The 72,089-nt window shown below is 36.5% G+C and overlaps 1 long non-coding RNA gene across 2 annotated transcripts; it reads right to left on the bottom strand.

Moving 5' to 3' along the window:
- Positions 1-18,036: 18,036 nt before the first annotated feature.
- Positions 18,037-41,995, bottom strand: LOC308193074. 2 transcript variants are annotated; one of them, XR_013949360.1, is made up of 6 exons: positions 41,205-41,995; positions 32,320-32,633; positions 30,924-31,089; positions 22,724-22,807; positions 21,231-21,322; positions 18,037-19,378 (listed from the first exon to the last, which is right to left on the bottom strand). It is a non-coding gene; the product is annotated as an uncharacterized lncRNA (long non-coding RNA). The 2 variants fall into 2 exon arrangements; XR_013949361.1 differs by lacking the exon at positions 41,205-41,995 and having other exon boundaries at positions 32,320-32,793.
- Between the last annotated feature and the right edge of the window lie 30,094 nt (positions 41,996-72,089).

Raw genomic sequence — 72,089 nt, 5'->3', positions numbered from 1 at the left:
ATGACTGTGGAAGTGTGATAACTATGATAACCCTGTGAGCTGTGGAGCTGATGAAGCCTAGCTTTCTACAGATGGGCTTTTTGCTGTTTATGGAGCTAGTAACTCCAGATAAGTTTTTCTTGCTGCTGCAGTGCTCATACTAGTACTCTCTTACATGGCTCTTCAGTGTCTGTAATAAAATTCATATCACACTTTTTTGTTTTTGTTTGTCGGGGTATTAATAGGGCCATTCATCCAGATTATTTTCATGACACATGTAGGTTGTTAATGCCTCTGAAGGCACTGTTCATCTGTCATATTCGCTGAAATTGTTCAAAAAGTGTTAAATGGAAAATGTGTTTGTATAAAAAACATAAAAAATGTGATTGCATTCACCTCATTCCTTTTGATAGCTGGACTAAAAATGCAATTTAAGATACAGAGTACATTTTTCAAAGGAATCAGTTTTACGGAAACATTGAAAAATGCACCTTGCATCTGGGTAGGGGTGGAGAGGCAGGGGGGGTAGCGGAGAGTCTGCTGCCTGAACATAAGAATCAGATCTTATGTTTACAAGCACATCCTACCTGTCATCCAGCTACCTCTTCAGGAGTTTCTTATCAATCTTCTGTTTATAACTGTCCACGCAGCTGTCTTGGATAGATAGGTCATCTAAATAATAATAAATGCCTGTATTTAGGCAACTGAGTCACTTCCTTAGAATTTTGGTTCTTCAGGACAGAGACTGTCTTCATAGAGATAACTGCAAAATGTCTGACTAACTGCTGCTGTTATGGAAATGGCAGTAATACTAATCAACCTAATGTTGCCTCCTGTCATCCTGTTACGGATATTGCATGTGAAGCTTCTGAAAATAAGGATTTATAAATTTTATAAACTGCTTCTATTGATAGCAATTTTCTGCCTCCCACTTCCCCCCAGTCTGAAGATCTGAATTTCATGCTCTTCTGTGAAGGCTTTCTTCCAAAACTAAGAGCCAGTACAGGAAAAATTGCAAACCTTGTCTCTGGGCTGAAAGTGGATCATGTCACCCATATAGAGTATTTCCTTATTTACCATCTCTTCAGGTTTCAAGTAACATGACTGAAGAGAAAGGACATTAATCAAGATGTCATCCTCCAGTTTTCCCTCAGGTCTATAAATCACAGCAGCATTGACATGACTTTCTTTTTATAGGCTAAAAATTATCTTAGGATTTCTCTAGGGATGATGGGTCCTGGAGAGCTTCTTTGCTAACTCTGCTTCTATTTAAACTTACCTTCTTTTTTTTTTTTTTTCAAAATTTGAATACTATGAGTTTTCAGATAAAAATGGAAGTTGTTTTTTTTTTTTTTTCCCCAGTCCTAGTTACTGTAAATATGTTTGATTAGAATGTTCTGGATAAAATTTGTAATCCGTAAAGTCAGTGAAAGAAGTGAAGAAGTGTTGGAACCCAGGAGTATCTTAGCACTTACCTCCCATCTGAGTATCTTAGCACTGGTAACTTGACCCAATCGATTCTTTGTTTAGACTTGTGGATTTCATAATAAGAAACAGGCAATTGCAATTACATGTTATTGTGCTTATATTTCTTTAGACACATGAACCTATGCAGTATCCGAGACCTAAATCTTCTTTAAAATATTCTCAGTCACAATACAGTCTCACAATTCACATCTGGGGAGCCATGGTCTTCAGACAGTGGTAGATGGTCCACATTCATACTACTTGTTTTTGAGAAAATACAGTCTATGTCTATAAATCCTGCTGACAATATAAAACCTACAGCCTGCTTTCCTTTTATTTATGGAATAGAAACATTTTTGATGAATCATCTCTACAGATGCAAGAACATACTAATATACTTACATAATAATAAAATGTTAAAATGAGAGTGGTATAAAGTAATTCCTTGCTTGCAAGTCAATCAGAAGATGTATTAGAATGAAAAAAGGTATGCTTGTAGGCCACTGATGAGTGCTGCAACCTTCTCTTCTTTCTCATTCTGACAGTATTTATGCCTGTATACTCTAGCTTGAAAGTTTCTCTGTGAATTTATGCATCCAGGTGTGGAAGGCCACAGTGGGTCAGTGAGGAGGCAGTTATTGCACAGACTTTTATTTTTTATTTTGTGGCTGCGATAGCTCTTTGATGCTCCTGTCCCCGTTAATATTTGCCCTTCATTACAGAGCTTTTTTTTTTTTCTTCATGAAAACCACTTCAATTAAGTATATGCAAGCTGTTACCCTCACACCATTTTATCAGATTCAGGTGTTGTCATGCAATCTTTCAGGTTTGTTCATTACCTTATAATTTGGTCATATGCTTTCCTCTCTCCTACAAAAATCTCATTATCTTTTTCAGACTCATTCTATCTTAGCTACTTTGAAAGGTTTTCATTCTTTGTAGCACTATGGACTTCTCTAAGACTCATTCTCTTGCTTTAAAACATGATCTGCTGATATTTGACCATATTACACTAATATTAATAGCTGATGCAGTCAATAAAGCACAGTCTACTTCTTCAGTTGCTCACATATTCACCCTTAAAAAAATGGGACCTCAGACACTTTATTATAAGGCCTTAGAAGAGGCTGAAAGGTTTTGTTTGTTTGTTTGTTGGTTTGTTTTTTCCTTATCTACAAAGATTACTCTAACTTAAAACTATGTCCAGACATTTTATATCACCTTGAGCTTACATTTCAGAATAATTCAGCATTTGGGGCAAAAACCTACCTTACTAAACAAAATGCTTATTGCTCAACTGAAAGGCAAGAATTAAAAGAGTGATTTGACATACCGCACACCAGAGTTTCAACCCAGAAAGACCTCAAGGACTGGACAAATTGGTCAGAAGAAATCACATTAACTCCAAGAAATGAAAACCTCTGCATCTGGAATGGAATAATCCCATGTATCAGTGAGGACTTGGAAGGGAATTGCTGGGTAGAAGCCTTGCTAAAAAGTGCCTGGTGTTTACTGTGGACACCAAGATGAACACAACCCAACAATAAGCTCTCAATGTGAAAAATGTAAATTGCGTACTAGTATACAACAGGAGGCATATGGTTAGCAGGCTGAAGGGAGCTCTCCAGCACTCAGTTCAGTGCTGGAGAGGCCACATATGGATCCTTAAATTAGCATTAAAGAAATTAAAGAAGTTTCTGTGGAGGGCTGGAAAGTGGTCATATATGCCTTGCTAAGAAGGACAAGAAGTGGCAGACTTGTTTATTCCTGCAGAGAGAAGGCTAAGGGGTAGGAGATATAATAGTCTGCAACTACTAGATTACATTAGATTGATTATAAAGGTGATGAAAGGCTGTTCTGAATGGTGTCAAATGACATAATAAGGGACATGGGCCACAAATTGTAAGTTTAGAGGTTGTATATCCTCTGTATTTCTGATTTCAAGATTTGGCTAGACAAAGTCTGGGCTGAATGGGTTTGGAAATACTTCTGCTTTGAGTTGGAGACTGGTCTACATGACTTTCAGCATTCCCTTACAGCCAACATTTTCATATACTCTTTTATTTTTTTTTTCTCTATGTACTGCTGAACCAAGGTTATAGATTTTCACATATTTTATCCTGATTATGTTTTTATTAAATTGTCTTTTTAATTATCTGAAAAAAAGTTATTTAATGAGAGAAATACACTACTTTGCACAATTCAAGATTTTTTAAAAATTATATACATAACAAAGCCAGTGTAACGAGGCTTCATATTCTTGTCAGTCATGTCCACTATTTAACATATGATATGGAATATATTCTGTCACCTTAAGTGTAGTTACCTAATGTGACTTTCTGGAAGACATATAAGGTCATTTCTCAGTAGTGAAAATATAATTGCAAGCATTCTCTTCTCTAGCTGAAGCAAATGAGGTATTTGCATATTATTACTTTCGGGGAAACCAGCACAACTGGATGCCTCTCTGAAGTGTCTGTCCGCTAATGCATACAGCATAGTGAACAAACAGGAGGAATTGGAGATCTGTGTGTAGTTACAGGGCTATGATCTCACTGGGATGATAGAGGCATGGTGGGATGCAGTGGTTGGATACTGACTCTTTAGGAAAGACCATCTGGCATGTCAAAGAAAGTGCAATCCTGTTTGTGAGAGAGTAGTGGAAACACATGGAACAATGCCTTGGGACAAATGAGGAGCCAGCTGAGAATTTACGGGTCAGGATTAGTGGGCACATCAATATGAGTGACATTGGGGTAGATATCTGCTACAGACTACATGATGAGGAAGAAGAAGCAAATGACTGACTGGCTGGAAAGCAGGTTAGCAGAGAAGGCCCTGGGGACCCTGGCAAACATCAAGTCGACCATGAGCCATCAATATCCTTGCAGAAAAAAAAAAAAAAAAAAAAAAAAAAGCCAAGAGCAGCCTGGGCTGTGTTAAGAAAGGCATCAGCAAGTAAAGGGAGGTGATCCTTCCTCTCTGCTTACCACTGGCGAGACAGCTGTTGTGCTGCATCCAGTTCTGAGTTCTCCAGTATGAGGGAGATATGGACATGTTGGAGTGAGTCCAGCAAAGAGGATGGTTAGGGAACTGTGGGCGGAGAGATGTTCAGAGAGCTGGGACTGTTCAGCCTGGTGAGAAGAACAGACTCAGAAGGATATTATCAATGTGCATTAATACCTGCAGGCAGTGAGGCAGGGACGTTCTTAATGAATGTCCGTTCCAACCCAAACCATTCCATGATTCTGTGAGTTAGCAGCACATTACAGATTCTACAGTAACAGACAGGGTATATTTTCTCTGTAGCAATTATGGTTGGTTGTATATTTATAATAATGTATATGTATATGTATAAAGGCAACTGCCAAAGAAAAGCCAATGCAAGTCCAAACCCTTGCTTGTCTCATGGTCACTTAATCAAGTAGTCAGAGAATCATTTCAATTTTACTCCAGGATTGTCAATTTGAGCTCTAGGGCTAACACTGAGAGGCCATAAGGACAGAATTACATCCAGTAATAGCTACATGTAATTGCTACAGAGGCAGTTTACAGTAAATGTCTGGAATGTTTAAGATTCAAGAAGAATATTTTTGTAAGTCATTTGCATGTATTTGACTACATCAAAAATGGTTCTTAAAACCAGAGTGAGCAGGTTGTCTAAGCTAATTTTCTCAATGCCTCTTAAAAGTGCTCCTGGGAAGAGGACAGGGAAAATACATTTCAGAGCCAATCAGAAGTTCGGAAATAATTTCACACATGCTGGGTATCAACCCTTTATTCAAATAGTGGTGCTTGCAATTTCAGTAAACAAAAAAGAGGAAAATAGAAATTAGGCTTTTACGAGAAAAACTGATTTCCATTTGCAGCGTAGATAGTCCTGCTGTTTTCAAATAATCATTTTAACTATGTAGTTGTTTTGCACTAGGAGATGCTGGTCTGTTACAATCCCAGTAAGAATGGCACTCAGGCTCTGTAAAGTATCCTTTAAAATACTATTTATTAGAGATAATGCTGTAAAGAAAGAAAGAATAGTAAAGATACTCTTACATCCCTCAGATACTGGGAATCCCCAGGTACGCGGCTTTGAATGAGCCTCTGACCATGGGTAGCACCATATGCAGACCCCGGCCTTGGAAAGGGTGACCCCATTTTGGTCATTTGGGCTTCTGTAGGATTTTCTTGCAAGAAAACAACCTGTTAATAATTTCTACTGTCACAGAAAGGATGTTCCCATGAGAACTTCTTGTTGCACTTCTAATTAAAGGCAAGGAGAGGCAGGCAGCCCAATCCTTCAGCCAAGGGACAGGTGCAGCACAACATAGGTGTGAAGTCCATGCTGGATGTGCAGCACAGCACAACATAGATCTGTTAACTATCAGGTTAACTGCTGTGTAGCTCACTAACTCCTCCATGAATAGTGGTCTCCCAGGCAGGATCATCACAGCAATAGCTTTTAAATATTCACTATATATTGTTTAGAAAATATTTCAAAATACCATCTTATCTTGAGTTAACTTAGGAAATGCCTAGTTCCTTTTCTGGCATTGTATGAGTAAGCTGTATTTTATTGTATATACATTTCTTTGGCAACTCCTTTTTACTCCAAAAAAATAGTTATTCTTTCCTAATAAAACATATTTTTGGACAAAGATTTGCATTCAATATTTTTAAACTAAATTTTGAAAATCTGAACTTCTCTAAAAAAAAATAGAAATAGTAAAATATCAGATCCTCTAAAATTGACTTGATCTCAGGATTTGATTGTAAAGCAAGGAAAGTTATGTTAAATGTAGGCTACCTCAAGCATTTATTTTTCAAATTATTAATTTATTTCAATTTTAGCTGTTCTAAAGTAAGATGTTACTCTAATATTATAACATATGAAATCTCACCCTAAGTGACTGACCAATTATAGAAAAAGAGTCAGACGTTCTGGCTGACAGCAACTTGAATATGAGCCAACAGTGTGCCCTAGGAGCCAAAAGGGCCAACCATACCCTGGGGTGCATCAGTCATGGCATTGCTAGCTGTTTGAGGGAAGTGACTGTCCTGCACTGCTCTGTGCTGGTGTGGCCTCACTTTGAGTACAGTTTGCAGTTTTGGGTGTGTAGTGGGTTTACGTGGCAAGGTTTTGGTAGCAAGGGGCCATAGGGGTGGCTTCTGTCAGAAGAATCTAGAAGCTGCCGCATGTTAGCTAAGGGCCCTGCTGCTGGCCAGAGCCGAGACAATAAGTGATGTTGTTTGCACCTCTGTGAGAGCATATTTAAGAAAGGGGAAAAAAACAAACAAACAAAAAAAACCTGCAGCTACACAGTAGCTGGGAGAGTGAGAGGAGTGAGAAACAGCCTTGCAGGTGCCAAGGTCAGTGAAGAAGGAGGGGGAGAAGTGCTCCAGGCGCCAGAGAAGAAGTCCCCTGTGGCCTGTGGTGAGGCTCCTGGTGAAGCAGGCTGTCCCCCTGCAGCCCATGGAGTACCACGGTGGAGCAGATCTCCACGCTGAAGCCCGTGGAAGAGCCCCCAGTGGAGCAGGTGGACCTGCACTGATGGAGGCTGTGACCTGTGGAGGACCCCCAGCTGGAGCAGGCCCTGGGCTGGAGCTGCAGCCCGTGGAGAGGAGCCCACGCAGGAGCAGGTGGAGGTGGCCTGGAGGAGGCTGCGGCCCATGGAGAGCCCCCGCAGGAGCAGGCCCCGGGCCGGAGCTGCCGCCCGTGGAGAGGAGCCCACGCAGGAGCAGGGGGTCTGGGGGGAGCTCTTGCCTGTGGGGACCCATGCTGGAGCAGTTTGCTCCTGACAGATGAACCCTGTGGTACAGACCCATATCTGGAGCAGTTCTTGAAGAGCTGCTGCCTGTGGGAAGCCCACGCCGGATCAGTTCGGGAAGGATGGCATCCTGTGGGAGGGACCCCACGTGGAGGAGGGGCAGAGAGGGACCGTGAGGGAGCGACCGAGACGAAGTGTTAGGGACTGACCACAGCCCCCATTCCCCCATTCCCCCATTCCCCCATTCCCCTGCGCTGCTTCGGGGGGAGGAGGTGGGAGAGGGTGGATGGGAGGAAGGTGTTTTTTTTTTCTTTCCTTTGTTCCTCACTTCTCTAGCTTGTTAGTAATAGGCAATAAATTTTACTGTCTCCCTACTCGGAGTCTGTTTTGCCCGTCACTATCTCCCCCTCCTTATCTCAACCCTGGAGCCCTTTTCATTGTATTTTCTCCCCCTTTCTCTTTGAGGCTGGGGAGTGAGAGAGCAGTTGAGGTGGAGCTTGGCCGCCGAAATGAAACTATCAGAGAGTGTCCAAAGGAGGGCTAGGAATATGGTGAAGGCTCTAGAGGGCAACAGGTATGTGGAACAGCTGAGGCCACTTGGTTGCAGAGCAGAGCAGAGCAGGCAGAGGGGAGGCCTCATGGCAACCTGCAGCTCCCTCACGAGGGGAGCGGAGGGGCAGGCGCTGAGCTCTGCTGTCTGGGGACAGCGACAGGACCCGAGGGAATGGCGTGGAGCTGGGACAGGGGAGGATCAGGCTGGGTGTTAGGAAAAGGTTCTTCACTGAGATGTGGTCGGGCACTGGGACAGGCTGCCCAAGGCAGTGGTCATGGCACTGAGCCTACTGGAGTTCAAGAAGCATTTGGACAATGCTCTCAGGGATGTGGTCTGATTTTTGTGTGGTCCTGTGTTAAGACAGGAGCCTTCTCTTCCAGCTCAGGATATTCTATGATTCTAACAAAGAAACAAAAATTTCTGATAAGTAAACATATCATGCATTCTGTGAAACATTAGAGCTTCTCAGTGATTTTGAAGCTTGTCAGCAAGGTACTTCTGAGGTGGACTTTCATAGTGGTTTTGTACACCCTATATGATGAAATATGTACAAAAGAGAAAAAAAAACACTCAGGATTTATTAGCTTGTCAGTATTAATTGCAATATTGCAATATACAGGATTGTTCTTTGGTGGAATAAGAAAATCACTCCAGGGTAGGAACAAATGCTTCCAATGAAAGTCAGTGCAGGTAACTTCATTTTAGCCCTTAAAGCTTTTTCTTAAAAGCAGAAAAGTGTTAACAAACAAACACAAAGATCTAAGCAGGCAAACAGAAAGACCAGAGGGAGGAGTGAAAGAAATATGGTACTCTCCATGTAAGGAAAGAACCCAGGGCAATAAGTGAAGATAACTTCCACCAAACTTCTATTTTCCAAATACAGGACAAAGGAAGGAAAGCCTCTGCAAGGCAGCAGACAAACTAGAGACACCAGAAGAGAGGAAAATCAGTATGTCGATTGTCACAGCTGGACTTTTTGCCTCTGAAAGGATGCTACAAAGCCTGAGGTCTGTTTATGCCTAGTTAAAAATAGGGACTTTTCAAAGCCAAGGTGAACATGCCAGTTGCTACAGAAATGGAAGAGTTCAAGCTGTGTTAAGCAGGATGAAAGCTCAGGATTTTATTTGCTATCAAGGTGATTGCAGAAGTGGTGAAAACAGATGAAAGGTAAAAGCACTAATGGTTAGAGCTGTTGGTATGTATTAAGTGAAAATGGGTACTGGTGATTTATGGACACTAGGGAGAGTTGAGAGTTGATTTAAGGCCAAGGTACTGATTTGTGAAGGTCTTGTCACAGACATTAATAGAACTGGCTGCAGTTCTTGGCCAGCCTGGACTGCATCAACTTCAATATGTAGATGAACAAACTCCTTGAGTGAATGGGCCTTACCCATCTTTTGAGAGCTTCCTTACTGGCAAGCAAATGATTATGCATCATTGTTCTTACTATAACATGGCAAAGGAAATAGCATCATGCAAGTGAATGAACCATGCATTTGACTTCCATTAAGAAAACTATGTCCACTTCCACTGGGATTATGTGCTATATTACATTCTTATATAATCCAGGGATCACATCTCTTTCAGAAAGCTGGAGACCATGAAAGAGTATTATTGATATAGACAATAGTCAAAGTTCATGGTTTATAAAGTTGTTTGATCAATGCAAAACTTCCATGGGAAAGTGCCTCAAAGAAAACACAATCCTAAAATAATTTTTTTTTGCATCCTTCTGTGTTTTGGAGGAAGTTCTTCACTCAGAGGGTGGTGAGGCACTGGAACAGGTTGCCCAGAGAGGTTGTGGATGCCCCATCCCTGGAGGTGTTCAAGACCAGGTTAGATGAGGCCCTGGGCAAACTGATCTAGTGGGTGGTGTCCCTGCCTATGGCAGGGGGATTGGAACTAGATGATCTATGAGGCAGCTTCCAACCTAAGCCAGTCTATGATTTTATGATCCTAAATGAGCTCTTTCTTGTACCTCCAGGATGCCTGAAGATGTGCAGTTCATCATTTATAAAAGTAAGATAATTGCTTGTGGAAGCAAAGTAAGCCTGGTAGGAGCTCAGTTACAAATCCAGTCTTTGGATCATCCATTCTTCATTTCAAAAGGTGTACATCATGGCCAGCAAAATAACAAATAAATAAATAAATAAATAAAAAGACCTTGAAATTAAACTTCTCCTGTCATCTGAAATATATTTTTTCATTGACAAATCCCAACATGAAGAAAAAGAGAAAGTGCTATGGATAGGAGATCACACCTTTGAACTATCATATCTAACCAAGATCCAAAAGCAAGATACTAATTTTTTTGTTTTTCACCCAAGGCAGAAGTTCATATATCAGGAGAGAATGCAGAAGTAAAACTGTTTCTTTCAGATTTCAGAATAGAGGTCTTTGATAGATGTATCAGTTAAACAACCACTGCCTTCCAAATATCTACTACCAGACTAATGCCTGACTGCAAGGAGAATGCTCATTAGTAATCACCATAAAGAATACCCAATGGAGAAACTGAACTGCAACTTCACAGAGCTGTGGCAATTTCCAGTCTGACATTTTTTAGTTTCTGAGTAGACTGCATTGTCAAGTATTGTAGAGCAAAAGAAGATGTGTATAGCGAAACAGTTGGTGCTGAGTACTCGGTGGCCACTCTATATTTATTTTGAATCTTTTTTTTTTTTTTTTATCTATGTTTGGATTTCCATCCTATGTTTGGATTCAGGTCTCATAGACTAAACGCATTAGCAATTGGAGAGTGCTATTTGTACTCTTGGGCCATATCTTATCATTTAGTCTCACCCAAAATAAATGCAGTTCTTATATTCCAAAATCACTTCATGAAGTGTGAGTCACAGTATGTAAGTAGGGATATGCAGAGATACAATTCAGAAATGCTAATTATTTCTAAAATGTTAATACAAGTGGATAGATATACTTTGTCTTGAAATTAATGCTTGAGTTCACTCTATTCATAAAGCATCTCACTAAAGTTTTGTTTGTATTGATAGTGAATTGATGGGATTTTTCATTGTGTAGATTTTCTATTTCAGTGAGATTGAAGAGTGAAATTAATTATAATGGAATTTCATTTTTGACTGCGATGATAGCTTCTTTGATGGGGCTTGATAAGAGAAATAAACTTTCAGTTTTTGTTATAAGTGGAAACACACCTGTGGGGGGGGAAAAAAAAAAAACACTTTTAAAAATTATTCTATTTTATGCTATCTTTTTTTTTCTGTATTTTTTCATTAATGAAGAAGAAATCCTTACCAAGAAAAATAATTTTTAAATTTATCCATTATATGACTTGAAATATTGATGTTCTTAACAGTTACAATATCTTGAGTGACTATCAATGCAGTCTTTTGGGATCCTTCCACAAGATTCCATGAGAACTTTGGCTCAGATTTTAAATTTCTTTCTTTTACAGTGTTCATTTTTCACAGAGAGTTGGGTTTGTTGACAAGTGACCCTAAATCACAGTAAGAAAGAAGATCAACCAGTATATACCTGTGATTGTTAGCAAAGAAAATGCCAAACAAAAACACTGCTTAAGTTTCTCTGACGCTGATCTCACATTTCTTGGCATCCTAATAAATGTTATAGGTTTCCATTAATAAGTACTGACATTAATAGATTATTTTCAAGCAGATATATAATTTATAGCTCAAAATGTTTCTATCTGTAAACAGGGGACTCTTTAAAACTGTTTAGATCCCATGTATTTTTTGTTTTACATGATAGTTTATACTTTTTTTCTTTGCTTTTTTTTTTTTAATTTACCAATATCTGGGAGACAAAAAAAAAAATTGTACAATAGGGAGTCTTGCTTTATAATTGCTCTACAGTTCAACAGAGCAATAAACAGCTTATTTAAACAAAACAAACAAACAAAAAGTCAATTATAGTTTTTCTCCCAAGACTAACATTTCTGGCTTAAAAGAAGGCAAAATTCTAGTGATGTTAAAAAAAATATAAAGAAAGCAATGCAGATGATAAATAAATAAAAGATTATTGAAGATAGATCAAATGATGCAGAAGAAAGGAAAAGAGATAGTAAAAAATCCTTTCAATCAGCTTAACTTCTCTTTAGCTTCAGTTCTCAAAAACCTGCCAGGGACACCATTGCTGCTGAATCTTGGCAAGCTGAAGATGTGTGGGAAAAAAAATTGTTACAATAGTGTGTCCTTATGCTTGGAAAGGATGTGCATTGAGGAAAAAACAAGAAAGACATTACACTAATCCTGACCAAAAGTGAGGAATGGAAGCTCTGGAAAAAAATAAGAAAGGTGTATGAAATGAAGATAATGAAGTGGTAGGTGAAGGCTAAGGGAATTGGTGGAAAATTTGCTAGAATTTGGGGCTTTGAAAACGTTGACAAAGGTAATAACAGCAGAACACATAGGGGATTGGTTCAAGGACCCTATAAAAAAGCCTTGAAACACATTGCAGCAGAACATTCAAATGGTGGACTTAGAGCTGCAAAAGACTATTTCTCTCCTCAGAGGATTTAAACTGTCTTTGATTTTGTACCTGTACCACTTCAGAACAATCTGGGAGGTATTTCTCTGGCTGGAAGTCCTAGGAAACAATAATGCCAGGGTAGTGAGGATGGGTGACCTTGGCAGCCCAAACCACCTGGCTGGCAGGTTGCCACAGGGCTCTACCTATCTTTCTATCTTTCAGGAAACAGAATGGGTTGTAAACCTCTCTGGGACTATTAGACTCATTTCCCCATCTCTGCTAGTTTTCCATGGAATATCCTTTCTTTGAGCCTCATTTGCCATCCCATGGCCTCCTGTTGAGAGAGGAAGAAGGCTCAGTAACTTTTCCTATCTTTCTAAGGGAGGGAAATGGACAGAGAACAATGAAGAAACAGAGGAAGGTGGGCAGCTCTCTCTTTTTTTTGTTGCTGGACTAGGAATGAAGATAGTGTTAGCTGAAACTCCTGCAGAGGGGAACCACTTCTTTTCCTTCCATGTGGTAGATCTTACACGGTTCAGTACTTCCCTCAGCTGCAACAACCACAGCAATGAGCAATGATTATAGGAACTGAGTGTGATACTTCAGTCTGGAAGAGTTCATGCCATCTCTTCAAACATTGGCGGGTGTTCAGGTTGCTGTGCTCCACCTGCTGCCTTAGGCAATTGCCTTCTTATCCTATTTTTGAAGCCAAGAATGCCTATAAAATTGACTTTTTTATAACTCAGAATAAATAATTGTCATTCTTAACTAAGTACAGCTATGGCTGAAATGATAGGAAATGTAATAAACTATGTCATTTATAGCATTGTTTATAATTTTATGTGAGTTTTCCTGTCTTCCTTTCAATTATAAAACCAACAGCCTTGCAGTGATTGTTTTTGTCATATCCAAAGGGCAAAAACATCCTTTCGTAGTTGAGCCAATTTTCTTTCATCTGTTTTACTTTAGGATCCTGCCATTTTCACCTTTTAGCAATCTCTTGTATTTTTAAACATTCAAATATAGTAGTGTTTATTTCCCAAACTCTAAAATTTCTAAACTCTCACAGGTCAAATAATGAGTAGTTGGTTTTGTTTAACATTTATTCAAAGTATGTGCACCTCCAAATGCTTAATTCTCTGTTCATGTACAATTATCAAAGTGAAAGCCTGATGACAGCCTATTTCATTGTGGCTAAAACATAAATTAGTACACTAGAAAGTGTACACTAGAAAGTATACACTTACAACTATATTTGTATAACAACTTTTAGCCAAACAGAATTTGGAGAAGATACCATAAATATCCAGCTAGTTACCTAAATAATTTTTTTTGGTGATGAATCTGTATTTTGCAGTACAAAAGCAGAGTGAGGAGTATATTGTCTTGTTGTGGGTTTTATAGCTATGTTGTTTCTACAGGAAATCGTCAAAGTTGATCTTGCTTGGGAGCTGGGGAATGGATGCTGTTATTTCTTGAAGTCTCTTCCAAACAACAGTTCTATGATTTTATCGAACAAATCATTTTGTGATGCGAGGGATGTAGTAGCAGTGGTTTGTAAAGGACTGAAGAGGGAATTCTTTACAATCCTTCTCCTTAAGTAGCTACCACTCTATATAGTCTCTACTAGTCTCTCATTATTCTAGGAAACAAGTCAAATTAAATCAAAACAAAAACAACCCATGTTATCTCTTGTACCTATACATGAATTTTTAGACGACAGTGTTTTACTAATATCCTGTTGTTTATTTCAAACCTGGCTCCCACTAGCTTCATTTGATGGCCCCTAGTTCATTGAAAGATGTGGAATATATTCATCTCACTTATTATTTTGAGCGCCTTTACATATACCTGTTCGCATTTAAGGAGCCTCACATAGAAAGATTGAGGGCTGGAAGGAAATCTTTCTTGTCTCATCCTAACCCTTTTTCCAGGTGCAATGTCCCTTCATTTTCTCTCAAAGATTTATAATTTAGACATTTTTCCCCCCCTTTTTAAAGTAAAATGACAAGAAGCCTATTCCTGGTACCAAGGACAAAGCTGACAAGTTCTGAAGCACAGCTCCACTGACAAAAGACTTGTAGAGTTTATTTTATTTTATTTTATTTTATTTTATTTTATTTTATTTTATTTTATTTTATTTTATTTTATTTTTTTGTTTGTTTTAATGTAGGAAAACAAAACAAAACAAAAACCCTTTATTTGTCTAATTGAGGTCTTAAAAGTGTCTGGAATTGGAAAAAGTAACAGTCTGGAAAACAGCAAATGAAAAAGTTCAGATCATAAGATTGTCAAAATCATAAGGAGATTGAGAACTGCACCTCAAAAAGGGGAATATAATAGCCATCATTATAAACAAGGCTAACAGCCTTGCCTCTCATCACTCAGTTTTCTTTGCTTAAAAAATACAGGACTGAAACAGCAAAAAGACTGTAGGAAATCAGCTTTGTTGTATTTGCCAGGCCTGTTCTTCATGATTAATTGGTCCAAAACACTTATCGGCTGTGTGGTTTAAAATGAGTTACTTCATTATTCTCCTACCAGCTACAGAATGATAAAGGGTGATGGTAAGGATTAAAGTACTTGATGAAGTCAGTGATAAAGTGACTTACATTCAGCTGGTCTCAGCTCCTGTTGAGGGTCCTACAGTTCAAACTGAGATCATTAAAATCTCTTTTTGGTGGAAACATTTTTTTTTCCTTTCCTGTGAGGAAGTGTGTTGTAAGGTAAGCAGCTAAATGTAAAAGTATAGAATCTGGATGAAGAACCCATTTTCTTTGTCCTAGCAAAAACCATGGATGAGTGGATGATTGAGCTCATGGTGTGCAGAAATGCCATTTGCTTTGCTAAACAAGCAGTGTATCATTTGTGAACAGAAACTGGGGGTGGTGTGTCCTGGTCCCAGTGCCCTGGAAAATGAGAGTCTCATACATAGAAAAGGATGTCTCCTGGGCTGTCTCTGCAGAGATGAAGAAATAAATGTCTGATCTTTTACTAACTATACTACATCTAAGTTTTAGAAATCAATAGGAGCAGAGAATGATGCTTCACATATCTAGCTGTCTATAATGATTCTTACAATAGTCCAATCACTTTCTTTATTAATGAAGTAGTTTGAGTTTTGTGCTAGGCAATAGAAGTATGAGGGGCTGGAAGTAAAGAAGACAAGGAAAAAAAAATCACTGGTGAAGGTAAAGTAGGTTAAAAAAAAATGACACTGCAAATGGAGAAAAAAAGAATGATGGAAAGGCAAGAAAAAATAGACAAGGAATATAATGAAATAATACTGACAATACATTTTCATAAATCTATAAATATTTTGTAGTAAAGATTTTAAATGTCAAAGTACTTTTTCTCTCTAGAAAAACAATGAGTATTAACTAAAAGAGGGAAAGAAAAAAGTGAGAAGATCCAACATAAGGGAAAATAACATTGGGAAGAACAGAAATTGAAATAATTTGTGAACAATATTACACATAAAATGACTTAAAAAACAAAGTGTATAGTGTAACGTTTAATTAAGGAGCCTAAACTAGAGGTGCTGTGTTTTGATGCCTTTTAGAGACATCAAAACAGTTGTGAATTTTTTTGAGGCAAGATTTGTGGGAGTGGAAACCTCTTGGAAAAACCTTTTAGACATATAAACAGTCTAAGAAAACCTAGGGGGAAAAATATATATTTATTATTATTTTAATTCAACATAAATTGATATGGTGGGTATCGCTGAAGGACTCAGAGCCAGAAATGTCAAGAATATGTTGGTGTTCCCTAATACATACCAGAGCATACAAGCTGCCTGCCCTCACCCAGCTTTGGTAAGGGTGTCAGTAGCCTCAGCCTCCCCCTGTAGCAGACTTGCTGATACCACCATGGAGGATGGCATCAAGGATGGAGATGTGTGTTTGTACAATTCACAATAGCACCAGAGAGCCTGAAATACAGGGGCTTGGGAAGTCAGTGGGGACATGCCCGTGGAAGCTTCGAAACACCCACCAAAGAAAGGATCTGATTTTTGCTCCAGTGAATGTTGGAACGGAAGCACCAACAATGAAATCATTCTGGGCAGATTTCCTCTGCTGTTTCTGGCATTTTCATTGCAGGTCCAGCCTTTTCCAGTCTGAAATCTTTGCTTCTGTTTTTGTCATGTGGTACTGGTTAAATTTGCCTCAAATGTGAAATTTCTTTAGTTCATTCTCAGGAGAAATTTGCTATGGTTTTGCTCAGTCATTTCCTCTTACTTCAAAAGCATCTAGATATGTAAAGCCTGCACTTTTCCCCACTTCTCCCTCAGTTTGTGAACTCAGACAGCTGAAGCAGTGAGATTTAAGTCCCTTTTTCTTGTTACAGTGGCAGAATATAGCATTGTCCGAAGGATATCTCTGACCTGACATTTTTGCCTACCTCTGCTTTTGTCCCAAATGCACTGCAACTCTAAGGATCTCCAAGCTTGTTGCAGGTGATCCAAGGTGCTTTGAGTACAGCTCTTCTGTGAATTGATCCACTCCCTGAAAAATGTATCAGCTTCGAGTCCACTTTAAAATACTGAGACCAGCTTTGGCTGAAAACAGCAGGTTTTATGTCAGTAGTGCAGAGGCCGAGCATTCAATTACAAAAGCAAAAACACCATTTCAAAACACACCCCTTAAAGATAGACAGATAATGAGCTGAAATTAATCTCTTTTCCAGGCTCTCTTTTAGGTCTGTTCTTCACTGCCTTAGTGAAAGGCTGTTCTGCCTGGAGGCAGCCTGGGAAGCTGCTCCTCCAACACACAGGGCTCTCACCTATGCTAATGGTCCCAGGCCACCTCCTTTCTCTGCTGTGATCTCCTTCTTCCTCCTGCCTTTTAGCGCTCAAAAGCTTCCTCGCTGCTTTGTCAGTCATTCTCACATCCCCCTCAGTTCATTTGTGCAGTGTGTTCTGGTTTATATGTAATGTTTGAGAACCCTGTTTTTAAACCTTGCTCCCCTTTTGCAGTTGAGTTCCCAGAAACATGGTGCAGAGGAAGTAGTACAAAATCCCCTTCAGAGATCTCCAAATCACCACTTTTATTTCACTCCTTAATTTGTCCTTCCCGTGCAGCTTGAGCAGAAAGCCTGTTTATCTATTTAACTTCTAAAACTGCCAGTGTTTTATAAATGCAGTCTGAGAAAGATACATTCTACATGCAGCATGCCAACCCACACTCTTTGGGTCACTGTCAAGATTCTCAGGGAGACTTAGGTATTGCGTGATAACAATGTAAATGATAGCCTTCTGGCATAAAGTACTTTTTCTAAATTCATTTTCCTTCCCTCTTCACTCCCTCTGCTTTTTCCCTCAGTTTGATGGCTGTTACAGCAACCAAAATTGAAAGAATATTTTTCTTTACCATATCTAAGTCTTACATTCATGTACTGTATTATTATTATTATTGGGTTAAAATCAGCATCTTTTATTGCTGAAACATACGCAGTTTTTAACTAGGAAATTTCTGTAGTGACGTTTTCCAGAAGCTGGAGGACACACTGTAAAAAGCACCATTTGATATGGATATGTGCAACAATTTTTGTGCATTTCTCAGGGGTATTGACAAACTGACAGCTAGCATCTGTTACAGATAAGATACTCTTAAAGGCGTCCTGAAACTGATGCTTAGCAGTATTTCACCACTCCGATAATATTCAAGTTTATTTATTTATTTATTTGTTTTCCATTTATGATCTGTCATTTTCATTGGCTGAACCTTCAGCTGGAACAGCATTTGTGTAATTTAGGGAGGTACTCTTTATTAAAGAGTATAGCGATAGGGCAAGGAATAATGGCTTTAAACTAAATGATGAGAGATTTAGATTTGACGTTAGGAAGCAACTCTTTACTCACAGGGTGGTGAGGCACTGGCACAGGTTGCCCAGAGAAGCTGTGGATGCCCCATCCCTGGAGGTGCTCAAGGCCAGGCTGGATGGGGCTTTGGGCAGCCTGGTCTAGTGGGAGGTGTCCCTGCCCATGGCAGGGGAGTTGGAACTGGGTGGGCTTTAAGGTGCCTTCCAACCAAACCATTCAATGATTCTATACCTATTGATATATGTGCCTCCTTTCTGTCTGGTCTTTTGCAGGCCAACACTGTTTGAGAGACTTTTCTTCTCATATTGAAACTATAGTTTCAAAGGAATACTTTTTTTTTTTTTTCTGCAAACAATTTTCACTTTTTGAATCATCATGGAAGAGAGTAACAGCTTAATTTATTGGTTTGTTTGTTTGTAAATGTATTTATTTATTTATTTTAAAAGTCCCTCTGGCAGAAGGAGAAATATATGCTGAATCAATGCACCATACTCAGAAGGAATTGATTTTATATGTTACTTCTGTAACACTGTTATGTCTGATGACTCATTTTCCAATATTTTAATAATTGGCTTGATTAATAATGAGGGGTAAATTTTTATAACTAGTTTTTAAACCATGTGTCTTTTCTAGACAACAAACTTATTTTGTTCCTCCCAAAAACTTTAATTCCTTAATTCTTCAGGATAAACGATGCAAGGGAGCCTTGCCCCCCCCCCCCCGCAAAACAAACAAACAAAGAAAAGTTAGAAAGTTTGGTTTTGAACAGTGAGACCTTTGCTGCAGTCTGAAAAGAAGTGAGCTATATCTGCCTTTTCACATTCACAGTCCAAAAGGGGTATTTGGAGAGGAAAACCCTCTCAGTATGGTACAATTCAGTGTTGTTGTTTGTTTGTTTGTTTGTTTTTTTACCACCATACTTGTCTGCCTCTTATAATCACAGCTGAATCAAATTATTCACATGGCTTCCTAAAAATCTATTCTTTATTGAACTGAATCTGTGAAATCCCTATTCACAGCCTTCAAGTTCTTCTGAAGCTCAATCTATTACCTATCAGCCCGTAACATATCATGGCACAGTAAGGAACTGGCAGGAGGTGAAATAAAAGCTTAACTCACTGACATGTTTGATGTTCCTTCTAAATAAGGCAAATAATTCCTCTGGCTTCTTTTGAGTCTTTGATCATTTTTGAACAACTTTGTGGAAAAACATAGGGCTCTTGCAGAATTTCAGCTATAACAGCATTTCCTGAAAAAATCCTCTGTAAGGTTTCCATAGTCCTATGCAATTTTCTGTTTTGATCTCTCTTCTTTATCTGATGGCTGCCTCTGAGGGGAAAAGAGAGAGAGAGAGAGAGAGACCTTTAATACCAAATTATATTAATTATATTCAAACCTCCAAATTCCTGCAGAGAGATTCCATATGTTCTGTAGCTATCCAGTCACTAGTTCTTTTTTCCATAGCGTACATTTTTCTTTCATTAGCAGGTACCCGTTTGTATCTTCTCCATTTCCAAATTTAGGGATAATTTTTAGATTCAGTTGCTGGCACCCTACTTATTTTGATTAAAAACTCTGAAAAGTCAGAAAGGCTTTTTAGACTAAGCTCCAGGGATCAACAGTGCATTTTCATTTTTGTGACTTGGCTCTGGAAACTCAGTAGTACTTTCATCCTCAGAAAAAGTTTGTCTTCATTTTTACATGTCCTATTATTATGAATGACAAGGGACATCGGAGCATTCAAGTGGGTTTCAAGCAATGTTATTAAGTTCTCAGCTGATTAAATGCATATTTAAACACTAACTTACAGCTTCTGTTCTGTATGTAATTAAACTTCCTTCTATCAGATGTTCTTATGTTGAGACTCACTCATTAGCCAAAACAGTGAAGTGTATCGAACACTTTAAGATAGCAGTGAGCACTGAAATCTTATGGCTATCCATAATGCCCATAGAGTACAGAGCTAGAGTTCCTTCCATTCAGACACAGAGATAGATGCTAGCTGTACTGAGCAACCAGCTAGGTAATTACCTGTGCTAATACCCAGGAATCTGCATGAAGGTCTGCAGACCAACAGAAATACTTTTGGCTAGCATATGTATCTACAGGCAGCTTGAGATAAGAGGATCCTGGAAATGTGCACTAATGAGGCAGCCCATGAAGTGCAGGAAGACTATTCACTCATACTGATCTACAATTTTTACATCTACTAGATGGTAGCTTCTTGCCAAATTACTATCACCCCACAGCACCAGCAGCTACTGTAACGATACTAAGTCATGGGAGACTACATGTCTTCTTCATGTCCTCTTAGTACCATCCTCTGTATATTTATCTCAGAATGAAAATGAATGCTCAGATGTTGTCATGACTCCTGGGACTGAAGTCCACTAAATAGATATATCTTTGATAAAACCAGGAAAACAGGAAAATGTTGGGCAAAAGAATCAGACTGTGATATGAAGGCCATGGGGAACCAGCATGTCTACAATGGCTGCTTGCTCAAGAAAAGAGACAGATATTTTGCTTTAAGAAAGGAAATCTGGGACTCCTCTTCATCTAGATCTCTCTTCAAGACCTCCATCAAGATCTTCATCAAGTTCTGCTGGCAGCGGCACCTGCTAAGCCCTCTTGGCCCCTCTGGGGGGTCGCTGATCGTGCCAGCCTGCCTGAATTCAGCTGTCAGCTGGGTTTCTTCTCATGCAGTTTTTGCATTTTCTTCTTGTAGCTTCTATCATCCACATCATAATAAAATAAGCCTGTACTGCGCTTTTCATAGTTTTTTTTTTTTTTCCTCTTTAAGAAGAAATGAAGGTAGGATCTATGTGACTCCAATGGAGTTATTAAAACCAATAATAGAACAAGCAGCAAAATCAATCTTGAAAAGTTTTGTGGGTAAAGGAGAAAGGATGAATGCTACATAAGGATAATACCTGCTGATAATAGACTTGTGGAGTTTGTACACAGCTGATAGCTGCTCATAGCTGCTTTTTATGCACATCTAGAGCCATTCTTTAGCAGTAAGCATATCCATAGCAATCATAATAGCCCGCACTAGCCTGCCAGCCAGCCTGGCTAACATCTGGTGCCAGAAGGAGATATGATTAATATTAGTTTGCTCTTCAGAGGTTGTGCAATGAACTGTGTGTTTGTGTGGATGTCAGAATTAAATGCACATTACCTCCTGTCTGATCTTCACAAACCAAGAGCTGCAGGACTCTCCCCTGCAGGAGTCTCCTAGGTAAATCATGGAGGACCCTGCCAGTTTCATAACTGCAACAAATGTTTACATTTTCTGTGAATAGGTAAATCTAAATCCAAAAGTACATTCAACAAGTAATAGAAAACTTTTTTTTTCCCAGAACCATAATATTTGTATTTTTAATATTCAATAATATATGTAGCATTTTAGACATGTTCTGATTGCTAAGTATTCGTAAAAATAGGGAGTTAAAATATTTACTGACCTGTGTGTTTAAAAAAATTAAAATCTAAACATTACCTGTATTTTGCTGCTTGACTTAAACATAAGAACGTTATTTGAACAGTTCTAACTTTAATTTTTCCTGGTGTTACATCATATGAACCTTTCCTGTGCTTGGTCTTCAGCTTTAGGTGATTATTGTGGTACTTGATTCTATCCAACAGCATAATATAACATTATGTTTTTCTGCAATCTTATGAAGAAAACAGATAAAATTAAATATTTTAATATTATTTATTTATTTATTTTTACACATCTTTCTATTTGATAGCTCAGGGTAGTAATTACTTAACTGGATCTTGGTAAATTTTATAAAGAGATTAATTACTACTTTTTAATAAAATAGTTGCAATGTCTGAAACTTGTCTCCACAGAGACAATGATAATATCATCCATCTCCTGGTTTGTGGGAGACAATAAAAAGTTAATTTAATTGAACTTGGCCCACAGATTTATACAGCAGAAGTAATTTCAGAAAAAATTAAACCTAGCAGGATCTTTTCAGGGAAAAACATTCATTTCATCAGAAAATATTACTTTATGAAAACCATAACTTGTAATGAGAAAAAAAAAATCATTAGACTTTTCACATTAATATTTTTACAAGTCTTCATCTTCTTAATATATCTGTCTTTTCTTTCAATAAAATAATTTTAAATGTAAACTAATTACACTTTATTCATATTTAATTGTAATGGAAACATTTAAAAGCAAAAATTGAAACAATGCTTTGAAATTGCCTGATTTTTTTTTGACATAGCTTCTCTTTCATGTAATTTGTTTTTGACTTAAAATCATTTTTAAGAATAAGTAGATAAGATAAATACTTTACATCTAGTGAATTAGCATAAGCATTCACAGAGCACCTTCAAAAGAATAATGAATTTAATGTTATATTAAAAATGATGATTGCATAGGAAATTGAGTGAAATCCTAACTAATTTTTTCTTTGTAAGTAAAAGTGTACTTTTATGGTAGTAATTTCTTACTCTCAAAGGAAGATGTCTCTGTGAAGTAGAAAATAAAAATTTCCATTTAAAAGTACTTGTTCTTTGGTGAGAATCCAAGGCAACTGTACATAAAATGATTTACTGGGTCAAGATGAAATTGAAGAAAATGAGGGTATGCCTTATATAATCTTTTTATAATCTTCAGTAAACATCATAAAGCCAGTCCAGTAATCTACTTACTCCTTAGCATCTCTGATTTGATTTTCCTCTGAGGCAGGGTTCTAGGCAGTGAGGACAAAAGTGCAGCTGCACAGTTCCATGGAGCTGAAGAAAAAAGGTATTTTCTCAACTTTTCCTTCCCCCAAAATATTAGTTAAATCATGATGATTTGCACACTTAATCTCAGAGAGAAAATAAAGCAAGTTTCTCTATAGTGTCTTTGATAGGGCGATGTGGAAGGTCCACCTATTTATTGTTTTATCTGACGCTCTGACTGAAAGGGATAAGAGAGATTACTAAAATGCATTTGTCATAGCTGCACTGGGCTTAATATTTAGGGAATGGGAGAACAGTGGGGCCTCCCAACCTAGAAGAAAGAGTATGAGAACTGAAAATACTGAAGGCCTAATAGTACTTCCTGACATCATTCAGGTTTCCAAAATGGTTTACTATCATGTTAGATCCTTTCTCGTTTGCTGTCACAGTAACAGACAGCAGAAAACAAGGCAATATTTGCCGTTAGAAACGCCCTCATTTTAACGTCTAGAAGGATGTATGGGTTAGAATCGACAGTTTTCTATCTTGAAAAAAGCTGAATATTCACCAGTCTTTGATCCACCATACTGTATTTGATCCTATTCTTACAAGATCCAGTTTGTCAGAGAAAGTCTTACAATTGATTTATTGAATTCAAAGTAGTTGTGGGGTGGGAGGTGAGGGAGGTAGAGTTAAGAGAGGAAAGTCTTCTGTTTGCAGCCAGGCAAGCAAAATTAATAATAATAATTTATCTTTCATGGTAGCATGTATGGGTGTATGTTTGTCAATGTGTAAATGTTCATACACAGAACAGTCACCTTTTAAACCTGCCCACACACTTTTCCCAAACTCAAGACCAGTAAAAAACTTGTGCCATTCCACACTTTTAAGAAGTGTGCACCACAGTGTTTCAGAAAATGAAGTACAGGTAAATAGAGTGTAGAACAGGACTTGAAAATGTTCTCTTCAAAGACGGTATAAGGTGTATAGTATGCAGCTATGCAAACGATGTTAAAAGCTGACTGGTGTACACTTCGAGATAATCTTCCCCGACTCTAATCTTCCATCTGTATCTTTGTTACACCCCAAGCCTAAATCACCCTCTTTTATCTGAAGATTCTTCCTGTATTTTGCAAGTAAATTACTCTCAGCAATTAGCTGCATGAGCAGGTTTGCTCTCTGGTGTTGATATCCACAGGGCTGCACTTCTGAAAACTCTGAGCTGCTGGTCTTCAGCAGCTCTGGACCACATGAAATTATCTGTTAGTTGTACAGAAAGGAAATGCAAAGCTTTTAGCATCTTAGCTACACTTTGCTCCAGGAAAAAACAAAACAAAACAAAAAACTATTAGTATAATCCATGTCCTACCATTTCAACTGTTCTCTACTGAATTAAAACACTTGCTCTGGCTGCTTTGCTGCTTATGTCCGTTTTTGTTGTTGTTGTTTGTTTGTTTGTTTTCTTCATTTTTATTGTGTCCTTGAGTTACTCTCATGTATGTGACATATTAGGCTAAATAAACTTCTCTGTACAAAAATAATTAGATTTCTGTGCAGTAAGTGCTGCTGTCATTTACAGTGCGTAATAAAGTATTAAATTGGCAGAAATTTTGAATTAAAGAGAAATCTAGTTTTCCACAGCAAATTTCTCAGGTTTCATTTGTTACTCAAGAATAAAAAAAGAGGAAAAACATCTGGATCATACAACAGTTTCACTTAAAATAATGAACACATCAACAACAACAAACTGCTCCTTTCCCAGTCACATACTGGAAGTGAGTGAGAAGCTCAGCCCTTGACTGAACTTTTGGAAATATTAACACTTCTGTTAGTAATGTTAAACTTGAGTTTCATGATCACTTTGGATTCACTCTGGGTATACAAATTATCTGCCTCATGAGTAACTCCTATCTTCAACACACATAATTTCTCTTAATTCACAAATTCAAAAGTTGTAATTTCACAAGAACTCACTGTGATTTTTGCTTCTTATATACTTTACAATACAGGTTGAAAGATTTTCCTGAAGTAATTTTGAGCTAAATGCTAGATGAGCTATTGCCAAACAGAATATTGACAGTATCAATATCTAGCCAAGGGGAGTCCTTACCTGATGAAGGAAAACATCATATGGGACTAAGAGTCACCTTTCTGGTATAAAAATGTTTTAACAGTTAAATGGTACTTAGAGATCTAAACATTATTCTGGCAGCTTCCCTCGTCAGAGATTATTAAACAAATCAAGATGTTATTGGAGAAAGGGGAGCATAGTTTTTTGTAGATTTATAATTCATGAAAGGATGGGAATCAAAAAGGAAGAGCAGATCAATTTTATCAATAAAAAGAGGTTGTCAGCAGAATTTCAAAGAGATCTTTTGTACAGATGCATGCAAAAAAGATCTGAAAGGATGTAAATAGTGAAGGGATAAAATTTACTTTTAGAATTAAAAAAACTATTAAAAGGTAAGCTGACTTGAAAACTGAAAACTGTGCTGAGTGAGTAGACAATAAAATTAGAGAAATTCCGTCTAACTCCCTAGAAAATACTGTAAGTGGGGGAAAACAAAAAACAAACAAGCCACATCCTAATTCAACATAAAGAATAATGGACAGTAAAATAACTGTTCTATTTAGGAAGGAAGCTTGTGGTCAGTGCAGACAGTTCTGTGAAAATGTTACTTATTTTTGTAAAACAGCAAATAGAGTAACATGGATGAGTAGAAAGGGACTAGAGAAGAAACTCAAAACATCATTACACTACTGTAAGTACCTATGGTTCAACAGATTATTCTTCATAATCCCCATCAGAATGACTGTATGGCAAAATAGGAAAGCCATACAGAAGAGCAGCATGAAATTGACTTCTAAGGAGATTATTTTTATTAATAACACTTCAACCTGGTAACACCACACCACATGCTGGAAAGGACAGGAGTCTATAAAGGAATGGACGACAATGAGTAAGTGATGGGAATGCTTCTGCACTGTTTCTCAAAATACAAGAAGGGAGGGGTAACACAGAAGGCTTGCAGGGAAAGATAGAAAATACCATCACGTATAGCTTACGCATGTCTTGAAAAATTTGTGCTTTAGGGTTTTTTTTGTTTGTTTGTTTTGTTTTGTTTTAGATCAATTATAAACATATCCAAAGAAAAATGAGTCCATTTCAAGGATCACATACCTATTCTGTCTATATGTCAACGCAGTGGTCTGAATACAGCTTATACCTCAGAAAGTGCTGCTCAGAAATGGTCTTCATTCCTATACTTTCTACAGGCATCATCTTTGCTGTTGCCAAGGACAAGATACAGTTTGTGACTGGCTTCCTGCTTGGGGCAGTGACATTTTTACCTCTTTGTAGTATGTTCAAAAGCAGCAAAAATATTAAATCATGTTTTAAATTTACAGTATAGCTGCTCATAGTTGCTCTGCTGGCTTGTAAGTTTAATTCTAGTTAGGGCACAGAGTATTATGTATGAAAGGAAAAATCATAGGCAGACACAGCTGCCCATTAGTGTCAGCAAGAGCAGGATATGAAATAATATTTCACATGGCAACACACATAGCTCCAGAAAAGCTTTCTAATTTTCACTGCAAGTACTCCATACCACCACGGAGAAGCTTAAGGAAATTACAACAGGGAAACAGTCCACCCACTAACATCTGTTCATAAAAGTTAGGAAATGGTCTGCTGTAACACAGGTAAGGTAAGAATTACTCTGGCATCTCTGAATTTATAAAGAATTTATAAAAAATATATTTTTTTTTTGGCACAGCATCTGCTCTTTACTCTTTGACAGTAGGAAACATCTAATAAGTTGACTCAGAAATGATGGGTTAGAGAAATTAAAGACTGTCCTTGTATCACAGCTATTAATGAAGAAACATATATTACTAACAGTAAAACATTTCTGTAAAACCAGACACTTTTTAGTTTGGGGCCACCTTATGCCTCAAAGAATAGCCAGGTAAACACAGTTAGATGAAGGGGATAGAGAACATGCTCTGCTGATGTTTGCTTTAAAGAGTCTGTGGCACCAGCTCATGGTAAGCAGGAATATTGCTCCACTTACCAGCTGAGGACAAATTTATATGTGGACTTTTGGAAGACAGCATATGAAAACAGTGAATGGTACTCAGCGGAGTCTCGGGGGATACCTTTAGACATAACACACACAGTTTCCTGCAAGATAGATAAGTCTTTTAAAAATTCTTTCAAATGTAGTATGAAGTTCAAAACAAGTGCTGGAATGGCCCTGACAAAACTTTAGATGTCTGTGGCACATCCCCTTTCTTCACGAGTTAAGAGGGAAAGAAAATTAGGAAGAAGGATTGTGCAATTTTGTCCCAGGAGCCTTTGTGGCCTCTTAAGCTACATGTAGCACCCAGGTCCTCTTAGGATATTGGTATTGCAGAACAACGCAAATGACAGTTTAGTGCCAGTTATTTCTATTGTGTTAGCAACTGTTCCAGGGCTGTATTTCTCTTCTAGCCCCTTCCTCAAGTCCAATTCAAGCCTATAGCAGTAATCCAGTCTTGCTATATGAAACATTGTGGAAATGAGTGGCCTGAACTACTAAATGTACCTTTGCCATTATTTCATTATAACTTAATTTTATGTTCCATTACCCAACAAAACTGAAATCCGATTTAATAGGATTTATCTTAACCAATTGTTTTTGCTAGATGAAAAGATTCAGACCTAGAAAGTAAAGGCTCACTCTCCAGGAAGTGGCACATAATTTAACATTTAGGAAGTGATTTAAGGTTGCAACTGTGCTCTCTAACCAGCACTGTCCCTATCTTAGCATAGATTTCTCTTCAATGTCAAAAAGTCTGTAGAAGTTCTTGCTCAGACCGCCAGCATAGCTACCCAGAGAAGTTGTACAGAAAATAAAGCTGTATATCACAGTATGACCAGGAGATTGGGAACCATTAACCAGGAAAATGCTTAGGCTTGGCTGATGAGAATGGGAACTTTTACTGGTTTACTGTTTGTTAGAACAAGTATGACAATAGGCAGTGGAACACGTCAGCTAAGAAACTAGAAAAACAAAATAGTTTAAAATATCCTGTCAATAATAATTTTAAAAAAATAGTGAAATTAGTTTTCCCATAATACTGGAAATGGATTTGAACTGGTCCATTGAAAGTCAGTTTGCTCTGTGTTTAGGACTCAGTCAGTTTGCTAAATCACATTTTAGATACAACTCTTCATATGTCATCCAGCTGTTGTTAATAATCTGGCCAGCATGAAACATTTTGATCATATTGGAGAAAGGAGATGGAAAACTAATTGAAGAAGAAAAACATATTCATTCCACCGGGGAAATAAGGGAGGAAAGAAATATTAGCTTTTGTGCTGTCATTCTCTGAGCCTCCAATTTTAATAAAACAGATGCTTTATAAACAATCAAATTTGAAATGTAGCTCAAAGATTAGACCTTTGTGGTCTTCTCAAAAATAAAATTAAGGTGAACAGCAATCTCAGATTAGTCACATCCTGAATTCTTAACATAAAATAGAAATATGTTATATTATAGACACTAGTAAAGTAGATATAAAATAAATTACGCAAACACAATTTGATACTTATCATGTAGAAACACTAATTTCTGAGAAGCAATTCCTACCATCTATGAAAATAACTGTTTCTGTCTAATACCAATACAAATTCAGATTTACATAAGTGCACAGTAACAACATGTATTTTCTGTTAGATGCCTGGGGATGTTCTTTGCCATTCCAGCAGTATGTGGGACTTCTGCTGAATGCAAAGTCAAGGTTCAAGCCCAGAGTGTCACACACATGCTTTGAGTTGTGCTGTGCCTGCAGGTAGATGCTATTGATTCCCAGGGGACGTGGGACCAACCCTTAGGGAATAACTAAAATCTGACACAAGAGTACTGATGGAAGAAATATCTTCCAGGTTTTAGAAAACACTGAAAGAAAGTTTGGGATGAAGTGCATGGTTACATACGTTAACATGAATTGGAGGCTGTAGTGGAATAAAATTGGCCTACCATGTGTGAAGTCCTAAACCCCACTGAAATCACTGCCTTGTGTTATTGATGTGAACATGTATGACACTCAACATCTTGCTTATGGGCAAAGCAGAAATACACATTACGTATATCTACTGAAAGCTAAGAATGTATTGTTTTTATAATGGAAATCTTCAGGACCTAGTCATTCAATCAGTCCAGATCTGGCTGTTACACAAAAATAAAGAATAACAATACAATTGGAATTCCTATACACATTCTTCTTAGCTCCTACCCCTTTTCTGGGTGTTAATGATCCTCCTCCCCCTACATGTCTGGGTCCTGTGGTGGTGGATTCAATTTGATGACACTGTTGCCTTGTTACAGTGAGTTGACAGCACCTTGAGTTCTTTTCTGGGAGGAAAGTGGTGTTAATTGTGATAATTTCTTCTTCCTCACTCTAGGATACACTTGAAGTAATTTCTGTGTTTGCTATCACACTTTTAAACCTCTGCTCTTTCTCGCTTGATCTGCAGCTCTATGTTGCAGCTACATTTACTACATATGATGCCTTTTGCATTTGCTAGATGCTAAAACAATCATTGTCTGGGTCTGCAGTTTTTGAGTCCCTGTGAGTTTTTTTTTCCTCCATAACTTTGTCTTAATTTTTTTTAAATAAAAAAGGTTGTGTTAATTAAATCCCAGATTATTCTCACACACACACACACAAAAAAAAAAGTTAAATACCATCCTACAGTCCTTTGATACTAAAATGAAAGTATCTTGCTGGAAGTGAATAGACATCTGTATTGTTAGACTTTTAAATCACACCCTTTTGACTCAGCTGGGTTCTGGTGGAACAAGAAAGACTCTTTATCCCATATGCAAGTGGTCTGTGGAACCTATGTTTTTTTTTTTTTTTTTCTCCTCATTTTTCTCAGGTAACAGAGATGTTGGGACTAGTTGGCAGGAGTGTTTATGTGAATCTGCATTCTACTACAGTGGTTTCTAGAGAAAGTCTAGAAGTGTTTTAACTCAAAAAAAAAAGTTATTATGTGAAAAATAGAACTTATTACTTTTTGAATACCACAAACTGCAATTGAGTAAGGAAGATTAAATGGAAATTAAAATTAAAGTTATGAAATGTACATATCTCCCTCACAGTCCAAGTGCACGTCCTTGTTTCTAGGGAGTTACACAGCAACTTCTACATAGCAGATATCTTCCACCTAGAGAATTTCTTTCTCTAACTTCAGGCTTTCTGCTCCCTGTCACTCTTTCCAATCCCTGAGACTGAGTCTACATCAAACTGCTCTAGATAGTGCTCCTGGGCACTGGGACTCAGTCATTTGTGATGTTAAACTGCTGGAGTGGTGGATGTTTTTGCTCTGTGTTGACCAAGGTTATACGCGACAAATCACAGATACATTACCAGAGCCAGCACAGCCAAAGACCATTCCCAGAAGATGCACTGGGCTTGGCCACTCTATTTTGTACAGTCAAAGAGCCTAATAGTGAAAAAAAGGGCTGCTCCATGCCAGCTGAATGCAGTGCCAGAGAACGATATCACAAATATTAATAAGGACTTAATCTCTCCAGAGACTTTCAAGTCTCTGCAATCTCTTATCCTTGCTCTTCCCACAGGAGCTAGGGGATCCAAACTCCACATTGTGCCTCTCTCCTCACTCCCTCTCCACTCTGAGCAGCCTTCAGGGAAACAAGGAAATCTTTCTCCAGTCTAGGAACTCCAGTCTTTTTTCTTTTTTTTTAATTTGCCTGATAAAAATGTGAACAAAAATCAAACAAGCAGGTGCCACTCTTTTTTTTTTTTTCCTTTTTTTTTCTTTTCTTAATCAACATTAACGGCAAGTAGTATGGATCAACTCTGCAACACACAGAGACTTTGCAGTGCATAGCTCATGTGCCCAAGCTTACACAGAGTGTTGGCTTTGGATAAAATAAATTTTCTCCCAGTCTTGGTAGACATGGTATGAGGAAACAGAGAAGGGCAAAAGAGGTTTGCAGCATTGGGTATGATTTGCCTGCTGGGATCATCTCGCCATAGTTTTCCAACAACAAAGCTTAAGGTACAGACAGTGTTTTAGTCTTTCCCCCTACTCATGGCAATTTGAGAACAGAAACATCGGGTTTAAATAAATCTTTAGATTTGATAATGAGTTATTTGTATAAACCTTACTGACCTGTGGTATATAAAAGGTCAGCCTAGATGATCTGATGTTCCCATCTGTCTCTTCTTTCCGTGAGACTAGAAGGTGACATTTTCAAAAATGTTTTGTTCAAGGTCTGTTTGAAGCACAGATGAAATCCCCTTGTGACATAACTCTTCCAGCAGTTCTCTGAACCAACCTGCAGTTGTATCTCAGATGATTATCATAAAACACACGTCTATTTCAGATTAATATTCAGTTAGGTGAGAGCACATAGCAAAAGGAAAGGCCAACACTCCTTACTTCTCAAATCAGCTACCTTCTGTGAAAGCTAAATAACACTTTTTTGGGTCTGGTTTCTGAACAACTAAAAAGGGAGCCTATAATAAAGAATTAATTACAGAGGACTTCCTTAACATGACTTCTGAGAATATGTATAGTCATATTATATTAATTTTTCTTTTTTCCTTTCCTCTTTCCTGAATCTGGACTGACATTAGTGAGCATAAAAGGACTTTCATTAAAAAAAAAAAAAAAAAAAAAGAGGGAGAGAAGGTTTCTTAACAAAAACTTAAAAGTGGGAAATTTTGCTGCTGCTGTAGAAGATCAAGGGTGTATACCACATTTTAAAGAACAGGAGTTTGTAGTTATAAACTGAAAACAAGATGAACTGGTGACAGAACTACCTAGACACAAGACTCTTTAAAGGACAATGTAGTTATTCTTCAGGGGAAAAAAATATTAACCACACTTTTAAATTGTCTTGGTTCTTTCTCTTGCTTATACATTTATTTCAAGTTAATACTTCTCTAATGATTGAATGAAATAAATACAAACTTTTTTCTTGTACTGAGTTTAGGTTCCCAATCAAACAATAAAAAGAGCTAATTGTGCACATCTTGACACAGAAAATAGGAAAGATTTTTCCTATGGTAGAACTTAATCTTAAAGAAGATATGAAGCAGAAAGTGGAAGAGGAGTTAAAAGGAGAAAAGAGATGAACTGAAAAGTCATAAAGGAAAGAAAAGATAGAGAAAGCGAGAAACTGAAAGTGAGAGATTTTCATTTCCACAAAAGAATTCAAGCACCTACATGAAAACTGAGGAAGAGCAGTACTTTAGTAGTGACATGAGAGAACAGACTTTTCAGGCCCTAGGCATACTGAAATTGCAAAATTTTAAATAGTGGATATATTTTCCTCACTGTAGATCTAATGTTGAAACCTTAAAAAATATCTGAAAAACATGATTGGACAGGTCTGCAAACAGTCTCAAAAAAGTCATGTGGATTCAAACTGAGGAACTGAGTATTGTGGGGAAAAGTTTTACTGGAGGTATTATTAAATACAAATTAAAAATATATATCTTTGAGAGCAAAAGAAAAGAAAGATAAAATTAGGTGAGAGAAATCCCCACACCAAACATGTTACCTGTGCAGCAACAGAACAAGCTGAACAGTAATGTCCTCTCTGGCTCTTCTGACAACATGTCCACAGGACTAATAGACAGGCTGCTGCTATGAGAGACAAATGCCTCAGATGCCTCAAATCTTCATATATACTGAGTGATGGTGTTAAGAAAAGAGGCAGAGTGGCTTGAGGAAGCTCTTCAAGCCTGCTCTAACAGGAGCACCAGGAAGGCTGCAGGCAATTTAACAGTGAATGCTTTTGTGCTTCTGCCTGAAAACAGGCTTTGATAGAGCACCAGGGGGAGAGAAGCCTCTTTGAACAGAAACGTTGAACAGCTGGGGAGAAAAAAATGAGTGAGATTAAGCAGGTGACAAGAACAGCAGACTGAGTCACACAGTACTTAGAGGCTTATATCTGTACAGTTATCCATACACCTCCTCAGTTCGGCTTGGTAAATGTCTGCCATCCTTACCTACTTCTATGACCACCAATGATAATGTCTTCACTGACTTAAATGGCTTTTACTTATTGAATTCTAAGAGATCTTTTTTGTTGTTGTGAGTGTCTCTGTGGGACATCCTCCAGAACCATGGGGTACTTAATCTTTGATATTTTTATATGGAGGAAGCAGAAAAGAACCTAGTTTGTATTGCAACACAGAAAAGAATACTTATCTTGTGTACCTTCAGAATCTGAGGAGTAATTTCACACTGTCTGGAACAAGTTGCAGAGGATCAGACATGAATTAAGAGCTACAATAAGAGGAGATATGGACTGAATGAAATACAGAATTAATCTAATTAATCTAATTTTATAGAGGGGACATGGCCATCCCAGTTGTTTTATAAAGTTGGTTGTTGATTTAATATACATTTAGGTTGAATACCCATGAAATTAGACTATATAATTAGGAACAAAAAGGCCTAAACATTAAAGAATTTCCTGTTAGACTCATGAGCTAGAACTGAAACGTGGTATCTGAAGCCTAGTACTACAAAATACTTGTAAATCACAGCAGCTACAACATATAAATCGTCTAAGAAGAATGAAATTTAAATATTGACTAACGCAACGCTTAAGCTGCCACTGTTCTTAAAATTAATGTAATTATGCCTACATCAAAGGGACAGAATGCAGAAGTGTTGCCACTCTATGCCATCTCCTGAGGATGCTTATCAGGTCTGCAGGACTGCTGCTAGAATTAAAAAGTTGACTACTCCTGCTGATAGCTCCTGAAGGTAAACATCAATAACTTAAACTAACACTGACTAGAAAATAAAAGTGAAATAACTTTCTTAAAGTGTAAGTAACATACTCAGAAAAGAATGTATAATAGACATGTCCTCAAAGCTATGTTTATTCCCTTGTGTTGTCTTAAACTGTTTTGTTTGTTTCATACTGGTTTCTTAAATTTTATATATCTGTGTCTGTATTGCTCCATAATGAGATTTTTCTCTTGCTTATATTTCCATGCTTACTCACAGTTTTCTAGGATTTAACAAGATACACTGTCATTCCCTTGAAATCTGAAAGATTTTGAGCTCACAGCAGAGTTCCCTCTCAATTTGCTTTTTAGCACTCTGTGCATAAAAAGAGACTGATTTCCAACAGCCTCGTGGGGCTATTTGTACTTATTTAAACTGGCTGAAAAATGCTATTGATTCAGAATAATGTAGAAAACTAAAAAATGTACAAGGCTGTAGAGGATCAAACATAGTGTCTGACATTTCATTGAGCTTTGTAACCAAGAAAGACATAGTTGCTATTCCTCCATATCTATAGAAACATCAGTCACTGTTCTTCCTGCAGAGTATTGACTAAAAATATACTTTCCCAGTGAAACACAATTTAGCAATAGCATGTCATCAGATTGACTTTTACCATTTCATTTCTGATTCCTAAGGGTAAAATATTAGTCTAGAAAGTAGTCAAAATTGTGTTTAACCCTGTGCACCACTTTAACCAGGAATCATTCTGAATTACTGTGGCCAAAACCAGAGAATTTTCTAAAGTCCTGTGTTCATTTTTTGCTTTAAGCTACATATACCTCCAGCACTCTTGAAGTGAACAGTGTGAGGAAAGAATACACGACTCCGTTGATATAAACATTCATTAATGACAAAGAAGGAAAGTGGCAGATATAGGAAACATTCACCAAACACTCTAAACATGACCACCACCACCAACAAAAAACCAACAACAGTGAAACCATAAAAACAATTATCCAGGTATGTAATTTCAAAGTTTAGTTTCAAAGAAAATTTATCTGAAACTGAAGTCAGTGTTCATGGCTCTGATTTCCATGTCAAAGTTTAATGAAGGGAATTGTTATATAATTCATTTTGATAACTTGAAACTATAAATAAGGAAAGAGCTGATTTTATTGCTGATTATCTTTTTTTTTTTTTTCTTTTCCTTTAAAATCACTGCTCTCTATTGCTGTCTAGGTATGCATGTGCTTAACTTTCCTGGTAATTTCAACTATCAAAATGCCCTGCACAAAATTGGAGACTAATTTTTATTACCTTTTCATTGTTAAAAAAATATTAAAATGTCAAGAACAATGTCCCCATTATACTGAAATCATATCACTTCAGTCTAATTCTGTTTAATAGTACATTTGAGTTACATTCAAAATGACAGGACGGAGGCAGTAATGTTGGTAAGGACAGAAAAACAGGATATGCTTTTTCTTACTTCGCCTTGTCATTCTGTTCTTGTTGTAAGAGTCTTTTCACATTGCTTAATTTTTCTAGTCCTGAATTTCCCCTGGTATGCTCACTGAATCATCACCTACATCTTTGAGAAGATTTAAGGCAGAACTAATGCAGCTGTACTTGTATGACTTGAATGGTGAAACTGGAGACAGACTAAACATCTGCAGGTTGACCACCTGCTATGAAGAGTGTGTACCACAGTGTGAGGTCCAAACACAAACGCAAGCCACACTCGGTGGAATTTACAACTCATACCCAGCATTGCTGCAATTCTGTGTGCCTTCTGCTGTATATAACTACACACGAAAGAAAAGGTATCTCTTAGCTCTAGAGCAGTTAGACTACCTACAGTCTCAGCCAGCTGGAGGCCTGGCCATGCTCCATAAAGGACCTCTGGCTCAAGACTCACAATGTACACCTAACCCCTTTGGCAAGCAAAGCAGGCAGATTTCAAGGAGGAATTTCTAAATTGCAGGTGCAGCACTTTGAAGCCTCAGAAAGTTAGAAAACTCTGAGAAGGAAACAAACAAACTAGCAAACCAGCAACAGAAATTCTGTGTTAAATTTCTGATGGTTTATATCACTCTTACTGTAAATCCTGGAATTAAAATCAAGACCAAGAGTTAAAATCTACAAACTCCTTTCCATCTTCTTGATTTGGTCTACTGGCATGCAACAACAGAAAAGCTTTCTTTCACACATGGTGATAGAACTTTTTTTCTTTACCCTGTTAACATTTTCCCCATCCATGGCATTAAATAAAGTAGTATCATATTCCTCTTACAAGTACAAACTATTTTATTTCACTGGGGAAAAAATAAATTAGAAATGAAATGCTTTAAAAGCCTGTTAATTTGCGGATACCCAGCTACAAAATAAGTACGTTGCTCTAAATCCAAAAAGGAGACTAGAAAACAAAATGAAGATTATTGTGAAAATTGCAACAAACAAGATATGCTGCTCACAAAATAGAATGGTGCTCACAGTTGCATTCAGATAGTGCTCAGCTTGTTGCAGGTGGTAAAGAGAAAAATACTACCTTTCATAATGGATTAAGTAGCAAAGAAATGGAGCTGAGTTCAGTTTTAGGAAAAAAAAAAAAAGACCTTATATAAACTGTAAAAATTATTTTTTAAAAAATTTGCTGTCCAGGCGTAAAGACACTCTTCATCTTCTTCCATTATAACAAACCAGGCAGTTTAGCTTTCCTTAAATATTAAGCTTGCTTAATTTTATCTAATTTGAATGTCAGAGCAGGAAAGGATAAATATTAATCCTCCATTCATTGAAGTTTGGATGTGAGAAGGACAATACATATTGCCTACATATGACATGACTACTGTTCTGCAAATCCAGTACAATGATCCAGGTGCCTGTCAACATGCTATTCAGAAAGCTTATGTTAAAAGTTTTTAGAGATGAAAATGGTTATGAAACTGTGCATGGATATTGATTTTCTTTCTGATGGCTTACTGACAAACTACACAGAACTGTTTTTCCTGATTTAGTTTTAGTTGAGATGGATAGGTACTGTACAAAATAAATAAACAAATAAGTAAATAAATTAATAAATGATCACAAAAATAATAAAATTAATAAAATGATCACAAAATGTGCAAAGAACTTACAACTTAAATCAAAGAGATAAAAAAGCAGGTTAGGAGTGTTGGGAAATATTAAATAGTTAGCTGTTTAAAAATCTTAAGATGCTGATAAATTGATACTTGAATGATATATATATCATGGATAATTCTTGCTCCATTTTCATAATTACTCATAGCACAGAGAATAATATGTCAGTAGTTATCCCCTCCTAGCTACAAGTAAGTATTTCTCTGTTAATACTATTAGGAAAGTAAGGAACAGTTGATGTTATTGCCCAGATATTTTTGTTATTTCACTTTAAAGGATGTGCAAAAGTACCTTTGCTGGGCTATTCCTTACAATGGAGACATCCCAGACATTACTCTTCTCTAAAGGCTGTCAGCCAGTGAGCAGTCATGACAGAGTCTGCCACACAAATAATAATCCCTGCTTTCACTAGTTTTTGTTAGATTAAGCTGTTATTTTTGAGCAATCTGAATCTTGTGGTATTTTGAATACCTTGATACTGGAAGTATTTTCCTTACCTCTTCCATTTTGAATTGTACTGTTGTTTCGAATTTTGTCTGTAAGGCACATGAATATTTTTCTTCACATACCTTCAAATAATGAAATATCTGCCCTGGTCATCCCTCTGTTGTGGAATGCAAATTATTTTCAGTCCTACACAGATATATGAAGCTTTATAAACTGGACAAAAAGGCAAAGCTGTGACATGGTTTTACCACATAACATATTAAATCAGTGGAAAAGAAAATTCATCACATATTGCTTTTGTAAAGAAAATGATATCAGTTGTTCAGAAATCAGTCTTTCCTGCTTTGTTGCTCTTCCCTGTATATAAAATTCTTTGTTACTTCACACCATCTTACTAGATAAAAACAAGAATTGCTTGATTAGACCTCTGTCCCCCTACTAAGATAGTCCTGGGGCTGAAGTGGAAAACCAAAAGCTGATGATATCTTTGAGTATTTTCCTAAGATACATTTTAAGTCTTTCCAAAGATTTAATGATTTTTTCTTATACTCATATTTCAAGAACTTTGTTTTAATTTGATGTTAGGCACAATGAAGCTTAAAGATTTTGGTTGCTATTGAAAACTTTTATATGCCTTCACTGTATAGTCCAAAACATTCCCTCTAGGATATTCTCAAAAACTTGGTTCACAAAGAATAATTTATGTCTTTGGAGCTAGTTTTCAATCTGTCTACCTTAGCAAGTAAAAGTAAAGATAATAAGGCAGTATGACTGAACATTTGCTTTTCACTTTTAATTTTCTTTTCCCCAAATCTACCTTCGCATCTCCATTTCAATGATGCTGTATTATATCTACAAAAAGTATTATTCAGATATCCATTAGAAGACATTTTGCATGAGTGATGATTGTCAGATATACAACAATGAAATTATAGGCACTGTAGAACATATGAGGTGAGACAGCCTCCCTGGGAGAGAACCCAGTCCAACCCCCATGCACAAACCACAGCCACCTGCTAGCAGGTTGGTCACAACTGTGTCCAGTTGGTCTTTGAATATTTCCAAGGATGGAGACACTCCACACTCTCTCTGGGAAACCTGTGCCACTGTTTGACCAACCTCACTGAATAAAATAGCATTTTCTTCTGTTTAAATGGAATTCCTGTGTCCATCATCTCTTACCCTGTCACTGGACACTACTGAAAAGAACCAACCCCATCAGGTATTTATACACACTGATAAGATCCCCATGAGCCTTCTCTTCCCCAGACTGAACAGTTCCATCTCTCTAAGCCTCTCCTTATAGGAGAGGTGCTCCAGTCCCTTCATCATCTTTGTGGCCCTTTGCTGGGCTCTTCACGTCTCTCTTGTACTGAGGTTCCCTGAACTGGACACAGCACTCCTCACCAGCATTGAGCAGAGGGAGACCACCACCTTCTTCACTCAAGACTTTTCAGGGCTTTTCACCATATCAAATAGTGTTTTAAATTAGTTTTGTTTCACAGGATGAATATAAGTCACTAAATTAGACTATTCTTATTGATATTCCTATTCATAGTGCTAGATATACACTTTTTTTTTTTCCCAGTAAAAAAAAATAATGTTTTCCTTTATTGTTTGGAACAAATTTCGTTATCCATTTTTCCTAACACACTAATAGAAATCAAGAGGAAGATGATGAAGAATAGTAATTATCCCATAATAAATTAGAAGAACCCTAACAAAAATCACTTCTTCTATGCTCACCATAATCATTCAAAAGTTGTTGTTGGACATAAAATTGATCTTTTTTTTTTTTTTTTTCTCATTTAGAATTTAAATTTGACCTTAATTAAATGAAAAGCAGCAAAACAAACACAGTGTCCTGGATGGCTCTGCTTCAGTGGACTTCTGTCCCATTGAATGAACCAATGGTTGCAATAAATGTTAAATTAAATTTTTTTAAAAAATTCTTCTGTTGCTATGCAAAAATATAGGATTTAAATTGTGGATTTACTGTTATTATTTAAAGTTTTTTAAGTAGAACATAAAAGAGGGGTACTAGAAAAATTTCCCAATTAATGCAACATTTTTCACAGAAACAAAACAAAGCAAAGCAAAACAAAACAACAACAACAGCAACAACAAAAATTGTCAACAATATTACAGGAACTTAGTTTAAACACATTAGTTTGACATCCTCCATATTCTTCAGAAATCACAGAATACTGTTGCTGTGTCCTGTTTGGCCCATCAATTTTTCTTCAGGTATTTCAAGGTTCTTTTAGCCCATGTTAAAGTAGGGGGTGTTTTTAATCATAATGATGAAATGGAAGTAATCCACATACATAAATGTATGTCTCTATATCCCTATTTTTCTATATACATACATAACTCTTTGACGACGTTTCAGAAGAAGAGCTCTGAAAAATGTTTACTACAATTAACATGTTCCTTTGAATATTTTAAACTGCTGATTTAATTTATGTCTATACTATACTTCACATCTTGTGCACTTACTTTCACGCATAGTTTTTAATAATAGAGCCTTTCAGTACCTGTGATACAAAATGATCCAGAAGTTACTCACTGAATTAGAAATCAAAGATATATATGTACAAAGACCCCCAGAATTTGGTTCTATATAATTAAAGACAAATTCAGAACTATACAAAATTAAGTTATGATTTAAGGTTATAGAGCTTTTGAAGAAATCAGCTTTGTACAAATAATCTGATGCCAAAATTTAAATATTTATGAAAGGATGACTAGGCACTTAGCTCATTATTGCTTGTATATTGGAGCTTCCTTCTGAAAAGTTATTTTGCCTCTTCTAAGTAAAAGCCAAAGTATGCCTCTTCTGGGAATTCAAAGTTCTTACATACACGACATTCAGCATTTGTTCTTGTTATTGTTGTTAATTCATTCATAAGTGCAACAAAGAAAATGTCTTAAAGGAAGTTTCTTTCTATAAGCACTCTTTTTTTTTTTTTTTCCTAGGGAAGTAAATTTTCCCTGTGAGAAACAGATGAGAAAAACTGTACTTTTTCCACAGGAAAGATAAATCCACACATTTTATAATTTATACTCAGTTGTCAGTTATTCCCATTTACATGCAAGTATTTGTTTTAATCTGCATTGCAGGTTGCCCCGATCACTGTGAGAATTGTGCCTTTTGATTCTGAGAATGAGTTATTAGTTAAGATAATTGTTTTTACCACATATTTTTTCATCTATGTGAATAGATGGATTGAATTTCAAAAAGCATGGAATGTTTATGTTCTCTGTTCTGCTTGGTATAAATCCAGTCTCCTGCAGAAATGACTAGCAGTGAAGTTACTCGGTACCTTGTCATTCCCTTGTTGGTTTCAGTCATAATAATGATCTACATTACTTGTTGAGGAGAAAGTAAGAGCTCTCTATATTAAATGGAAATGATCTTTTTGTTTTATAGGTAACTTTGATACATGGCAATAAATGAATGCTTCGCACAACATTAAATTACCTTAGATTCAAGAAGAAATACTTAAAGGAAAATAAAGTGCAGTAAACGTTTGTTATTTTGAAAGGTTCTGAATTAATGACTATGCAAACTTTTTTAGAAGAATAGATAATTCAGAAATGAGAACCATCTATTTTCATCATATAGTTTTTACTCTCTTGACATCAGCAGTAGTCATGGTGTATCTCTGCAAAATGCATCCTCCATGGTTCTACCTGGACCTTCTTCCTGGCAGTAACATCTGCTTTATTGCCAAATGGACCCACACATGCAGCATGTGGATCCACCTAGGAGATCATAATGTCCTTGTGACCAGTAGCATTTCGGCAGGCCATATGTAAACAGTCTTTCTAAGGAAAGCTCAAACACTGATAGTTACATCACAAGCTGGGTGGCTGTGGTGGTTTTACCTTGTTGGGCAGCTGAACTCCACCACAACCGCTCTCTCACTCCCCAGCCTCAAAGAGAAAGGGGGAGAAAATACAATGAAAAGGGCTCCAGGGCTGAGATAAGGACGGGGAGATAGTGATGGGCAAAACAGACTCAGTGTTGGGAGATTACAGAAATTTATAACTTATTGCTAACAAGCTAGAGAAGTGAGAAACAAAGAAAACAAACTAAACTTCCACCTATCCACCCTCTTCCGTCTCCTCCCCCTGGGTAGCACAGGGAAATGGGGGAACAGGGGCTGCGGTCAGTCCCTAATGCATCGTCTCTGCTGTTCCTTCATGGTCACTCTGCCCATGCTCCAACTTTTAGTCCCTCCCACGGGATGCCGTCCTTCCTGAACTGATCCTGTGTGGGCTGCCCACAGGCAGCAGCTTTTCAAGAACTGCTCCCACACGGCTCCGTACCACAGGGTCCATCCCCCAGGAGCAAACTGCTCCAGCACGGGTCCCCCACGGGCGGCAGCTCCCCCCAGACCCCCTGCTCCTGCGTGGGCTCCTCTCCACGGGCTGCAGCTCCGGCCCGGGGCCTGCTCCTGCGGGGGCTCTCCATGGGCCGCAGCCTCCTCCAGGCCACATCCACCTGCTCCACCGGGGGCTCCTCCACGGGCTGCAGCGTGGAGATCTGCTCCGTGTGGGACCCATGGGCTGCAGGGGGACAGCCTGCTCCACCAGGGGCCTCTCCACAGGCCGCAGGGGAACTGCTGCTCTGTGCCTGGAGCACCTCTGCCCTCCTTCTGCACTGGCTTTGGTGTTTGCAGGGCTGTTTCTCGCTCCTCTCCCAACTGCTGTTGTGCAGCTTTTTTTCCCCAATCTCAAATCTGCTCTCACAGAGGCCCAACCAGTGTCTCTCCCTGGCTCAGCACTGGCCAGCAGTGGGTCCCTTTTGGAGCCAGCTCCATCCGGCTCTGATCTGACATGGGGCAGCTTCTGGATTCTTCTCACAGAGGCCACCCCTACAGCCCCCCACTACCAAAACCTTGCCACGTAAACCCACTAGAGTCGTTTGTAATACTATCTTTCAGAAAAAAAAAATAGGCTTCTATTGTGCACAATGATACTTATTTATTTATTTATTTTTAATTTAGGGCATATGTAATTATGTTTTATATCCATAATTGTTTTATATCCATGAAAGATACCGACTCTGCTTTTTGTTCATTACATCTTCTGTATGAATCCCCACTGTATTCTAACTGTGGAACCAAGTAGGCTGGAAAGTAGAAACTAGCTAGGGAGAAACAAATGTTTACGCAAGATTTGATGAAAGGGTCAGGTCATTTTGATTTTTTTTTTCTGTTTAATTCTATCATTCTTTTCTATTTAATTGTATATGTCATGCTAACAGGAATCTCAAGTGTTTTTGTTGTTTTTTAAATGAAGAAAAATATCTGGAGAAAGTATTTAGTACTTGCTTATACCACTAGTTACCCTAATAACTTCAGGAACGTTTCTAAGATAATTTTTGGAGGTTATAAGTGGTTTGGAGTCTATTAATTCAGTTGTAATAGGTTTTCAAAGGTATCTGTTGTTATGTAAATTAAATCAATCCAACCAAAATTATCTTTGCAGCAGACTCTACAAACATGGCAAGTGATAGAAGAGAGGTAATTTTACTTTGGTTAACACTTCTGAGACTGGGTGAAGTTAATCTGCCTGTATCTAGCCATCCACAGTCTAGACATCTACATTTCTTTTAATTGTTCTTTCCAGTGTTAATGGCAAAAAAAATAAAGATTTATAGAAAGCAACTCACATCATCGTATAAAAAAAAATTAATTAAAAAAAAAAGACATTTAGAATACAGCAGAACAGTTTTGCATTTGAAGTGCCTGCTCTCTCTGCATAAAGAACAAGAAAGGCAGCATGGGTGAAAATATGTCTGCATTATGGACTTTTAAATAAAAATAGGATGAGTTGTACCTTGCCACACTTGATATTCTCGTAAGCAAAGGAGACTGAATTAGTCTAAACCGAAGGACTGTTGATGTATGGAACTGAATAGAAGAAAAAGAGTACAAAAGTGATTGGAGAACTGTGCTGTAATATAATTATTAAAGTTTTTCCATTAAATTGAATTTATTAAGTTTTTGTCTATAGTTATCATCAAGACAGTACTTTTCAGTATTTTCCTACTTACTTTGTGGTGAGCTAGAGGATGTTTGTTACGTTTGCAAATGACACCAAGCTGGAATAAGCTGCAGACTTGCTGTAGGACAATGGCAGAGTTCAAATCACTTTAGAAAATTCAGAAGCGGTCAAAAAACAAAACAAACAATCAAACAACAACAACAAAAAACAGAATTCAACATATCTACAGGGAGAAATGCAAGGTTTTACACTTAAGTAAGAAAGCATGCACCAACATTAGCTGGAAAAAGAAAAGAAAGAGAAAAGGAAAGAAGGAAGGAAGGAAGGAAGGAAGGAAGGAAGGAGGGAGGGAGGGAGGGAGGGAAGGAAGGAAGGAAGGAAGGAGGGAGGGAGGGAGGGAAGGAAGGAAGGAAGGAAGGAAGGAAGGAAGGAAGGAAGGAAAGAAAGAAAGGAAAGAAAGGAAAGAAAGAAAGAAAGAAAGAAAGAAAGAAAGAAAGAAAGAAAGAAAGAAAGAAAGAAAGAAAGAAAGAAAGAAAGAAAGAAAGAAAGAAAGAAAGAAAGAAAGAAAAAGAGAAAGAAAAAGAGAAAAGAAAAGAAAAGAGAAAAGAAAAGAAAAGAAAAGAAAAGAAAAGAAAAGAAAAGAAAAGAAAAGAAAAGAAAAGAAAAGAAAAGAAAAGAAAAGAAAAGAAGAAAAAAGAAAAGAAAAGAAAAGAAAAGAAAAGAAAAGAAAAGAAAAGAAAAGAAAAGAAAAGAAAAGAAAAGAAAAGAAAAGAAAAGAAAAAAGAAAAGAAAAGAAAAGAAAAGAAAAGAAAAGAAAAGAAAAGAAAAGAAAAGAAAAGAAAAGAAAAGAAAAGAAAAGAAAAGAAAAGAAAAGAAAAGAAAAGAAAAGAAAAGAAAAGAAAAGAAAAGAAAAGAAAAGAAAAGAAAAGAAAAGAAAGAAAAGAAAAGAAAGAAAAGAAAAGAAAAGAAAAAAGAAAAGAAAAGAAAAAAGAAAAGAAAAGAAAAGAAAAGAAAAGAAAAGAAAAGAAAAGAAAAGAAAAGAAAAGAAAAGAAAAGAAAAGAAAAGAAAAGAAAAGAAAAGAAAAAAGAAAAAAGAAAAAAGAAAAAAGAAAAAAGAAAAAAGAAAAGAAAAAGAAAAACATCATCTTGAAAACATGGTCAGTGAAGACCTTGTTAAAGGTAGGCTCTTATCTATGGAACTTCACTTATCTCTCATGAGTTCTTAGGACAACAGCTAAAAACACGATTGCTTCTGCCAGTTCCATAGATGCCTTCTAGCTTAGTAGCAAAATCTGCTGTGGAAGTTTCCTATCAAAACAGCTTTTACATGTGTTTTATTATTTTCTTAAAATGCAATTTAAAGATTATTACTGAGCAAAATATGTAGGAAATTACATAACTGGAGGGGGGAGACTTTGACAAATTCCATATGAAGGAAAAATTGTGCTGGTGTTACCTTGCTCTTAGCCACAAAATTTTGAGCTTACTTTTAAAGCAAAGAATTTTTTCCAGAGCACATTTATTTCCCTTCATAAGTACAAAATGAACAGAATAGTCTCCTTGTGATCACTGCATTTCAAGTAGTTGCTGTGATTTGAAGACTGAAAAATAAAAATAAAAATAAAAAAACATGAACTATAGCTAGAAGTCTTTGAAATTTGACAGAAAAATAATTAAGTGATAAAGCATGTCAGCATGTGCCAATATTCACCCCATGAGCCCAGCTACCACCTCTATTTGCTTTTATGGGGAAAAAGATTTCAGTTTGCAAAATATCACATGGTCATAATCAGATGCCCTAAGTCAGATTCCCTGCTGTTGAGAAACAGCTGGGTGCAAGAGAAGCAAAGAATGAGCAGTAACAGTTGTTTCATTTTCACCCTACAAAATTAAAGTACTTCAGAGAATTTAGAAATAGAGATTGTCAAAATGTTTCTAATTTTGAAAAATTTCCATGAAGTACAAAGATATGCTTTGGTGAGAATTATTGTAAAAGCTCTTTTCATTTTGTTTTGTTTGACTGGATCTAGACTACAGGGACTGAATTATGCCATGGTTATTCTTGTTTGAACAGGAAACTTTTTCTAGTGAACTGATCCTGGAATTCTTTTCTTTGTGGTGGTCACAAGGTATTTTGTCTGCAAGAGTAATTTAAGGAATTGTCAAAACACCAAGGAGAATATGTGGATTATGTAATTTAAGGGAGAAAAAAAAAATAAGGTCGTGATCACAGAGGATGTGGTATAAGTCTTTCTATTCTTGCCTTGTTTTGTTGCCTGTCTCTTCCACAACATGAAAAGCCATGTTCCTCTGTTTCCTTGGCTTTATAATTCTTACTGCTAATGTTGCTATATGACAGGGATTCAAACAATAATGCCATTGATCAGTGAGAATAAGAACTTCTGAGCTCTGGTGGCAGATTTTAAGTTCAGGTGAATGTCCTTTGACAATTAATCATCTTAACTGGAGGATTTATTCCTTCAATAAATAATGGGCATGAAGAAGAAAGCCAAGGCATCTCACTGTGGGTAGCATTTCTAGACTCGCAGGAACAGGTGCTTCTCCAGCAAACTATCTTTAGCTACGTGGCTATCTGGATAGTGCTAGAAAAGGCATTTCTAGGCACACCTCTTGTTCTTGCCTCAGTGCCTACATAAACTAGTGCAGTGTTATCATACCAGTGACCCTGAGATTAGGAACAGATCTTTGAAATCTTCCCTGTTGCATTATGAAATTGAGTGAGGAACTAGCAGGACACTCCTTTGTCTAGACTATAGAAATGTTTCCATCTGTTTTCACCCACCTCCCTTGTTACATACTGAACATCTGGTTATTTCACTTCTCCTTCATTTAGCAAGTCTCTATCATTGCTCAGTTTTGTAAATATTTCCATAAATATGCTTTCTGACCAACAGATTGCTACTATGTTTAACAGATTGCTTTTCACAGCTTTTTTGACATCTTTAGAAATGACAAGCTAAATTTTGTTTCTACTTGGTTTTAATGCTATACATCTAGATAGCAAAACGTCATACAAGTGAAAGAATATTTCTGTTTTCATCTGTCTATAGTATCTCAGCTTTATTATTTGAAAAAATTCTCCTAAAACAAAAGAAATTGAAATGGTTGTGTGAAAGTAAAGGAAGATTAATTTATCCTAATGGTGAAATATTTCATGCTGTCATTTCCATGAATATAGTCACAGGATGCCTATTATTTTAAGGTATTTTAATTTTAATATGACACATTAGAATCATAGAATCACATACCCTTACTGTAGACATTGAAAAAAAAAACAAAAAAAACCATTCTAATTCTTGAAAAATAAGATTCTTAACAGCTATTGGTTTTAAGATAATCTGTGGGTGTTCATAATTTCAGTGGAAGGATCTGTCTCTTGTAGAAATGGTGAAGAAAAAGAGCAGTTAAAGGACAAGAAGAACATTCAGACTGAACATTTAATAAAGAAATACATACAAAATTAAATTCTGCTGCATAAAATTCAGAGTGAATGCTTAATAACACTAATGTTCATGTCAGATACAGCAAGATGATTGAAAAATCAGAACAAGAACAAGAGAAAAAACATTGGTCAGCTATTTTATATGGAGGAAGGAAATTATTCTTAATAGATTATACAATAAAACAATCTTAATTTTAAACAACTCTAACATAGAACGGAAATGGAGAAAGACTGATAATATAACCAGTTTTCTTAATCGAAAGAAAGCTTTGTAGAAAAAGGAACCAGGTTTGAGTGAGTTGTATTCCGAGTCTTTGAAAACTACATTTTGTAGGAATTATAGTACCAAAAGTTTTAACAATTAGCCAACATTTTGAAAGAGTGGAAAATGTACATGAGACACAAGTAGTGGACTGAATGAGATGTGTCAAGGTGAGAAGAAGCAGAGTTTATACTGGGAATAGCTGCAGTAGGTAGTAAATGGCAGAAGACCTCTGCCTCATGCTCTGCTCCTGATGGCTCTTGTATACCAGGTAATATGTGTGCTCAGAGCTGTGGTACTCCTGGATAGACTCTGCAACACTCAAGAGCAGGTATTTGTTATTCCTTAGATTTAGAAGATAAGACATGTTTGCAAGTCCTCTGAAAGGCAAAGCATTGCCTTACAGGTTGTTCTTTCTTTCTGTGGATGACACTCTCTCACCACCTTGAAGATATCTCTGGGCCTACGGACTGGGAGACCTACCCAAAGCTGATATTACAGTCTCCAAGAAGATCTCTTACTTCAGTATAATATTCTACAATACTATTATAATAATTTTCCCAATAATAATAAGGATCATTTCTCATAATGTACCCAGGTTCATTTCTCATAATTTTTTGAGTTTCACATCATTTTTGAGTATTTCATAATACTCAGGGAAATCCAAGAAGCGTGGCATTCCTCCTAGTTTGGAGGAATTCTACTGGATGTGAAGACAAGTTTTTATATTAATTGTAGTATTTCTTGAGTTTTCTCTGATATAATATCATACCACATATCATATCATAACACAAAAATGAAAGTTGTTTGGAAATTGTTATTGGAATGAATCTTCTTGCAAAGTAGAAAGCTATTATTTTACAAGACATGGAATTACATTCAAAATATAAAAGAGATCAGATGATAATCATGATGGTCTTTTTTGACAATTGCATTAGTGAGTATGTTCCTTTTTCCTTGAGGGAAAAGAATGTTATTGACTGATTCCAAATGTTGTAGATTGCCATTCTTGTGCTCTATCATTTGTTCTTTCTGGAGACATTTTTCTTAGATTGTCAGTTTATTTGTGGCATTCTCCTAAGTCGTCATGGTTCTTCCTGACATTCATTTTTAACTTGTTTTTCTGTCTTTTGATTGTTTGTTTGTTTGTTTTGTTTTTGAAGTCAGTGCTCAGAAATGGGATGAGTCAACTCTACTAAATTTAAACTTTGTAAGGAAGACATAAGAAGTCTCATATCTTGATATTTCATGAATCTTCCAAGATACATTTTCAAATAATGTTCTTTCTGTTAAATTATGTATGCATTTTTTGTGTAAAATATTCGAAGTTAAAAACGTCACACCCACCAAAATAAGCCACCTTTAGTGATTTATCCCCCTCCCCCCCCCCCCTTTTTTTTTCTCTGTTAGATCATTATTTGTTCCAAACTGTCCAACCTTCAATATTCTCTGGCTGAACGCTTATTTGTATAATTGTAGTGTTAACTCAAAATGCAGGTTTTATTTTCTGAACTATTTTAAACTTTTTTTTTTTTTTTTTTTTTTTTTTTAATTTTGGTGTCTGCAGCCACTAGAGACTGTTTCTTTTAACTTCATGTACATATTATCCCAAGGATAGTTTGGAACTGTATCCCTCTTGGGTTCCACTTACATTATACCTACATCTGGTGCTGTCTTGTCTAGCAGAAAGTTACCCCAGAAGAGGACAGACATTATCAGGAACTCTAGCAACAAAAGCCAGAAGCAGTAGCTCTTCCAACAGCCTCTCCAGCAGCCTCTTCCAACAACATCGTCCCATGTTACACTTTTATGTCGGTCTTGCTGTCATCAAAATACTCAGCCCACAGAACAATCTTTCTGTTTATCCCAACTAATTTTATAGAACATCTCTATTTGTCTCTATGTTCTATCTAGTTTTCAGGTCAAAACATGATTAAATCTAGCATATTCTGCAGTTTCCTTAGCAGTTTTTTGACCACTCAAAGGTACCCAGAGATATTCTGGCAAATAGACAGGGAACTCTTCTGTCAAGTGCTCACCTGTTTTCAAGACATCTTGGAGAGCCCTTGAATTCATTTCTAAAACACAAGTATGTCAGTATTTGTAATTTTCTCAAATATCTTTAAAAAAAAAAAAAGATACAAAGGCTTTTGGGTGCCTGGCAGAGTTCTTCTAAACATTAATCATCATACTAATCAGACTGTCCAATACTTCCCAAGCCACAGACAGCTGTGGCAAATGGCACAGCTAGTGCCTAGGCAAATCCCTCCCAACCATTTTAATGTGATAGAAGTAATTAACTCCATTAGCATGACTAGGTCTGTCTACACATAGAAATAATGAGCATAATTGCCATGCTAAGAGAATGAAACCTTTCTGATTATAAAGATGCAACTCAGAGGCACATGCTGGTTGGTAATTTGGGGAAAAAATAATGTGCTGGGTAAAAAAATATCGCGATAGAGCTGAAATATGCTTGTAATAATCCCTATAAAATATAAAGAAAAACATTTTTTTGTTGTTTTAAATCTCCCCCCAAATTATAAAAATATATTAAAATTGTCAGATTAATGTTATCTAAAACTATAAGAAAAAAAAAGTTTATTTTCCCTTTTTCACAGAGCTTCAGACAGACCAGTTCAGAAAGTACTCAACCACAAATGAGTAAAGGTACAAATTCCTCTTAAAGGCATTGCCCAGTGTGTATGAGCAGTGATCCTGCAAATGAAACTCAAATTCATAGTGCTCAGGTGTCTGAGGTATGCAACACTCCCTCGTAGCTAGGGGTTGTTTTGAGTACAGCTATATCCAGTATATATAGGAGACCCAGAAAATGGGGAAGTGGATTTTTAAGTAAAAGCATCCTTCTGGGGCTGCCCTGTACATCACTAATATATTCATCAGTAGGTTTTGTGCAACCTGACATGCCAAACTTTCATCCCAGCCCCTTCTTCATGCAGAGGGAGGAAGAACACTTTAGAAAAGCTGTCAGGCTCCACAAGTACTGAATAAAACAAGGACAAAGAGAAAACTCAAGTGCTGTCTACTGATTATCCAAACAACCTATCGCAGTTTTGAACCATGCAAAATATAACTCTCACATGGTGCATGGGCTTAAACCAGAGCTAACACCCTGTATGGGTATATATGGACAAAACTCACCTCACTTGGGCTCTTTTCACAGTCTTAAAACATTAAACGTTATACCCCCTAACATTCAGATATGTCTAAACACCGAACACCAAGATATGCAACACATACTCCCAGGTTCATGTTATGAAAATGGCAAGCTATCTACATTATCTCAGAAACTGAATTGACCAAAAAAGGCTTCAAAGAATAATCATATATTGGACATAGATCGATGACATGTAGCACCTATGGGACACAGTGTTGGTCAGTCACTTGGCTTCACAGCCAAAGAATGGTCTCTGTCTCTATTATATTTAGTAAAATAGATGCAGTTATACTTGTTTTCTCTATTTCTAAAATGTTTGCAAATCTAGCATCTTCTGTCCAGAACTGGTGCCATGAACCTCAACTTTTTATTCATCTTGTATAAAAGAGACTATGTAAAGTGAAGATGTCATCCTGATAATCTTGCTACACTAGAATGGGAATTCTGGTAAAATATTGTACTCAAAGGCTCTGTGTTTCCATAGTTATTGAGCTTCATAGTAAGACTTTCACTACCAGGTCTCTTGTGGTCCTGTTACACCATTTCACCTGTAACACATCACCTGAAACCTAAGATGGCTTGTGAGGATGAATTCAGGAAAATGGATAGTGGGGACAGCTATGGATATGGACCACTGCAGAGTCCACCAAACCATGAATACAGTGGTCATGAGAAGAATAATTTGCATTTTCATAGTTTTTTGCAACATTTCATAGTCAGCTAGACTCAAAATGTAGAATACATTGCAAAAAAATGGTCATTTGCATTTTTCTAATCTACAAGAATTAACATGTCAACATGAAGTGAAAGTAATTTTTGTAACTGAACACTAGAAATCTTCCTTAGAAAATAAAATAAAATAAAATAAAATAATCCCTTTTTACTATAAACTACCAAAGGGAAAAAAGAAAAAAAAAAAAAAAAGGAATTTAAGATATTTTGGATTTACTGTGCTTTCCCCCTGACTTTTGCATCATTTTATTTCATTTGCAAAAGCAAAAACTTAGTCCTGCTAGGTTTTCATGCTCTTCCAGTAAGCCTCACAGCTTAGATACGTTCTTTTTTTTTCAGCATCAGTAACATAGCAAAGCTTTCAGAAATCCCATCCCTAAGCCCAACTCAAACATATATATCAGACAAGACTGAGGTACAAAAAAATTATTTTGTTACCTCCTCAGTAAATATCTGTTTATGCCACCTTTCATGACATTGAAAAGTTCTTCATTTCAGAGACATCATCAGTAAGACATTGAATTACCAGTGGATTATGATCTCATTAGCTAAGAGGCAAGGAGGTAAAATGAGGCTGATAGAAAAGACATAAAACTAAAGGAACACCCATAGTATGTTATTAACGTCAATTTTCCTCCCTTCTGGCCATGATATGCTGAATTACCCTGACCTGAGGAAGCATTATTATTCTCCTTTCCCCCTTGTATTTTAACTCTTCTGCTACCTCTGTTACATATCATTCATTCCTTTAATCACAATTACAGTTTCTAAAAGTCTCTTTGCATACCTTCCTTGCTTCTTGGAATTTCCTACAATGGACAGAAAGAGAGAGAACAAATGGTTAATATCTATCTATCTATCTATCTATCTATCTATCTATCTATCTATCTATCTATCTATTTGCTTAATGGAAGATAAATCACTATGATCATTTAAATGGGATTTAGTAAGAGGTAATTTAGATGGGGCAAATGACATGGGAGTGCACTGCATTCATTTTGAAGTAGCAGTCATCCAAACTCTATGTCACAACAGACGAATCATGTAGAATAAATTAGCAAATATCAAACACAGCTCTTCTCACATCAAAAGAAATGGCTGAATTAACATCAGGCTACTGCAGCAGGACAAGAAGCATCCAGCTGGCTCTTGAATTATACAAAGACACATTATCATCTCATTATGATCGTGAAGTAATAACTGAGAAAAGCTAATTTCAAGTGACAATATAGAAATATTCAAGTTTTATTTGTATGTCCTGAAAACAGTGATAAGAAGTAGAAGAGATTGGACTTCATAAAGAAATCATTAAAAACAAAAGAAAAAAGAAAATTTACCTCTTGAAATTATCCTGAAGTACAATTACATGTTCTTTAAAAAAATCAATGTTTTTGACTTCAAAATTATTATTATTATTTTTTTTTTTTCATAAATCAGTTAAAGTAGAATAGGGAGAAACTGTGAACATGTTTGAGGAATTCAAAGGTTTTTTTTTTCCATTTTTTTTTTAGGACTAACTTTATTCACACAATATGAATCGTGATTTTTGATCAGAAGAGTATCTATTATAAATGAAAATGTCACAAATGTTTGGTCAAACCTCAGTTTTCATGTTTGTGTATCTAGTCTCAATCTTTTCTAAAGGTAAAGAGTTTTGGAGAGCAGAAATAGCACAATATAAATTAAATATCTACCACAAAGCATGAATAGCAAATTACTAAGTACACATTTACAAAGCAATATATGTGAGAGGTACCATGTGACCAAATGCTAGACTAAGCTCTACAGGCATAAACCACACCTTGAATCACAGATGACAGACAAATGTATCATCAAAGCTTAATCACTAATTATTCATGACTGGAAAACGTGATTTTGTTTATCAAGCTGACTGCTGTGAGTCATATGCTCAGTCTGAACAGAAAAACATAATCATGACATTGCTGCTTAACTTAAACCAGTATTTGCTGAAGTCAGTGGGATTATGTGAGTGAGTGATATGTGGAGCTGGTCCATTCGACACTTTTCTGTGAAGTTAAGATTAATTTGTAAATTTGCACCTTCGGTTTGTGTAAGTTGGTTGATACTTTGGAATTGTAATTTGGAAAAGTCTCAATCTCATTTTTTTCATAGAAATGGAAACTCAACAATGAGAAATGAGAGCTATACGAAGGGTGCAGATAAAGCTGTGCTCAGAAATGCAGCAATCTATAAAGCAATCTGTATTCCTGTGCGTTTGAAGGCAGCATATAACCGTGATGGTTTGCTTTCTTGGTCCTGTCTAGAGTCAGGGATGTGTCTGAGCTCTGAAAGCTCTGTTGTTCATCCAGGGCTTACTGTAATAGTGAGGATATTTAGCAGATGAGCCTGGCTGAAGAAAGGGATGAGATAGAAGCTGTATCATTTACGTGATAGATCCACAGACAACCCTGGCACAATCTTCATATCCACTGGTAAATCACTGTCTCTGTAGACCATGGTGGTGTATCAGAGCTAGGGCCGGTACAAGTATATCTTGACTTTTTCACACATCAGAGTGTATAGCGAGAGACTCACTTGGGGATGCCAGAGCGTGATAGCCTTTGTCAAAATTAGCTACACAGCCTCATTCATTCTGACTCAGTTTGAGTGCTGAAATTCTTTTTGTGCACAGCCTTTGATAAAAAAATACTAAAATTATTGTAAACTTTATTACTGTGCTAAAAAGGTTTATCATTGATAAAAGCACCATAAGATTACTCAGGAAAAAAAAAAAAAGATAAAGATGAAGAGTAATATTTATTTATGAGAATTTTTATGAGAATAAAATTGTCATGCTTTTTTGTTTTGTTTTCTTTAAAAAAAAATCTTGAAAATTTCATGTGGGACTTTGTTGTCCATTATCTTTGACTTTTGGACTTTTCCCTCTGCATTATGTCTTCCTGGCATTATCAATTTTGTCTGCCATTTGTAACTCCAAGCATGAAATTTACAAAGGTATTTCCTCACTATAGAAAAATAATCATAGAATTATGTAGGCTATATGTATTGTATGTTTCTCAAGACTATTCAAAACTCCATTCAAGAACCTGAGTAACTTCATGTTTTGGAGCTGATTTCTATGCATATAAAGCTTCTGTTTTTCTTTCAAAATACTACAAGCGTATGTTACACTAAGGATGCAAAAATATCCAAATGAGCAAAAACAACCTTGAAAGAAAATCAGAAACTGTCATTGTGTAATTTTGAGACCTGTATCTAGTCGCACATATAATATATCCATGTATAATACTTTACTGTTAAAAAGGAGTCTCTTCTTTATTTCAGCTCATTTTTATTCTACATCAGATATGTAATACTGACTCATTTAATGATGCTTTTGGAAATGTTCACTGACAGTTATCCTATCAGTTGGATCAATTAAAAACTAGTTGCAGATATTACAGCAGAAATCATGAATTCAGAAAAGTATAAACAAAGATGAGAACTATACTGTGTCATCCTAAAGAAAATACCATACATTTTTGAAACATTTAAAATATTCCCTAGTCACTTACAAACTCCAAACATTGGTCAAGGTACCTATATTATATTTGATAGACATTGTAGAAATATTTAAGAAACCCAAGTCTTTATTTATAAGATGAAATGAAATAAATGTTCATTTTAGCAACTAAGAAAATTAAAACCTATATTTAGTCTACAGATGTATTTTAGATGAAAATGTAGCATCTTCAGAAATACCCAGTTATTATCTTCTGGAAAAAAAATGAAAGTCTTATGTTTCCCAGAAGGTCAACAACAGACAGTGAAATACATCTTTATTGATACCACTAAAGGCAGACATAAAAGGCAACTAGCAAATATTCGCATTTACTATCTTCTTAAAAAGTCTTCTATCAAGATTTCTGCTGTTAAAGTTTACATTGCATATACCTTTAGAGATCAACATTCAAAGCAAAATCTTTTTGTGAAGATTAATAAACTTGAGGATTAATTTCCTAAAGTTTCAGATGTAACTTTATGTGTGTACATACCAACTTATAAACACATGGTTATAGGAGAATTTATAGAAATGTGGCAGTTGATGTTATATATGTATGTTTATATTGGCATCTGTACAAATTTAAATATTCTTTCTCATTCAATATTCAGGAGCTATTACACAAAAGAAGACCTACAAAAAATCAGAATAGGTCACTTTGGTGACCTCTTCATCTGTCTTCTATTTAAATTAAACAGACAACCTTAAGTGAAACAAGCGATACAAGCCACGTTAATTTACTTTGCCAGAGGAAGGACCTGGAGAAGACAGAGAATGTAGACAGAGAACTCTTGAGTGATAAACAATACTGCTATCTAGTGGTAAGATTTTAATCCTACATTTTAAGGGGTCACGGTGACCTGTTAAATCTGTCCACGGAATGACCATATTTGACAGTCGAAGTCAATGTTGCTGTCATCTCACAAACATACAAGGCAACTACTGCCTTTACCTTCTTTTATATTATCTCCTTTTCTAGTTTGTTTTTCTTTGACCACAAAAGTATTTGATATCAGGAAAACAAACAAACAAACAAACAAACAAACAAACATCGCATACTAGTGTCCAATGCAATTTTGTTGTGACTTTGGGTATATCTAATCTGCTTTTCATTATTTATAATGTAGATGTAACAGTTTTTACAAACAAGGTGTTATATGCAAGGTATCCTTCATTAATGTCTGAAAATTACTTTGAGGTCAACAGATGGTGAATGATATAATGAAATTAAATACAAATTTGTGACAGTAATTTTTGTGATAATAGTTCCTCAAATCCCACGAAAGCTCTTAACTGAATGCTTTAATTTAAAAAGGAATGAGTGAGTACATTTGTTTTTTCCCCAGCTTCCATCTCCTCCCACATATTATCTCCTTTTAAAAGTATAGTGGTTTATTTACACTCTAATGTGTGAAAGACATGAGATGTATTACTTCTGTCTATTAGCCACAATAAATGTTCTGAGAGCAATTTTTCTTATAGTATATCATTTACATGTATGTCATGGCTCACATTTGGAAAAAACAAAAACAAAAACAAAAACAAAAAACATTAAAATAAAACAAAATATTTTATATGTTCTCCTACAGTTTTAGCCAGTTAGCTTTTTTTCTTTTACTTTTCTTCAAGAGAAAACACGCATTTCAGAAACAGCATTTCTGGCTAAATTAATTCTATTTCTTTTAATCAGCTTGTCATGGAATTACAATCAAACTTCTAGCAAACTTCTAGCAAATGAAATTGAAATGCAAATACAAAGAGTTTCAAACACCAAATGTCCATACAGGATTTTTAAAATCTTCAGGAAAATTGCAATTTTTTTCCTGACATATGCCAAAATCAGGAAAAACAGTAGAGGAAAGGAGTAGTAGAGCAGGTAGGGAAGATATATTTCCATAGCTGGTAGCAGCAGCTCCCTCAGCTGCTCCTAATATGTCTTGTTTTCTAGTCCCTTCACAGTTTTATTGCTCTTCTCTGAGCACATTCCACCAGCTCTATATCCTTCTTGTGGCCCAAAACTGAACACAGTATTGAAGAAATGGTCTCACCAGTGCCATTTACAAACAATCACTCCCTTAGTCCTGCTGGCCACACTATTTCTGGTGCAGACCAGGAGCCCATTGACTTTCTTGGCCATCTGGGCACTCTGCTGGCTCATGTTCAGCTGGCTGCCAACAAACACCTTCTAGGTCTGTTCTGCTAGGCAACTTTCTAGCTACTTTTCTCCAAGCCCATATGGCCACATCAGGTTGCAGGACCCAGCACTTACCCTTGCTGAATATCAGGACATGAAATGCCATGTCACATGACATGACAGATGTAATTTATTTTATTTTTTTTTTTCCCTCAGGATCTCATGATCTTCAGTGTTTTTTGTTGTTGTTGTTTTCCACAGCACACCTGGAAGAGATTGCTAGTGAGCTGGTACACATGAAAGTCTTGTCCTGGTGTAGTACCACAGGGCAAGTATCCAGCTTCAGAAGCACTGCTGATTCTCTGCGTTCTTCATATAGACATTCCCAGAAGGACTACAGTGAAAATAATACCCTCACTGGAAAAAATTTTTGCTTTTTCATGTAGTATAGCAACATAGAACAGTTCAAAACTATTAACTAAACTGTTTTTTTTTTTTTTTTTAGGTCATAAGTTTTGCCAAATGCAAGCATATTTCCATTAAGCCATTAAGTTTGCACAAGTCATATAATTGCAAACATAGGTTTTGCACCCTAATTTCAACTCCTGCACAAAAAAAAGAGGGATGTTCAAATAGAAAACAAAACAAAACAACAACAACAACAACAACAAAGACTATTAGCAAACATTTTAAGATGGAGATACATTTTTCCTCATCTTTTTTCTTGGAAATGCCTGAAGGATATTGGTTGAAATTACAGTCATCAGTGCTACTTTATGATAATCACCAATTCATGCTGTGACTGTCTTCTGGCATAGAATATTTCAGCCTAAATTGTTCAATTTTAGAAAAGATCTATCCTATTGAAAACAGGATCTTGGGGAAAAATGACAATAGGTAGGGCTACCAGCCCTGCCAATAATATGATTAAGAGTATAACGAATAAAATAAGTTTAGAAAAGTGAATTCATTTTACTGAGGTAAATTACATAAACTTGCAATTCTGTTGATATATTGCAATAGTACCTTGAAATGCTTCTCAGACCATGCTGTAGTTGCTTCCTCCAACTAAAGGGGTCAAAAAAGCGCTTGGGTTGAAATAGCTTTAAAATAGCTACCATTTTGAGGGGAATGCTGGAGCCAGGAAGAATAGATCAAGGAAATAAATGCTCTACTGCTTTAATTTAAAATAATTCAGTTTCTGTAGAGGATTGCTGCGTGCTATTGGACTTGTGACATGACTCAGATAATGTCTTCCTTCAAACCACAGCCTTTTCGCAGGAACAGTTCTAATTATACCATGATTTGCTGTTTCTCTTTAAATAGTACAATCTGAAAGGTAAAGATTAAGCTGATGATAAAAAACTTTCCTTTAAAACACAAAGAATTTTTTGACATTTTTTTAAATACTTATTGGCACATACTCTGGTGGGTGCTACCAGAAGGCAAACCCCCTTGACTGTTGAAAAAATGTCATGAGAAATAACAGTGAACACTTGGCTTGCCCAATCTGTTTTGCTACCAGGCCCCTTGCAGTAACTTGGCATCTGGTCTAGAACAGGAAATCATTCTTAAAAATTAGGAAAAAAGCCTTCTGTCATCCTCAGAGCAGTTGTAAAGAATATCAAATTCTTAGAAGACACAACCCCAGGGTTTTACAAAAAGACTGTTTTCTTGCACTCCTGCATTTATTCTAGAGATTTACCCTATAGCTGAATGTGACAAGTCTTTCTGCAGCATGACCAGAGGAGCAGAAAGGATTTGCTAATTTGAAACAATCAGCATTTTACAGGGAAATGTAAACTGATAACTTCCTGTACCCATCCCTTTGGGTCCAGGATACTCATAGTGATTGCTTTGCCTCTGTCATTTTACACCTCCATGCTCCTGTACTGCTGTATTGGCTTCTATGAATCATCATCTGACAGGGAGGCTGGGATTCTTCATATATTTTTCTTCATTTTTTTCCATGTAATTGTGACTGAAATCAGTGGGAAAAGTCCTACTGAATTTAACGGGATAGCATTCATCCTGGTTAAAACATCAAAACCTGCTTCAGAGCACACGAACTGAAAAGCTAGCTGCAGGTGGTGAGGATGAGTCTGCCTTCTCCCAGCCTTGTACCATTTTCATGAATATTACATAATGTAAGGGTTTCAGCATAATTTAAGGGGAAATTTATATGTAGCTTGTTTGGGAAGATCACTGTCATTGTTATTTTTCATGCCAGTGGGACACCTTCCTAGCTATGAAACATCTGTGCATAATTTTCACCCCAAAATGCCATCTTATTTCTGAGCAAGCACACATCCAAATGCTTTTCATCAGTGGCTGCATAATCAGTGCTGGAGCTCCAAAGGTTTTTTCTGCTTTTTCTGTACATCAAGTCTCTAGACTTCCTGGACTTGGACTGGTATAAAACCAATACAGTTATAAACTTCACAGGTTTGAGTCAGGCTAGTCCGGTGACGTGCTTGTGAGCTGTGAGGAAAGACTTTCTAAGACATGTAGTCCTGTTTGCATCTGGTGATGCAGTTTAGCAAGCAGTCCTATCTGCAAGTCTGTTCCTGGGCAATGGGAGAAATCTCATAAGTCATGGCCATTCAATGACCGAGAAGGAAAGGGCTCAGGAAACTGTAGATGACTTTTTCTTTTCTGTCCAAAGAGAGTCCATCCTTCCTAGGCCTGGATGGAGGAATCTCCTTCAGTACAACTCTTCATCATGATGGATGCTATGAACCATAAAGAGGTCCATAGGAACCACCTGTGTAAGGGAGGACTTTCCAAAGCCCTCAGATGAGGGCAAGTTGTCTCCTGGAGATCTCTCTTAACAGGCACAGTTCCTGGGGAGGTCTGGCTTGCAGATGTCCCAGCTGACACAAGCACCTGCTGGCTGTTGCAGTGAGGCATGCAGGCAATGCCAGGGGAGGTGACTTGGGGTTCCCATAGCACCTGAGAAATTTTTGAGGATTGGGTTCAAGTCATCCTGAGCAAGGACAGTGCCATTACATGAATGCTGCCTTTAAGAACAGGGCACGAGTTTGATGTGGGCTACCTCCTGTGTTTCAGTGTCCTTGGAGGCACTCGGGCATTTTGGACAAGACAAAATGCAAGACAGTATGTAGGCAACATGGGAGCCTGGAACTCATCACAAGCCGTTTCCTGGGGCAATACTGTATCTCCTTGGGAGACCACTGCAGGCAGTCATTTAGATAAGCCTTCACTCATTTTAAGGATATTTTCAGAGTCCGTGTGGTTGTCTAAATTATAATTAAAACTAATAGTTTCTGGGCTGTACCTGAAGTATTGAGCACAGAATTAGCATAACTAGACATTCAGACAATAGGAAAATATATGAAAGTTTCCATTTTGCCATTTCCTAGCTAAAGATTATTAAGATGAGTGGCACATTTTGCATCTCTCCCTGTTGTTTACTGACATTCATGGCCATCAGGCAATGCAATAACACATCTGCTGAAGAAATGAAAATGTTCAACAGCTATCAACTTCCTAAGAAATGCCATATGGATTATATTTAAGCAACGGCGGATGTTGCTTATACTTGAATGATCATTACTGTTAAGTATTTTACACAGAAAAAGACACAAAGGTCACTAAAACTATCTGGATTTTAATGGTAATGGGAGCAGTAACCTTGCATTATCAAATCATCATAATTTGGTGCATGCAATAAGATACATTTTCCTAATGTATTTTGCTAATTCCTGATAACAGTATTTTGTAAGCACCACTAGAGACACTAATTCCACTTTATCTTCATGTAGAAGTGTAGAGATTTCCAGTGCTTTCAGGGCCATGTGTTTCTGAGGTCGTTATAAGATTGAGACTGTTTGTGACTGTTATTGAGGGATTAGCCCAAAATAAATGACATTTTATTGATCTCCTTGCTAAATGCAGCATCCATTATTTACACTTCTTCAGATAAATAAGTATAACACTTCTGACTTTTGGAATAAATTTTTCTTTGAGGTAATTTGTGAAATCTATTAGTAGCTTGTGGTATGGTTGCTGCTCATCATTCTGATAATCTGTTTTGAGGGAATTTCTGAATTATGAAAAGTGAGATTAAAAATCCGTCTCAGTGAATGGTGGAAACAAAGTTAAAACACTGAAAACAAGCTGACCAATTCTTCTAAGATGTGCAGCCTCAAATTAAAAGTTCACAGAAAAGATTTGAGCCACTGTCTAAAAGAAAGAAGGAAATCAGGTGTAAAAGCATCATCAAAGTATAGCAACAAAATACATAGGAAGACTAATGCATCATGTAGTGCCTTTTGTGAGTACGTTTCTAAAAGAAGAAATGTGAAGAGTACATTTTTATTTATTTTGGGTATCGGAGGTTTCAAAGTTAGAACATGCAGTGTAACAGCTCACAGAAAATAAAAAAAGGCCAAGAACTTAAAATCAGGTCACAGGCACCAGAAGTGGACATGGAGCAGAGAAGCCTTGACAGTGTCCATTGCTCCTGCAAGGTGTGCAGAGATTTAGGGAAGTCTCAAGTCTGGGGCTTACTTAATCTTAACATTTTGGAGACATATTAAGAATAAGAAATAATGAAAAAAGATGAATATAATAAATAGCTTTTGGAAAACTGAAAAGGTGCAACTATTTGTACAAGAGCATAACTCTGGATTAGAAGACACATTTCATAATATAATTACTCTTCAGAACAGAACAGCCACTTTAAGATTCTGAAATGTACATCAGATACAGTTGTCATTCTTGTCAGCATAATAAAACTTCTCTGAAAATACCTCAGTAAGAAATTCCGTGGGGGGAAAAAAAAAAAAAATTAAGATTCTTAATAAGCCCACTCTTATTAGAAATCACATTGTATATTCTTTATCCCATTTAAACTTCCCTGTGTTCATTTATTTATTTATTTATTCTTTATGCCATTAACTGCTGGGGTTATTATAAACTTGTCTGAATACTGTAGTTAGTAGAGGAATATTCTTCTGGTGGAAAAGTCCTATTTAGTTTGATTTCTATTGATGTTTGCATGAATCACCAACAATGCTCTTTCAACCTAATTATTTGGAGTAATTTTCTGTGTTTTCTTATCTGAGAACAGCTGCCCGTGTTTGCTTTCCATAGATTCCACTGGAGTTTTTTATTTGGTGATAAGAAAAGGACCAATCTGTCTGATGTCACAGATAATGAGGATTCTAACATTTCTGTTGCTTAAGAATTTTTATTTTGTTGTACTCTAATTGAGTCAAGAATTCTTTCTACCTTTGCAAGTGATCTGAGTTAAGTAAAGGTAGCAGACAACCAGGTCTTCAAAGAGATCTAGACTTCTTACTGGGATTAAAACATACAAGATCAAGCTACAGTCCTGGACACAACAACAGTGCATGCCTCAGTTTTGCCTCCACTTCTATTGTTTTCAACTAGTTATGGGGCTCCTCCATGAAGCTGTAGTACCTCTCCAACTGTTCTGTCTCCCAGCAATTCAATGTTCTTTCCTATGACATGATTTCATTTTGCTGTTCCTCTATGAACATCCATTTGTGACTCCAATTTCTAACAGGATCAAAAATCCTTAATGACCTTTCTGGATGTTCTCAACTTCCCTTTAGGAAGTCCAGAATCTTTTTTCCTTTTCATATCTAGTTCCTACATTAAGTGCAACTATTTTCACTTCCTCTTAGTCCTCTTATCAGATGCATAGATAAAGATTTGGTTTCGTGGTCTAAATAAATGACACGGCACAAATTCACTGGAGAAGTTTGTTATTTTAGGATTTCTGTTCTAGCATCTCCTTTCTAAGAATCCTAATCTAAGAAGCTTGTGGAAATCTAGTAATTATAGAAACTTTGTACACACACACACACTTATTTTTCAATTTTAGCTCTTTATTCCTCCACTGAAAGAATGTAACTAGTTCTGTAGGTATTCTGGTACTCTTTGATAGAGGGTACTCATGCAAGTGAACAGGGAGGGGCTTCTGAAGCAGGAAACCCCCATTAGGGATTCCAGGTTGAACAAAGGGATTAAAAGATTTTTTTTCACAAAGATACTGTTGTAGCTAAACAGAGCAAAAAAGGCAGAGGAGCTGTTATCACCTTCTTCAGTCTCAGAAAATTTGAACAGTTGCTACATAACTGTTTCTAAGATTACATTGTTGAAAATGTGGGACAAATTATGAGAAATATCCATAACCACTCACTCATAATGGTATATTGGATTATCAAAAAATCCTTCATTATGTGATGGATCTGTCCATGACTCAAAAATCTATCTGTATGTATGGTTGAAAAGAGAGACCGTAACTGCAGCCCTAGAATAGTTTCAGCATTTCAGAACACCAGAAGAGGAGTATAGCAGAATACTTCGTCTGGCTGAAGAATGGGTAGATCTTGCAAAGCACAATGACATCACCTACAATAGGTAGTCTGGTCACACAGTGCTATGGAGATTCAGTCAGTTCAATGAATGCATCGTTCACAAAAGCAAACACTAAAACATTCAGATGCTGCCTATTTCAAAGTTACTTAACACAGAAAGAGAATATTTCAAGACAAGAGTTCAAACCTAGAAATCCCCAAACCAATATTTTCCACAACTGCCTTGACATCAAATCAGTTATGTAAGTGTCCATCTTGTCCAATTTTAATCTGGAAAAAAAAATAAATCTATTTGATTGGTCTTGAATAAATAATCCCCACTGGAGGTCTTGTTTCTTTGGATAATTCCTTCCTGATCCTAAACTGTGTTATCAGAACGACTTCAAGTGTTTAATCAGACATACCAGTCAAGCACCTTCAAGCACTGTGCCACCTTGAAGTACGGGTACCCCTCACTCAATAGCCAGCTGCAGTCAATTGCCAGTACTTCAAAAGAAAGGATGCATATGTAGAGGAAGAGGAGAATTTACAAGTCAAATTACGGCCCTGACTCTTACAGCTGATCAGCTGAAACCCTGAAGAATGAGATCTGATTATAATCACAGTCCTAATGCAAAGCTGGAAGTGTTATGAGGGCATGCTGAGGGCAATGAAATCTATCCTGCTCTATTAGAGTTTAGTGGATGAAAAAGGAAACAATGACTCAGTCACCATGTGCCTTTGGATGCAGGCAGGAGACTGCTTATCCCAAGTAAGCTTAGAGAATAACTCTGAGCAAAACTTGGCCTTGCTTTAAAGTATTAGTTTTAAAATACACATTTTTCTGGAGATGGAAAAAGGATAAGTATTGAATGTTAGTTACATTAGTATTTCTGTTCTTTTTTCCCTTCAGCTGGGTATGGGGATGGACTGACTGATGGAGGGAAGGGAAGAGGTATATTCAGAAGAAGCATTTTGTTAGAAGAGCTTGGAGTTAGAAATCCTTAATATGTCTAAAGAGGATTGCCTGTTCAGTTCTGGCTTTTACTATTGCCTTAACACTGCAAGTTTGCATTGCCACTTCTCTGTGACTCTGCTCCTGACCTACTCTGTTTGTTAGCTCTACTTAGACTCATCTCCCCAACTGGCACAGGGAAGAGGAAGGTTTTCCTCTAGACAATTATTAATTAGGCAATTATTATTTATGTTAGTGTAGTAAAATAGAGACATCAGGTCTGGACAAAGTTTGCAGTCCAGTCATGAGACAAGAAACAGGCAGCAGCAGATGAGTAAGTGAGGCTGTTAAATTATTGCTTATGCAGTTCAGTGTGCAGCAAGCACTGTTTATCAGTTGTCAAGAGATTTTTTTAGGCAACCTGGCAGAAGAGATTTTTCATGTGTGTCAAGGCTACAGGAATTAATGAGTGTTCGTAAGAACCAAGTCTCACAAAGGCCAGATATAAACAGAAGCTTTTTCCTTTTTTTTTTCTCTGAAATGCATTTTTCAGATTTTTTTTTAACCTCTCTCCTGTGAGTAACTTGTGCTAATATTTATAATAATGGAGATTATGTCCTTTTTGAAAACCAGAACCAAAGATACATATGTTCTTCCTATTCATCATCTCCTTAATGACCTTTCTCTTCGGTCAGCATTTTACCAGTTTGTTTTTCAAACTGTGTCAGGTGGATTTTAATGCCAGATGATATCTTTTAAAGATTTAGTCAGAAAATGCACTGTGACACATGGAAAGACATATCAGCAGTTAATCAGCCACTTACAATGCTAAATTTGCATTAAAACCACTAGGAATGGAGAGTCCACCTAAAAACCTTTGCATTCTTCTACTTGTTATTCCTCCCCAGGTGCAGGACTTTGCACTTACCTTTGCTGAACTTTATGAGGTTCCCATCATCCCATTTCTTCAGTCTCTTCAGGTCACTCTAGAGGGCAGCATAAAAAAGTTTTAAGTTCCTCTGAGATTTGAATTTAGGTCACTGGATTGAGGGTACTGACCATTACTCCAAGGAACTACCCAAGCAGTAGATGACATTAAGCTTTGGTGCACGATATCTAGAAATTCTACATAGCTATCTTTTTAAGTTCAAATGAATGGCCTCATCATCTAAATGGAATGCATGATTAACTATTAATACACCTGTAACCCAATTGCCATGGCAAACATTAGATGGATTATTCCCTCAAACATGGTTAGAAAATACGGGTAGGAAATATGACTGCTCTGAGTGGAATTGTAGCACCCAAACGATCAATAGGCACTTTTTTTTTTTTTTCCTTTTAATTCAAAACACTGTGGAAAATGGGTGTCACTATTTTGAATGCATACCCTGTTATTATTATATAGACATACCTGACCTAGACCTCACTATAAAATTATTGTACTTGTTCCAAGAAAGAACAGGTAATATTAAAGATATTTTTTAGGCAAGCACCATTGTTAAAGCATCTTGAATATAGTTATAGCTTTTGTATGGAGAAAAGACTAACTTATATAGGAATGGCTCTACTCAACCCTGCTGAGGCCACATCTGGAGCACTGTGTCCAGCACTGGGCTCCTCAGTACAAGAGAAATATAATAGTACTGGAGACAGTCCAGCAAAGGGACACAGAGGTGATGAAGGGACTGGAGCATCTCTCCTTTGAGGAAAGGATAAGAGAGCTGAGACTGTCCAGTCTGAGGAAGACCTGATCAGTGTATATAACTACCTAAAGGGTGAGTGCAGGACAGAGACAGACTCTTTTCAGTGGTGCCAAGTGCCAGGATGAGAAACAACGGGCACAAACTAGAACCTAGGAGGCTGCCTCTGAACATCAGGAAGCACTTCTGTACTATGCAGGTGAAGGAGCTCTGGCACACTTTGTCCAGAGAGGTTGTAGAGTCTCCATCTCTGGATATCTTCAAAAGCCATCTGAATATCATGTGACAAAGGCAGCATTCATGCAGGAAAAATCAATATCTCAGTTTGGAAAAATAACTACATTCACATAGCTTCTTTTCACCACTGTGCTCAGGGACTTAAGGCAACACATCTATGGCCTTCTACAAAAGCACTGAAAAATACTAATCATAGCTGGAGTTATCATAAGAACCTGTGCATCACTGACAGACTATGGTTTTCAGCTGTGTTCCCACTGTCAATGCCAAGGCAACTTTATAAAGAAGGACACCTATAGAGCTATGCATTCATTTCCTCTAAGCCGATAGATTTTTTTTATTATTATTATTTTTATTATCATTATTTTTCAGCTTTTCCTGTTCCTAAGTTTCACTCTGATGCTGCAGGTATGGTTCTGACTGTAGCTTTGGCATATCTGTGCAGCTGGGTAGGGAAGGTGCAAAGTGGCTTCATCTACTTAATTTACCGATCCATCTGCTGTCAGGAAATATGTTTTTTTGTTACCTGAATTTGTTAAATATTTATGCACACATAATATATTGTGGTCTTTGTGCTTCATGTGTCGGTTGGGGAAGTGCAGTTGTTCTGCAACATTAATTTTCAGACACATCGCTTTAAATCATGGAACTATAAAGATTGGTAGAGACTGCAGTGTGTTCATGATCAAGAAGCTCTTTTTAACAAACAGTGCAGAAGTGTTTTATATATAAGCTTTTGAATTTACTGGGCCACTGTAACTACCAATTAAGATTCAGGACTGGGACATCCTTGACAAAGTCCTTTTACTTTGACCTATATTTTTCATACAAAGTTCTCTGGAGCATAAGCAGCCACTCTGTCCAAATAATGTATGAAGCATACAGTCACAAACAGTGTAATACACTTCTGGAGAGTGACTTCCTTTCAGAACTGTGCAGTACAGGGACTATGATTTATTCCTTCCTGTTGTCAGACAACACTGATTTAATGGAGGTCTTTTCCACTTAGTGGGAAGAACAACAAAAATATACCTTTGATATCCAGTAGTAAAATAGGTTCTAAAAATGTCACTACACCTAAAGCTTTTTTGTTTGTTTGTTTTGTTTGTTTTTCTTTTAAAAAGCTGTATTTTTCTTATCAAATTTCAAACATAAATTATTGTATAGGTTTTAATAAAAAGAATGCTTTGGTTTACTGTCTTTGCAGAAAGGAGTATAATGTTTTTAATGTGAACTTTTTACAGAACAGCAGTGTAGCTGTATCCAATATATGGGTTTATAGTAAAATATTACAGTAAATTTCAGACAAATGATTATGAAAAAGAATTAAGATTGTAAAATCAAACTGTTAAGATGGCAAATGACAAACAATGCCTAACATGTTTAATTCAACCCTTTATACACATCTTGGATAGCTAGTTCAATATGAAGATGTGCTCAGTTCTGTAATGTGACAGAGCACACCTGCAGATGAGCTATGTTCCTATTGGAAAGCTGTTGCTTGTGATGTCTTCACCTGCTGCTGTTAGTGAAGAATTGTTTAGGAAATTGAACAAATTTTATAGGATCTTAGGATGAAATAACTAAATGCTGTCCTAGATTCTATGGCCATTATAGCTGTATAGCTGTCTCACAAGTGCAGACTTTGGGACCAGAGTAGTTATTGGCAATTCGTCATGAGTCCATGGGGATTCTAAGAATATGCTATTTTATACTTTGATATTTACAGTGAAATGTTTTTAAATTTTGAAAAAAAAAAGAAAATATTGTTAAATTCTGAGTAAATCACTGTTCTACTTACAGTGAAATGAGAACTTTGTAGAAATCATCAAGTTTTAAATGTCTCAGCTGAGATGTTATAATTAATCATTACCTTGCAATGTTTTCATTGATTCTGTAACTGATTACCTTTCTGGAAAATAAATATCAAAACCCCTTCTCCTTGAGGTGAAGTATGAAGAGTTCTTCTGTTTTCATGGTCAGTCCCATTTAACAGAGAGTGAATATGAACAAAAGAAGGGTTTGAAATTGCTCTAGTAAATAAGGCACAGGAACATAAGCTGTTGAGTGACGAGAGAGCAGAACAATGAAAAGATACTTAGCCACTCATGGCCTGAAGCTCTGAATACTTATTTATTAAATATCACAATTTCTCTTACTGCTGTGATATTATGAGAACATATATATATATATAAAAACAAACTAATGTTAGAAAAAGGCCAATAACCATTTCAGACTTTCCTAATAACTTTAAAGCTATACAGATGCACTTGTCTTCCAGAAAAAAAAAAAAAATGAAAAAAAAAGAGAGAAAAAAAAAGCATTTGTCTAATTTGAATGGCTATTTCCTCTATTTCCTATTACTTTTGCTTGTAAATTGTATACTCTACTGCACATCCAACACATCAATAAAGTCCATTAGTGTGTTGCAACACTGTTCTTGGATTCTTAACTTGAGAGAAGGTGGGGACAAATCTCTTTTTAAAATCTCCTTTAAAGAAAAGACCCAGAACAGGATATAATCCTGTTTTTCCATTGAACTCGTTTACTTCCAGATGAGCCAGCTGGCAGCCATGAATCTTCAAATCTGTCTGAACACTTCCCTCCGGATGTGACCATCCCATTAGTTCTTCTGCCATTAACATTTCTAATAAAAGCCATAAGCAGAGTCCATAGGAGAGACATATAATTAGATGGGGGGCTATCTATGGATGAGAGACAACAGACAGTCCTTAAATTGCAGTAAAGTGAGAGTGTATTCATAAAATTGGTAGCAGCAGTCATCTCAGACAAGTGGAAGTAAATCTATGGAATATTTTCTCCCAGGTTGCTTTACTTGTAAGTGCGAGAAAGGAGTAAGTTCTACCATATATCTATATACACATACACATTAATTTGCATGAGGAAATATACTCCTAAAAGTCATTCAGTGTAGCAGAAGAACCTGTAGGCTTACAAGTTCTTTGGTCATGTTTCAGTTATTCCTTACAGCCATCTCCGCAGCCACCAGCTAGTTCTTCATTAATCTCATTTACAAAAAATCAAGTTTCTTGGTACTCCTTTTTTTTTTTTTTCAATCCTCTTTCTTATAAATGCAACATTCTGCACCCATCAGATTTGATTCTTTATAATAGTATATCTTTAGTGATCTGCATACTTACCAACATTCTTTAAATACCTTCTTAAACCTTTTACAATGCTAAAAAATTAATAATACGGAAGACATATTGAGAAACTGTAGAAGAAAAGAAATAATTTCTTTCATCCGACAAATATCTGAGTGTATTCCTTGCATAATGAAAGAAAAAATGAAAGTTTTATTGTGATATCAGATATTTGGATATAAGCGATTTTTTTTTTTTTGTAGAAGGCTTTTTATTTTTTTTTTGTAGAAGATTAAATTTCCCCTGAAAGATGAGGGTCTAATAATAGGAGGAAGAGATCTGTAACATTTCAAATCTGAAAGAGCTTTTAAGCTTATTTGTGCGAACTGTATCAGAGTTTGAAGATGTTTCATTTCTTTCTAAATAGATTACTTTTTATTTTATTAGGTAGTAAAAATATTTCTGGAGATCCACACTACAGTCAGAAAATGTTTATACAATAAACACCTCATGGAAACATGTCAACTACTATGAAAACACTACTCTATTTATTACCTGATCAAATCATGTACCTAATTTATAGCAACTTCAACAACATAACCTTGTGAGATGCTGGTGAAGCAAAATGATCCTCTTTCAAAATTTTTCTGCTACCATTCAGGTGATTTAAATGATGAGCTCCACACAAATTCTGCTTTAGAGCAATTTCACATTATTCTATAACCCCTAATGCTTGAACTACAGAGACACCATGAATGTCATAAAATACTACTGGCCTTCCATAAAAAAATATACAGCAACAACCATAAAATACCATTATATCTTCTCACCCAGTGGCTGATAATGGAAATATCTATGTCACTTCAAAGAAACCGCTATATCTAATAAAATAAAGTATTTTCAGTTTCTTCTAGATAAGTTGTGCTCAGTTTTCAAGTGCATAATCATACATAGATACACATGTATACATCACCTAAAAATTACATTGTCATTGATATTCTATCTTTAAATAGGTTTCTTACTACTTCAGAACAAAGCAGAAAAGCATGTAGATTAGGAGTGTAGGTTACATAATACACAAGATACTTAGAAGCACTTATATCCATCACCTCTGCAGGAAAATTCTTATGCATGTAATTTTAAACATTAGCACAAAAACAATTGATTTTAGCTCATCAGAGCCCTGATGAGGGTATACATCTTCATTAGACTGTGGATCTTCATATGCTATTTACCACTTGAAGAAGAGACTATTGAAATAAACCACTACTAGGTAAGATACAACGTAAATGAAAGAAGAGTTGTAATTAGTTAAAGATGAAGTTTAATATTTATATGAGGGGGGAAAGGGGAATTTGTAACACAGTATGCAACAACATGCAGATTTTTAAAACAAGTATGCAACTTTGGTGTCGAATCTACTCCCAAATTTTTTATAATGTAAAAATTTAAATGTGCAGTTACTTTGCTTTGCAGTACAACACAGTTCACAGAGTTTAATACATGTAAATTTTCTTTCCAGGTATACAAGGTTAGTGAAAACATACTCAAATGTATAAGATCCAGTATAGCATTTTCTCACTATATTCTTTATTATTAATCATAGAATCATAGAATGGCTTGGGTTGGAAAGGACTTTTAAAATCATCCAGTTTCCAAACCCTGCTATGGGCAGGGACAACTTCCACTAGACTAGGTTGCTCAAAGCCCCATCCAGCTTGGCCTTAGACACTTCCAGGGATGGGGCATCCACAGCTTCTTTGGGCAACCTGGTTCAGTGCTTCACCACACTCTGAGAGAAGAATTTCTTCCTTATATCTAATATAGATCTCTTTCACTTTTTTATTTGTTATGAGGCAGTGCTTTGATGTGGAAAGAAACAGCTATGCACAGCTGCTGAGATGAAGATTAAATATTTGAGAATTGAGACAAAAAAATACACGTTATTTAGAAAGGAGAGTTTCATGCACATTTTTCAAATTTAATTCACATCCTCTGAATGTATCAAAGTTTTCCCACCACTACAATCATCTCTATTGAAAAGCACTTGTGCCATGAGCAATTATTGTGACAATCTATATTTGAAAACAGACCCAGACAAATTGTGTTTCAAAACTTTTAATTGGATTTTAGTGCTCCTCTTTATAAAGGTAATAGGCTTAGCACAAATCACTTTTAAAAAAGATTTTCCTATTTTGTATACAGCCATATGATTTATTTGGCAAATAAACAGTGGTGAATGGAAAAGTCTGACTTTCATTATTTTCTGTTCAAGTAATTAAGCATTGCATATAGTTAAATGTCACAAACACTTGGAAAATATTTATAGACAGTAAACAACAACATATGATAATTCATACATGTCTATTATTCTGTAATCTTCTTAAACTTCTAAAGAGAACATACACTTGTAGATAATGAAAACTATGTAGCAGATCAAAGCCTTTTTCTAGGACCAGTAAGCTCAATGGAAATATTCCATCTGACTTCAAGAGGTTTGGGATCACCCTATGACTTCTTTTCTTCTTCCATGAAGTTATGCTCTATGTCATAACTAAACTGGAAATATATCAACATCTTTTTTTTTTTTTTTTTTCTTTTTTAGATATGTGATATGTCTCGATGTGAGCCAATAAACATGCATTATGGATAGGCTGTTTTCAAACTGTTTTCAGGCCATAATTTCAAACCATAGACCTGATTTTACAGACGTCCACACACCTTAGTAACCTTCTGAGTAAAGCATTCCTCTGCGATGGTACCTTGGAAAAAATTATTTCTGTGCTCAGTGAAGAAATCATGAGGGAACTGGATGAACAGTGATGAGAACCAGATGATCACTTTACTACACCACCATCATCCCTGCTTGTCAACTGTTTCATAATTCTTCTGTAGGCAGAGAATATCAAGATAGTAATGTAGAAAATATTAAAGTGATAGGCACGTTAGCCTTTCCAGCTTTAAATTCTTGACCAGATTTATATTTTTTTCTCTACTGAGAGCATGAAGAAAATTGTTAGATTTGCCAGTTCAGAACAGGGAAGGTATTTTTAAACTATTTCTTAAAATTAAGATAACTTTAATGAAAACTTACATTTGGTCCCTTTACCTCTTGCTATCCAGATGGACATAAGTCTACTCCCACTCTACATTTGATCAAACAGCTTTTCACCTTCCTGGATATCTTTCATAAACGCAGAACTTGCATTCTTCCCATTGCTTTTTGTTGTTGTTGTTGATTTCTGGATTTTCTATACAACCCCTAATTCTAGCACAGCCTTAACCAAGACATGCTTACATAGGTATTTTGGAGCAAAGATAGCAAGCAAACAGTAG

The sequence above is a fragment of the Anser brachyrhynchus genome (assembly GCF_964034855.1).
Source record: "Anser brachyrhynchus genome assembly, chromosome: 3".
NCBI classification, from domain to species: domain Eukaryota; kingdom Metazoa; phylum Chordata; class Aves; order Anseriformes; family Anatidae; genus Anser; species Anser brachyrhynchus.
This window is presented reverse-complemented; position numbering and strand designations above follow the sequence as displayed.